This window comes from Ursus arctos, unplaced genomic scaffold (assembly GCF_023065955.2).
Source record: "Ursus arctos isolate Adak ecotype North America unplaced genomic scaffold, UrsArc2.0 scaffold_6, whole genome shotgun sequence".
In the NCBI taxonomy this organism is placed as follows: Eukaryota; Metazoa; Chordata; class Mammalia; order Carnivora; family Ursidae; genus Ursus; species Ursus arctos.
The window spans coordinates 47,395,475-47,467,563 of NW_026623078.1; the positions used below are offsets into that span (position 1 = coordinate 47,395,475).

A 72,089-nucleotide genomic window follows, 5' to 3' on the forward strand; every position below is an offset into this window, starting at 1 on the left:
ACGGGGCAGGCAAGGGTGTCCTGTGCCCGCGGCAGGCATCAGCAATCGCGCTCAGCATTCTTTCCCATGGAAGCCACACCGCCCTACCCCGTCCAGCTGCGACCCCGTGCCTGGAGCTGGCAAGCCCCATGAAACCGATCGGCATCCCTGATTTGGTGCCTACCACTGGGTGAGGCTCTGGCAGTTCATGGCAGGACCACTGTTCTCAAGGGGCTCGGAATCTTCGCCTGTCTGGGGTGTGGGTGTATTGTCTCTGCAGCATTTACAGCTCTTGTTCTGTTCCAACATCTGCTCAGGCCCACCTGGACTGTTCGACAGCTGGGCCTCCTCCAGCTCCCTGCTGGTCCAGCTGCTCTCAGCAGATAGCAGCCTAGGAGTTGCGGCTTGCCTCCCACCCCCCCGCCCAGTGAGTAAGTCACCCACCAAGCATTAAGCAGTGAAAACCACCACTTGCGCCTATATGATAAATAAAATGCACCAGCGCCGAGATTTAAGGGCTATGAAGTTCCCAAGGAGGCCTCCTTAACTTGGTCTGGAGCCACGGAGACACAGCACAGGGGAGGTGTGACCTGGGAGCTGGGTCTAGGAGGAGGAGTAGAAATTTATCTAGGTATGGAGAAAGAGGTAAGACGTCATTAAGGATGCAGCCTTCCTTACCCATCATGGGGAGGCGCTTCTTATCCTTCTGTCAAGGGCTGATTGCTAACTCAGGGCTCCTTCCTTCCTTCCTTCCTTCCTTCCTTCCTTCCTTCCTTCCTTCCTTCCTTCCTTCCTCCCTCCCTCCCTCCCTCCCTCCCTTCTCTACCTCTTTCTTTCCTTCCTCCCCTTCCTCCTCCTTTTTTTCAGCGTACTGATGAAGCATTACTTTCATCAGAATCACTAGCTATATTTATGAAAATGTGGATTCCTGGGCTGCATCCCAAACATTAAGAGTTAGAATCTCTAAGGACAGGACTTAAAGATCTTAGGTATCTGCATTTTTAACCCTCTTCCCAGATTATTCTGATGCATCATCAGCTGGGAATTATTGACCTAAAGGATTTCCAATGCAGCCCACCGTTGTTGGACTGATACAAAGCGGGTGTGTGGGACTTTGGGCCAAGTCCCATTCTCTCCTTGGGAAACAGGTCATGGATATGGAGGCCCCTTGGTTCAGAACACCCCTGAGCTGTGGGCCAGTCTGGGCAGGGTGTAGCACTTAGCGGCTAGCCTGGGATTCGGTGAGACAGGCTTTGCTACTTATTACCTGGGTGGTCTTAAGCAAGTGGGTTCCCTTCTATCTCAGCTTTCACATCTGTCAAATGGGGCTACCAAGAGAACCAACCTCCGAGGGCTGCTGAGAGGACAAACGAGGGCATGCACGTGAAGTGCCTCACCTGGCACATTGTACAGTTTAATAAAGCAGAGTTTTTGTTTGTGTTTGTTTTTAAATAATGGTGATGAAGAAAAGTAAGGTATCTTATCTAGGAGAGAAAACTTGATTGAAATCATCATTACAAAGTGCAGTTGAAACTGAGCTGTTTCTGAGCTAAAGATCAAATTGGTGAAAACAGGGTCAGGTATGCCTGGGGTAAGGAATGATTCTCAACAGACTGCACATCCGAGCCGCTGTGTTCAAAAACAGCAGCCTCACCTTGTCCCTGCCACCCCCACCCTGCTGGACTGTAATCTCTAGTGAGGAGGCTTCTGCATTTAAAAAAAGAAAAAGAGGGACGCCTGGGTGGCTCAGTCGGTTAACTGTCCGACTCTTGATGTAAACTCAGGTCTTGATCTCAGGGTCATGAGTTAGAGCCCTGAGATGGTCTCCTCACTGGGCATGGAGCCTACTTAAAAAATAGAAATAGAGAGAGAGAAAGAGAGAGAGAGGAAGGAAGGAAAGGAAGGCAGGCAGGCAAAACCAGAAAGCTTTCCTATGGTAAGAGTCAGGTGAGGGCACTTGTTGAAATGACATCTTTCTTGACCTCTCCTGGGAATTTTGCTTCAGGGTGTTGGGGATGGGTTCTGGAATTTGCATTTTAAAACAGGGGCTTCTTTTGAGAAGTTAGGGAAGCACCGATTGAAAGCAAGTTTGACCTTCTGTAGCGGAGAGAACTTCTGGCGTCATCCAACTCAGAAGCCTCCTCGACTGGCCACACTTCTTTGTGATTGTGCTTCCCCCAGCCAGGGCTCTGGAAAGTGTTCATGGCCGGCAGGAGACCAGAGAGTTGTCTGGAGGTTACAGAGCAGAAAACCGTAGTCAGTGCGCGTATGTGTTTGTACAAACCTGTGCACACTCAAACACACTTGCGGACACTACCCAAGATGACGGCAGAAAAGGAATTGGCTAAAATCATTGAATTTGGGCGCAGAGACTGTGCTCAGAGGAATATTATCTCTAATTTTAAAAACAAAAGGATGAAGGGATAGTCCCATGGATAATTGGGGAGAATTTGGGTCTCAGTCCTGAATGGAGGGAGGGTCTTGTCGCTGAAACCCAACAGTCTTCACCTCGGTCACCTTCCAGGATGGTGCAGCTTCACCCACTGTGTCCTCCTGGCAATTCCCAGAGGGCTAACAACTGTGTGCTTTATGCCTAGAAAATGCTAGAACCTGGTGGAACAGGGAAAGGCCCTCTTAGCCAGCCTCAGTGAGACAGGAGCCAGGAGAGGCTAAGGCTCTCCCTCCCAGTCTCCCCACTGTAGAGGCCACTTTTAGGCAACAGGCCTGAGCAATAGAAACCAGGGCAAGGCAAACGGACCACAGTGACCACCAAGCTGAATGCGAACAGGCTCACTGGGCAACTGACCTCAAAATAGCCATAGACCCTAACTACCCAATGTGCTACTTATAACTGGTAATCCTAACATTTCCAAAAAAGGGAAAATTCCATACGGCCCCATAGTCCCTCACTATGGCCCCTCAGCACCACCTCATGGCCGACAGTCTCCTTTGCTGTCCTGACCCCTGCTTCCTGGCTGTGTATTCAGTAAACTTCTCTTTTGTTCTGCCTTGGGTGAATTCTTTCACCGGCTGCCCTGCTGCCCCCCCCATCAGAGCACCCCACACCCACCTCCTTCTAGGGAACACTCTCTCCAGTCTAGACTCTCCTGTCTGTCTCCTCCCTGGGGCCCGCTGCCAAGGGGACGGCTTTGCTTGCTGAACCCCATGTAGCTTTTCTGTGTGACTTCTCTAACAGGAACTTGAAAATGGTATTCTGAACATATCATGCTCAACCGGTCCCATTTTGAGGGACCACGCATACCAGGCGTGTTGAAGTTTGGGATGAACCGGTGCTGGATTAATAGACCAGACCAGGAGCCACCAGACGTGACAGGGATTGAACTGGGCCTGGAAAATGGTTTATGAGAACAAAACAAAAATGAGAATATGCGACTCTGTGAATGTACTAAAAACCATTGAGTTGTACACGGTCAATGGGTGAATTATGTGGTATGTGAATTATACCTCAATAAAACTGCTACCCTCTCACCCCCCCAAAAAGAATTAAATACTGAGAAGTAGATAATTTCCTGGAAAGGCAGTTTCTCATTTTAAGACATAATGACCAGCCCATGTGAGGCTTGGTTTTCTCTCCCATCCTATCCTGTTTAGAAATACCAGCCTGTGTCACCCACCAGCAGCCCGGAGCCTGACCCATGCCCACCCCCACAAACCATGCCACTATTGAAGAGGGCGAGATTTGACAAATCCCAAAGCAGCCAAAGAGGCTAACCATGGTTTTTCAGGTTTGGGTTTGCAAGCTGAATCCTGACGACGACGACTAACCGCCAGCACTCGGTGAAGAGTTACGACAGGCCAGGCACTGAACCCTGTAAGGTACTGCTAGCAGATCTGCGTCTCACACAGGAGAAAACTGAAGCACGGTTTCCGGAAATTGCCCAGACTCACTCAGCCGCGGAGTGGCTGGCCACGGTTCAACTTCAGGTTCTAACTTGGGTTGTACCGGGGAAACACCTGGAGAGTTTCTAATCCACTGGTACCTGGTTCCTGCCCCTGGAGATTCTAATTTTATTGATTTAGGGTGTGGCCCGAGCATCAGGCTTTTTTTGGTTTTGTTTAGAGCACACCAGGTGATTCTAATGAGAACCTATCTCCAGGGTCCAAGGTCCACAAGATCAAGGCTGTTCACTCCTTGCAGGCACCACGCCCGTGACTTGAGTGGCAGTTACTGATGGCGCGGCTGAATTCCTCCGTTTGGGGTTAATACAGGGAAGAAGAAGAGAGGTTTCAGGACAGGGGCCCTGGCTGCAGGCCTCTGCAGGATTTGTCAGGCCTTGGCTGATCCTTGACCTCTGTCAGCCTCCCCTCTGCACAGCTGGAGACCATGATCTCACTGCCCAGTCCAGCCCACCCCACTCCAAGCCCTCTGCCCAAGTCTCGCCCTGGGTGGGGCAGGGTGGGGGGCAGGCAACTCTTGTGCATATCAACAGCAAGAATTTTTTTTTTTTTAAGATTTTATTTATTTATTCGACAGAGATAGAGACAGCCAGCGAGAGAGGGAACACAAGCAGGGGAGAGGAAGAAGCAGGCTCATAGCGGAGGAGCCTGATGTGGGGCTCGATCCCATGACACCGGCATCACGCCCTGAGCCGAAAGCAAACGCTTAACCGCTGTGCCACCCAGGCGCCCCTCAACAGCAAGAATTCTTGATCAGGAACCCACCTGACCCGTTGCTAAGCTCCGTAACCAGCTTCTGGACTTGGTCCTGGGTCGGCCCTTGTGAACCTGGCTAAGGTGACTCTGAATCGGCCCACTTCCTGCAAAGTTCTCATCAGGAACGCCGTTCCCGCATACATGTGTAGCCCCTGCATTTCACCTAGCAAGCGGTGAGTCCCTCTTCAGGCTTTGACCCCAGAGCTGCCCCTTTATAATAGCCGTCCCAAATCCCTATCCTGCCACGATTCCCGAGTGGCTCTCTCTCCATCAGTTTTGAGCTGGCCTCCTTTCGAGTCCTGGCAGGCTGCTGCCTATTAAATGGTCCTCTTAAAGACCCACACACGTGCCCAGGATTTACACTTTCAATTGTTTATCGGTCTGCCCTTCAAAAATAGAGATGGAGAGTCCTCTGAAATTAATATGGAAATTAGGTTGGAAACATGCAATTAAAACAGTCAAGAAGACAAAGCAGGAAATGAGCCTGAGAAGATGATGGCCCACCGTCCGGCCCTCTCTGCTGGGGCTGGAGGGGGAGCTCGTCTTCCCACTCGGCCCCCAAGGCTTCGCTGGCCCTGCCTGCAGCCTCCCTGCCCTGCCCTCCCAAACTCGGGCTGGCTTCCTGCCCACCCCTGCCAGTAGAAGGCAGCTGCTGCAGGGAACCTTTGTCTCCCCAAACCTCACAAGTTCAGCAGGACATTGGCTAAACTCCACTGAAAAATGTGAGCCCCTTGACTCTCCCTGTTAACTTCTTTTTTTTTTTTTAAGATTTTATTTATTTATTTGACAGAGAGAGAGACAGTCAGCGAGAGAGGGAACACAAGCAGGGGGAGTGGGAGAGGAAGAAGCAGGCTCATAGCGGAGGAGCCTGATGTGGGGCTCGATCCCATAATGCTGGGATCACGCCCTGAGTCGAAGGCAGACGCTTAACCGCTGTGCCACCCAGGCGCCCCTCACTGTTAACTTCTGTCTTGCATACGGCCCCCTCCCATGGTCCAGGACAGGATGCTCTGACTGGCAGGCTCCCAGCTACCTTCTCACTGCTGAGCTCCCCACTCTCAAGGCTTTTAGAAACACTTCCGTTACCGACACTCTCCCCCTTGGCTTCTAGCTCTTTGCAGAACCTCCCTCCTCCTCCCTTCAGCGAAGGAACACAACTGCCTAGAGCCCCTGTGAGTGGAGGCTACTTGTTCTTAACACCTCCAATTTACCTTAGGCCTAGAAGCCACTGCTGACGTTCTTGCAGCTTCTTGCTGTTTACAGGCAAATACATGCTCAGCCTCCTTTGAAATCTGTGCCATCGTCCTAAACCATCTGTAATATTGAGGCTTAGTTCCTCTACTGACAGAAGACCTCACGGAACAGTGTTTCAACCTCACCAGATTTTTATTTTTTGAGTTAAAGATGTCTCAGAGGTAGACAGTCCAGAGCAAGTATGGTGGCTTTGTGAGGTCCTCAGGGACCCAGGCTTTTTCCTGCTCAGTGCTTTGCCATTGCTAGGTTGGGACCCTCATCCTCATGGCCCAAGATGCATCTCAGGCTTCTGTCATTACATGGGATTTCCAGGTTGGCCATCGAGGAAAGCAGACAAAAAGGCTTCCAGAAGTACCAGAGAGCAGTCACATGGGCACCCCGAGCTGCCAGCTAGGCTGGGCAAAGTGTTTAAAAAGTCTAGGTGACAGTGGTTCCAGCTAAAAAAATCAAACTCCTTATTGCTGAGGAAGAAGGGGGAGGTGGGTATTTGGTGGCAACAGTCCGTCCCTTCCATGCCCTTCTCTACCAGCCTTGTTGTGCCCTCCACCTACAACTTGGTTCTTCTTCACAAGCTCTGAGGACTTCAGTACTTGCATCATCTGGGGAGTCCTTAGCACGCCCACTCTGTGACCTTCCCATGCCAACAATTTTGGCCTCCCTCCAGCCTCCCATCCTCGCGGCCATAGCACGGAGCTCGGAGCTTGTCGGTACACCTTGGGGAAGGGTGCGGTGTCCTCTGACCACAACCTCTTACCTTCCAGCTCCCTCCTCCCTCCCTCCAATTCTATTCCGGGACCTCATTCGGATCTTGAGTTCCCCGACTCTGCATTTAGCATCCGCAATTTACTCCCCAGGGCCAGATGGTGTCCTGCTGTCCTCTTGCCCACACTCCCAGGTCCCTCCTCCTGGACCCCAGCCCCTGCCTCCCTCTGCAGACCCTGCTCCTTCAGACACCACACAGCCCAGATGCATGGTGTCCAGTGGCAGCTGCCTCCACACACTGCTTTCTTTCAAAGCCTCTTCCATGGACTTTGTCAAATCCTTCCCCCAATTCCCTTAGCAGAGATTTCAAACCCTAATGACTCCCTTAAGCCTTCCCCCCAGTAATGACCCTGCTTCTTCTATTTTTTTTTTAAGATTTTATTTATGTGAGGGGGGGTGGTAGGGGCAGAGGGAGAGAGAGAATCTGAAGCAGACTTCCAGTTGAGTGTGGAGCCCAATGCAGGGTTTGATCTCAGGACCCTGAGATCATGACCTGAGCCGAAATCAAGTGGAACGCTTAACTGACTGAGCCCCCCAGGCTATCCTTCAGAGAAGGGGTCCTTAGGTGTGGTCTCCTCCACTCCCCCGCCCCACCTGCAAGCTTCCTGAATCCAGCCCTTTCCTTCGGCCCCCATCTCCAAGGAGGAGGGGTCTCCTCCCTGGGCCAAGGCTGAACCGCTACAGGCAGTACACTTCTCCTCTCCCTTTGAGTAGCCCCTCCATTGCCTGTACCTTTAATCTCTTTGTCCTTTTTGGCTTCTTCCTCCCAGGGTAGAAATATGAGGCTCTCTTTCAAACTGAAAAAGCCCCCATGTATCTCACCCTACTGGCCTATAGAGATCCTTCTGCAGCCCAGTTTGTGGAAAAGTTGCCTCCCCTCCCTTTCTCCACTTCCTCACTCCCTCGGACTTCCACCCTTTCCTGTCTGGCTCCTGCTCTTACTATGTCCTGGAAACTGGGTCAAGGTGCCCACTGACAAGGCTTTTTCGGGCTTCTCCTTGGTGGCTTCCCCTGGGGCAGGACTCACTATCACTATCAGCCACTGCCTCCCTTTTCGGAAATCCTCCGTCCTCTCTCGGCTTTCTTGGCTCGGCCCCCTTTCAGGGTCTGCTGTGCCAGCTCCTTCTCCTCTGGGCCTTGATACGGGTAATTAGTCCATCCAGGGAAGTGGAGGCTGCCCCCACGGCCTGGGCCCCATCACAAGTCTGAATCAGCTGGACTTGCGGAAACGCCTCTCTGTCTAGGAAATGGAACATGCAAACTCAGCCTTCGCTCACCTTTCCCTGGCAAACAGGACCTGCTGGCCTTATACGGAAGGCCCTGACCCCCCGCCAGTCACACTCTGCTCCCCACTTGCTGCCTCGAAGGCTCTACAACACAGGCTCTCCTCTCAGAGAGGCCCTGTCTTCCCCAATTCAGGGACTGCTTTCCCTTGAACAAGCCCACCAAGCTCCTTACCAATCGTTTTATTTTTGTCACCTGACAGCGTCTTGAGAAGTTGGGTTCTCCCAGCGCTCCCCAGCCCCACGGCTCTTCCCAGCGTCCGTATCCCTGTGATGAAGGAGAGTCGGAAGAAAGGCAGGCAGGGACCCGGGACAAGGGGCCACCCCGCCCGAAGAAACCACCCTTGAAAGGATTTGACAGCACCCTGGAAGGAGCCCTCCACCCTTTCCCATATGATAGATAAGTGACAAAAACCTGATTGGGTGACAGGCACGTGGAGGGTTAATCAGATTAAACCGGCCCGCCAGTAAGCCGTAAAAACCCCTAGACCTAGTGACTCCGGTGCAGGGTCTCCTCCCTTCTTGGGCCTTGTGCTGTCCCTGTCCTATTAGCTCAATAAACCCGCTTTGCTGCCCACCACGCTGTCCGGTCGGTCTACCTCTTCAGTCTTTGAAGCGGTGAGACCAAGAACTTCAGGAACCCGAAGGAAAAAAATCTTATAACCCCCGACGGGGATCTCTTTCATACCCAGGGTTTTGACTGCTCCCTACATCCCAGCAGGACTCTCTGGTTTGAACTGAACTGAGTCCCCCAGTTCTCAGGCACGTTTGGGCATGTGTGGGGGCCCGCTGGATGGGATGGGCTCCGGTCCGTTTCTGTGTGGACTAGATGTCTCCTGCGGAAGAACATGGCTATCGTTTCCATCCCCTCATCGCAGATCAACAGAGTGATTACAGAGTTAATCCAACGCATATTAACAAGCAGTCTTCTTGCCCTGGGAGGTGGGGGTCAGCAGCGAACAAAAAAGACAAAATCCTGTCTTCGTGCGGACAGGCATAAACAGCAAAATAAGAAAGACACGTTGTGAGAAGTGCTAAGGAGAAAAATTACACAGGGTGAAGGGATAGGAAGTGTGTGTGTGAGGCTTGACGTTTGAGGTGGCATAATCGCTGAGATGGTGTGGCAAGATTGAAGGGGTGATGTGTGGCCGTGTGCAGGGGAGAGTACTCCAAGTGGAGGGGACAGCAAGTGCAAAAGCCCTGAGAGGACAGAAAAGGTCCTTTGCTTGAGGACCGAAGGGAGTGAATAAGGAACAGCAGCCTAGAGATAAGGTCAGAGCATCACGAGGGTGTGTGTGTGTGTGTGTGGTTGTGCAAAGGCTGATAGCACAGGGCTTTGTAAAGACTTGGGTTTTATTTTGAGGTGGGAGGGCAGGGAGGGTTTTGAGCAGAGGAGTGACATGGTCTGGCGGATTCGAAAGGCTCACTGGGGCTGCTGTGTTAAGAACAGGCTAAAGGGCAGAAACGGGAAAACCAATTAGGAGGCTCTAAGCCAGGTGAGATGTAATGGTGGCTGGGTCTGGGCTGGGAACAGCGGAGGTGGTAAGTGGTTAGGATTTGCGTGGATTTTGAGGGTAGTGCCAACAGGATTTGCTACTGGTGGACCCAGAGGTGATATTATATAAGAATGAACGATCCAGACTCTGGGTACTGATCTTGCCTACGTGGGCTATGCCTTCAGGTTGTACCCCATGGGTGGGGTTGGGTTTTTCCCTTCCTCCTGGAGCAAATTCATGGTTCCCACATCAGGCATTGTGGGAAGATGCTAACCCTGGGGTAGGAAGGCAGGCAGGTTTGGACTGGGGCCGGGGTGTGGAGATGCTGGGGACATTTCCAGTGATGGTGGCGGAGGTCTTGGTGTTGGCAGCAGCGTGCGCTGAGTGAGTTAGCCCTGACCTAGGCAGGGCTTGGCCTGCTAAGGGACCAGCTGAGGGTAGAGCTGGGTTCTGTTGTTTTCAGAGAAACCACTTTAAAAAAAAAAATTTTTTTTATTGTGTTATGTTAGTCAGCATACCGTACACCATTAAGAGAAACCACTTCTCATCGTGGGCGTGCTTCATTTGTTTGTTGCACGTTTGTTCTCTGCAGTGCAGACATGCGTGCCCCTGATGGCAGGTACTGGCCCCAGGGGGTCGGGGCTAGTGTCATGGCCGTTCGAGGGCCCTAGGCATGGCCGAGCCCAGGGGGCCCACAGTGAGCCCAACAGGCAGGGGAAACCATGGCTACCATGGGGCAGCACAGGTCTAGTTGATGAGTAAGTTCATGTAAGCTACCCCCCTCACACCCCCACCCGGTGGTCCCCAGATTTCCCGGGATGTGTGGGGGAGGCACTGGAGTTTCCTAGGAGCCGGAGGAGATCCAGGCAGAGAAAGCCCGTCCTGGGTGACTCACTGTCATGCTATTTTCCACACCAGGCTCCTGTTGTCTGGGAAACGTGCCTTCTCCAAGTTGGCTGACTCTGGGTCTCTCCCTCCAAGCTAGCTTTCCCTCCTGACATCCGTACCTCCGGGGCATCTTCTGATATTCGAGACCTCAAGCCCAGCATGTCCCACAGTGAGCTCTTCTTCCCCTGCCACCCTCGCTCCCTCCTCTCAGCCTCCAGAACCATACCATCACCCAGCCAGCTGCAGGCCAGAACCCTGCAGTGAAACCTGACTCCCTCTTTCCTTTTGTCCGTCACACCCACTTAATCATCTGGCCCTATGTGCCACTTCCCAAACACCTCTCCATTCCCTCTTTTTTTTCATCCTTGCTGCCCCAGGCAGAGTTCCGGGGTGACCCGTTGCAGGTTGCCCCCACCGCTCCCAGAGTGACCTTCTGGTGCTCTTGTCATCCTGCTCACCATTCTTCATGGCTCCCCATCGCCTTCGGGAGTCAAGCTCTCGCCCATTGCACAGCGCAGAGACCTTGTGTGTGGCTGGCGTGTGGCCCCAGGCTACCTGCCCACCTGTTCGGCCTTAGGCAACCCCTCTGTAGCATTTCCCATGGCAGCCACTCTGAACGGGGGGGGGGGGGGGGGGGGGGGGCAGTTATTCCCAAGGTCTTCTGTTTCTATGGACTGGAAGGAATTTTAGACTCCCCAGAGGGAAGAATATAGAAGAAAAAGCCCCTCCCTCTGCTCTCCTGGGGCTGGGGGTGGGCTATTTGTTGACTTGGGAGAAAAGAACAGCACTTTCAGCCAGGTATCTTTCCCTTCCTGTCCTGCAGAAAGATGCATGTGGGCCTGTTTCCAGTGGTTGTGACTGGGGTGGGCTTTGCTTTGGGAAGGGGGAGGTCTACGGTTTTGGGCGGGAGGAAATCAATTTATGGGGGAGGACCCTTCGAAAGCCCACTCCCTCCAGAGTGCTATTTATTATTGCCCTAAAACTCTGGCGAAACAGGGCTCTTTCAGACCCTCGTGCTTCAGCTTCTGCTCTCTCCTCCCTGCAAGGTCCTAGCCATTGTAGTGAATTTCCTTCTTGTGTCCAAACTCACTCAGGTTCTGCACGGGCCGCGGCGGTCACCACAACCCCTTTCTCCAGGCCGACTCCTGGCCTCCTTCCTCGTGTCTCCACCAAACTTTGCTAATCCTTCCATCCTTACAAGTCCCCAGTTCCACTGCGGTGTCTGTCTGTTTAACGCAGGGTGTTTTTTTGTTTGTTTGTCTCTTTGTTACCTCATTTTCATCTTTGTAGCTCTTGTTTTTCGCACCAGGTCTGGCACATAGTATTTTGCTTGGTAAAAGTTTGCAGAATAATTAAGTTCAGCATAGTGTATTCAGCATAAATGAGGCTCGGGGCACTCGAAGCACTGGGTTACAAGAATGAGTAAGATGGGGACCCCTGGAGGTGTACAGTCTAGTGGAAAAGGCACACACACTTGCAATTAAATAATTATCAAATAATATGCTAAATTCAACAACTATGTCTACGAAAGCTGCAGCTCTTAGGTGGTTAAATACTGAATCTGGAGTTAGGACCCAGGTTTATAAATCCTAGCTCCACGACCCACCAGCTTCATGTTCACAGCTGTGAAATGGGAGGAGCAGTGCCCGCATCAATAGGCTAAGGATAAAGGGAGATAAGTAGGCAAAAGCATCGGTCCTGGTTACTGGGCACATAACATGGGCCCAATTCAAGTTTGCAGGCTGTCTGGGCTGCAGAGTGCGGGAGCCCAGAGCCTTTGATTTTGCCTGGGGCAGTTGGGCGGATGAGGCGGAGGAAGGCCGCTGGCGCCGGATTCAGAGACAGGAGCTCTAAGCTGCATTTCTGGAAAGAAGTCTCTCCGTGGGGGGTCTGTGACCCTGTGCCGCTTCAGGCAAGGCAGCGTTCAGGGGTGAAGTGAGCTCGCAGGAACAGCGATGAGATCTGGGGTAATGTGTCCCCAGCCTGCCTCTGAAGCTGCTGAGTCAGGCCGAGGCCCAAAGGGCTCTGTTTTGTTCCGAAGGCACTTGTGGCTGAAGGACAGGCCTGGACAGGGCCTGGGTGCTGGGACTTTGTGCCCAGTTATTTCCTGGGAGCAGCTCAAAGCCCTGCCCCGCCAGGCCCCTCCCATTCCCCCACCCCTGCAGACAGGCCCCAGGGAGCCTCAGCCCAGCTTCCTAAAGTGAGTTCCAGCCTGGATTTACAGAGGGGATGTTTCTGGCTTGGGGCTTTGTTCTAGATGCAGCCCCCAAAGCAAAGAATTCCTGCCTCAAGAGGCAGGTTTCAGCCCGGGGTGAAATCCCAGTTCTTGGTCTGTAGCCTTGAACAAGTAGTCTCACTTCCTTAAGCCAAGCCCCTTCATCTGTAAAATGGAGAGAGCAGCACCAGCCTCCCGCGATTGCTACCGGAATGAAGTGAGAGAAGGTGTGTTTACTTTGCATCAAGACCTTCATACCTCATGTTTATTATTCTCATGGGTCTTGGGGGAGAGGGAAAGAAATGAACTAGAGACTCACCTCTAGATTTAATCAATCTTGCAGTTGCCTGGAAATCAGCGCTTCTCAAATGTTCGCATCGCCCAGTGATCTGCAGGATGGATTCTGACCCAGCAGGCCTGGGGTGGGGGCAGCGAGTCCGAATTGCCAACAAGTCCGGAGCTGAGCTGACGTCTGCACCGTCCTGTCCTGTCACCACACACGGCGGTGCGTGGCTGCAGGCGCTTCTCCAACACGTCTCCCTAAGGGCTCCCTGCCCTGTTCTCATAACCGGCCTGGCTGCCTCCAGCCCTCCCCACCTCAGTGCAGGCCGCTCACCGTTGCTGGACCAGTCTTACTGAAGTGGAGGAGAAAATTTCTGCTGTATAGCCATGATCAATGGCAGGAGCAACTGCTTTCATGGGAGAGGGGGAAGGAGGGCATCTTTGTCTCAGGAGTGGATGGGCTTTTGTCTAGCAAAACACGTCAGAGTCTGCCTGGGTGTGGGAGGTGAATCACCTGGGGCTTGTTTATAAGGAGACCTTAAGTGGTGTGAGGTATAACATGAAAGGGGGCTATTCCAAATCCTGACGCTTCTCCCTGTGGGCCATGATTGCTGTTAGGCTCTTTGCCGGTTTCTCGGTTAGGAAAAGGCTTAGCAGGTGCCTGGAATTGCCGGCCGATTGGCAGTGAGGAGCACCTCTCTGGGAAGGAGGCCCGGTGAAAGGCCCAGAGCCAATCGTGTCTGCCCCCTCTCTGCTCAGCTCCAGTGTCCTGGGGGGAGAGGAGAAGGCTTGGTGTAGTCCCTCAGCCTTTTAGAAACATGCTTAGGCATTTGAACAGATCAAATCCTTCTTGAAAGAGCTGGCGGCCTTCTCCATAATGTGCTTCGAGATACTCTGGAGAAAAGAGGAAAATGGGCTGACGGGTGCTGGGGAATACGGTGGGTGTCCCAGTTGAGTGGCTCCCAGCATCACCAGGGGCTGGGCCCCACACAAACCTTCCCCTCAGCTGAGAGGACTTCCCTTGTTTTCTGACAGCCGTAGTGTCAGCCAAGGAGAAGCGCTGTGCTGTCTTCGCATGGTCCTAATGTCAAGAAATAGAAAATTAAGATTTAATAAACTGTACAAAACTGAAAGAGTCGCTGTGCACCTGGGCCAGTCTGGAGCTGTAGCCAAAGATTCTGCCACCAGGGGTTGGAGGGTTGATCTGTAAGGTCAGATTCTAAGAGCAGATCCGGAGGAACGCAATTTTCTAGCTGACGAATGAGAAAATGCAGATGGCAATTACTGCACATAAACCGCGTTTGGGACATTGGGGCCCCCGTGAGGCTTCATGCACGCTTTGGGTCTCCTTGCATAAAAGAGATGATTGGTGTGAGCCTGGCGGGTCTGTTAGCTAAACACAGATGTGTGCTTGCAGCTGCCGCTGGACTTGTCTGGCCAGCAGGAAGAAACGGTGTGCTGTGCAGGGGTGAGCAACGCACCGAACAGGGGAAGCTGGCCGTCCACCAGTGGTGGCTCTGATTCCGCTTTGACGGCCTAGACAGAAGATAAGGAACTGCTTTAAAACATGGGAGGGCCTGGATTTAATCTAGCAAATTACTTTACACCTATGGAGGCTCTGTGGAATAAAAAAAAAGAAAAAGAAAAAAGAAAAAAACCACTTTCCCAATATTCTTATTTCATTTATTTATTAATCTACTTCCAGAAAGTAATGGAGGCAACTTATAATTAAAAATACATGTATAAACTGGGCAGCTTAGATATATGTCAGAAAGGTCAAAAGCCAGAGAGGAAGCAGGGAGAAAATTCCGCCCAGAACCTAAGGTAAGTGGTTTTGGGCATTAAATGTAATCCTGACCCTCACGTGTCTTGTTTTCTCCACCTTCCGGTACACGTGACCCTGAAGAAGTTGCATTTCCCATGGCTCTCTCTCGAAAGAAGTTATGAAAAATTTCTCAAGAAGTTCAAAGCTGGAGTCTGGATCAGCTCTCAGCAGCTTTCAGAGGCCATGGATAGAGCTCAGGAACCATCCTTTTTGAGCCTGTGGTGCCCTCTCCTTGCTCTGAAAGGTCTCTGCTCACCCCTGCTGCCCCCAGGGTTTGTTCTTGACCCCAGACCCTGTGAAAGCCCCTGTTCTGGCCTCAGCTCACTGGGTGTCCAGTGGAGAGGCAGCCATGGCGAGTACAGGGAGGCCAGGTGCTCCACTAGACAGCAGGTGCCGAGGACTGGTCTTTGGCTGGTGTCTGCACGTGGACCCATTCCCTTCTGAATGCTCATCTGAGTTGGGGGGTGTGGTGCCAGCAGTGCAGGGAGAAGCCAAGGGTGGGAGAGACCAGAGGCTGGAGAGTGGACAGGGCACTGAAGGCCATGTTGAACCAGGGACTGTGTTTTAAGCAGGGAAGGGGCCTGGTCAGATTTAAGCCTCATCCTCACCTACCACTGGGTCCCCAGCTACTGTGACAGGTGACACTCAACACTCCCTTGGTCTCTGCCATTCCTCAGGCCCGCTCTCTGAGTCGCAGTCATACTGCAGATCTTTAAGTTCCTCCAAAGGTCTTGTTCTCTCCCGTCTCTGGGCCTTCCTGCGGGTTTTCCCTCCTAAGATTATGAACCCACAACCTTCACTTGGCTGAGGCCTGCTCCTTCCTTGGGGAACACATCCCCGCTGCCTTACCCTGGGGCAGGTGACCCATGGCCCCTTGTAGTTCCCCTTTGAAATATTCTCCTCACTTGTAATTACATGGATGGGGCGGATAGTCCCTATTTTTGTGGCCTAGCAGCCTATTTTGTATGTATTAGCCACTGCACCTATGTTTTATTTTGGGGTACAACCCCTCCTTCTCTCTCAACCTATGTGCTGTGGGTAAAGTTGACCCCTACCATGGGGGAGCATGTGACCTAGTCTACACTAATCAGTAGAGTCCATCCCCCTTGGCTTCAATGATTGGGCTCAGGAATGGGCAGGTGATCTAAATAAGCCAATCAGGGCTAAGGGCACTCAATCCCCGAATATTAGTTTGAGTTTCTGGGATCGTTGATTCACTCACTTCTAATGGCCTAAGTTGGTAATGATATGAGCTGCAAGTTGCCTGGGCCACCATGACTTGCCTGAGAATTAAACTAACCAAGAGGGAGCAAAGGCAAGGGATGGCTCCTCATGACAGCATTTAAGCTTTGGATCAAGCTGTACCTAAAGCCAACTCTATCCTTGCAGGCTGCAGTTATAGGAGCCAGTCAATTCTCTTATTTATTTGAAGATTTTATTTATTACTTGACAGAGAGAGAGAGAGCACCCACAAGCAGGCAAAGCATTAGGCAGGGGGAGAAGCAGGCTCCCCACTGAGCAGGAAGCCCGATTCCAGACTCTATCCCAGGAACCTGGGATCATGACCTGAGCCAAAGGCAGACGCTTAACCGACTGAGCCACCCAAGCGCCTTCAATTCTCTTTTTATTTTTTATTTATTTTTTTAATGATTTTTTTTATATTATGTTAGTCACCATACAGTACATCCCTAGTTTTTGATGTAAAGTTCCATGATTCATTACTTGAGTGTAACACCCAGTGCACCATGCAATACGTGCCCTCCTTAATACCCATCACCAGCCTATCCCAATTCCCCACCTCCCTCCCCTCTGAAGCCCTCAGTTTGTTTCCCAGAGTCCATAGTCTCTCGTGGTTCATTCCCCCTTCTGTTTACCCCACCCCCTTTCTTCTACAATTCTCTTTTTAAACACAGACCTGTTTGGGTGGATTTGCTGTCATTTGCAGTTGGAATAATATAAATGATAACCTTGGTCTATGTTGTCTTCCTTTTGCCATGAGTGCAGGGACTATGTCTGCGTCCTCAGGGCCTGGTTCAGTGCCTGGCCCATAGGAATGTATAACTAACGAATCTAGATATGAAAAAAGGGGTCCCAGAGCTTTTCCAACCCCACCCCTTCTTCCTTTCAGACTTGAAGATGAGGCAGTGGGCTGTGGTTCTTTCTGGGTGATGATCTTGTTACAGAATCCTGTTGGAACTAATTTTCATTAGAGCGGGGAACTCAGACTACGAGAAAGCAGCCCCTTACAGGTCATTGCTAAAAGGGGCTCTGGAAAAGACCTGTCGTCCAATGAGATAGAGTGCCTAAAGTTCTACTGTCAAGATTTCTTTGGCTTATAGTTCTGAGAACTCTTAAGAATTTTCTGTGAATATATATATCTCTATCTGCTTATATAAGTATAAAGAAACTCTGAAAAGATACACAAGAAACTAATAAAAATGATTACCTGTGGAGTTGGGATGGGAATTGGTTCAATGAAAGGCAGGTGGGGAATGAGGATTTTTATACGGTTTGAATTTTGAGCCATATAAATTGAGACTTTTCAAAAATTAAGTTAAAAAAAAGAATATCCATGAGTGCAGAACCACTCAGAGCCATTATCAGCTTTTAACAGCTGGGGTGGGAGGCATTTATTTATCAGTTTGTTTTTCAACTTGGGGAGCTGGTTTCGGGGGGGGGGGAGGCCATGATAGTATGGACAGGAGCAGTTTGTCTTGTTGAGGGAGGGGAGGTGGAAAGAGGGGACCACCCGGAGAGATCTGGCCTGGGCCGGTCACACATGTGACAAAGTAAAAGTTAAGAGAATTAGGCCAAAGGGAGGGGTAGGGCCTTGAAGATACTCTTTCCCAAGCGCCTACCTGTCTCTGGCTGGACTTGATAATTTCCAGACTCCTCTCATCTAAAAAAGATCCTGACACCATTATCTGTGTGTCTGTAGGTGTGTCGCTTCAACTTTCTGAGTGTGACTTGTGTGTAAAAGGAAGGGGCTGGATGAATGATCTAGTCTGATGTTCTTTCCAGTTCTGATGCTCTCATTCTGAGATGCTGTCTTCTCTTCTTGCAGCCTGTCCTAAGGCCCTGCCCCTGTCCAGAAAAGACGCAGCTTATAATAATCAGGGAACAATACATGTACCTGCAGGACATGCAAGCTTAACCACTGCAGAGACCTTGGGACATAGAGTATCTGGCAAGGACTTTCACAGTTCCTTCCTGCCTGTCGCTGGTGCTCCTTGAGGGTAAGTGGATGAGCCAGCACGTGATGATTTAGCTAACTGCTGTGACGGGCTTCCTGCCACTCTCACCCTGCACTTCCGAGTCTCCCTGGCGGACCCTCTAATGCCCTCCTGATGCAGCAGACTCCTTCATGGGCAGTGGACACCTGCAGAGCTGAAAACCTGGGCTGGTGACCGTGACCCTAGGGAGGTTGCTGTCCCTCACCTCTGAGAGAGCAGGGAAGGCCCTCACCTTCGAAGTGTAGTCATCGTGGTTGCTGTGGTTCTGTCAGTGGCCAGGGGGCAGCAAAGGCCAGGGGGCAGCAAAGGGGCAGTGGCCAGGGGGCAGCAAAGGTTCTGTCAGTGGCCAGGGGGCAGCAAAGGTCTGCAAGAACACAGACCTGATGTGGGGTGACAGTGGTGCACCCAGGCTTGTGTGTGGGGCTGGATGATGGACGTGGACCCTTGGGCACAAGGTCTGTTAAGGGATGGGAAGACAGGAAGCCCAGGGGGAACATTTACCAAGGACTCAGGTTTAGGTCTTGATATTATAGCAATAAATACAGGCACAGAGATACGGGGGCAGGACTGAAAGGCATCCTGTCCCTTAAAACTGGCAGCTCCTGGCCTCCAGCTCTTATGATAGTTTGAGCACAGCAGCAGCAGCTCACAGGTAGGAGAACAGCAGGGGGTTAGAGATGCTGTTCAAGCCCCACAGAACCTACTGCTTATACTGCCCTGTTTAAAAATAAAAAATAAAAAAAAATACATATATATGTATATATATACACACATATATAAATACCTATATAAATAAATATATATACATACAATTTATAGCATCTACAGTGCTTATAATACACTGTAAAAAATATACACATATAACATACAATATATTACATATTACATATAATATATATGCAATTAATTTCTGTAACTTTATGTGGCTTGTACTTTTGTGTTCATAAGTAATTTGCTTAATGTAATGGTTTAAATGATATCAGAATTTTTGTGACCTTGTTTTGAGCATTCATTTTCTGACTGTGAGGCGTGGCACGTGGAGGCAGAGGCGGCTCTCTTTGCCAGGAGGCCCTGTGGGGAGATGGTGGGCCCCACTGAGCTCCCTCCTCTGCACATGGTGGGCTTGAGGTTGCCCAGGCAGCTAATGGGACTCCATCATTTTCTTTGCTAAGGAAAGAAAAAAATTTTAGTAAATGTCTCATCCACCCATCCAGAAGGATGGGCACCAAATGAACAGTGTTTCCCTCTTGGGATAGTCGAAGGATTTCTGCATTTTTATATATTGTAGTATTTCAATGCACAAAAAAAGAGTTATGAAATGATTTTTTTCTTTTGTTTTTTTTGTACATTTAAATAAACAAAATTAAAAATAAAACCCAATCACTGTATTCTGGGAATATTTGTGCTGAATAATCATGCTCTAAGGTCATGGAGATATGGTTTCCTGGTCTCAGAACGCCTGTCAGCACAAACTCTCACCCCGGTGGCTTCCCCAATTGTCTCTGCCAAGCTCGGCTCCCTGATTTCCCATCTTTTGTTGGAGGTGAGGAGTCCTTTTATGGCTCCTCTTGAATTTTAGGTCCACTTAGAGTCCCTGAAGTCCTTAAGGAGTTAGTTTTTGGAAGGGAGTTACTGAAACTGTTCGGATTGTCTTCCAGACGCGGGGCCATAAGCCCCAGAAGACAAGTGCTTCCGCGTGGAGGGGGTGGTTCCGCGTCTTTGGTAAAAGGGATCTCGTGTTTGGTGACTCTCCTTTTCTCCTAAAATCAGACAGATGGTTTCGACGACGGATGATTTCTATTTTTGGCCGGAGAAGAAACACGGAACTCCACCACTGCAGGATTTCGTTAACCACAGCAGGCGCACTGACGGAAAATGGGACGGATGATGTTTTACAACAGTGTTACGGGTGCTCTTCCCAGATCACAGCCCAACAAAGAAATTTTATCCGTGCTCAGTGCAGGTCTGCCCCCTATGGGCCAGATTCCCAACTTACTTAGTTTCATCAAGTCTGTTAGGGCTCAGAACGATGGGTCTTTTTAAATCCTTAAGTCCTGGGAGCAAAATTCGTGTCTTTCTTCTCCATTGTAACTAGCTGTCGCTCTGTAAAGAGTTCTTCAGGACCTCCTTCCTTCGCTGGGTCCCTCAGGCCTCAGGGACCGCGGAGTTGGGCTCAGAATGTGATTGGATGACTCAACAGCTGACCCGAAATCACAGTAAGAATTTTTAAACTCTAGAAGCGGAAGTTTAGGCAAAGTGCTTTCCTTACTCTCTGCCTGGGAGAAGTGCATGTCTCTAGCTCAAGTACGGACACATAGATGAAGTTTCCATTTTGGACATGATATAACCAAAGATGAGCGAACGCGGGGTGTCCTGGGTTGAATTTCACTAGGTTGCGAAGGGCCTAAACGTACCGATTCTGCCTGTAGGTGTCTGCATTTTGTCGTTTGGTATTCACCAGAGTCAGACACTTAATGTAAAAGACTGATTATTATAGTTCCTTAAGAAATAACCCACGTTTGACCCACTCTGCTCCTGTGTGACGACCAGCAACTCTGGGCCTGCTGGCCACACACGGAGCACAGCGCAGGCGGGCCCTTTAAGTGAAATACACCTGCGATTTGAAGCTCCTTTTAAATGGGTCGTTTTGGGTCTGCATGTGACATGATGCTTGCTGGTAGTGGAACACCTTTAAGGCAAAATAGGAAGAATGTCGGAGGAGAAAACCCATCTAGGATTGTGGCAGGAAGTCGTCTTTAAGGTAGGCACTTTTATATTGACAGAACTTTGCAGAGAATTCGCACTTACTAAGCACTTACTATGAGCCAGGTGTCACGTTAAATGCTTTCCATGGATTATTTCATTCGTTTCCTCCCACCAGTTCTGTGAGGCTGGCGTTCTTGGAATCTCTGTTCCACTGGTGGGGAAGAAGAGGCTCAGGGAGGGTAAGTGACTTGGAGAACATCACGTGCCCTGAAGTTGGAGAGTCCGGATTCACATCCAGGCAGTCTGACTCCAGGTCTGTGCTCCTCACCTCACCTACCGTAGCAACTTATTTAGGGCCCAACCCTGCTGATTATCAGGGGCAAAGGCAATCAGGGGCATGGGGCTCCTTCACTGAGGACCCGGTGCTGAGCTTCTAGTCAGCGTACACATCTATGCCTCTGTAGGTGGGGTCATGCAAATCTTTTCCTTCTCAGTCCCTGGGTTTATTACTAGACCTGGGATATTTCAGAATAAATTTGTGCTGGTAATTAAATATCCAGTGTTCTTCCATAAAAGCTGAGTGCGAAGAAGCCCCAGTAGTCTTGAGCGCATAGTAAGCGGTGGAAGGAAACCAAGGCCAGAGAGAAGGGACTTCGAAGGTGTTTTCTGGGTCCTTCCAGGCACCAGATGTTGAGGTGGGAGATGATTGTAATATGATATGCCTCAATCTACCGGAGAAAAATCTTGTTTAATCCCCCATCCTTCAATAAAAAATGTAAAAAAAAAAAATTATGTTGTTTGAGAGCAAATCTTTTATAATTTTCCTTACACATCTTGTGGATGTCAATTAAAAACAATCTTTGGGGCACCTGGGTGGCTCAGTCGGTTAAGTGTCTGACTCGGTTTCGGATCAGGTGATGATTTCATGGGTTGTGAGATCAAGCCCCACGTCAGGCTCCCCGCTCAGAGGGGCTTCTGCTTTAAGATTCTCTCCCTCTGCTGCCCCCCGCCTTAAATAAATAAATCTTAAAACAATCTTTAATATAAGAACTTACAATGGCTCCTAAGTTATGTACGATTTCTCTATTGCCTTAAAATTGTTTTCAATCTACTTTCTAGAGTCCTGATTTCTACTTGATATTATTAGTAAGTGGTGCTTTTTGCAGGGGAAGATGGTGCTGGTGACAGACTTTCTGGAGAGCCACGTGCTCTGAGATGCTTCTCCTCGTGGGAAGGATTTGCATCATTTACATTTGGAGGTTGCAATTCTTTCCCATGTAAGGCGAATAGGTTATTATGGGACTCAAACCTTGACCCCAGCATTGACACCAAGCTGTTTCCAGGGACTAAGAGAAACACTAACGATAATATATTCTGAGCCCTAAATGAAATAATTATTTTAGAATGATTACATCATGAAGAAGACTCATGAAAGTGTTTAATCCTAGAAGGGACGTTAAAAATTACCTACTGTAGGGGCGCCTGGGTGGCACAGCGGTTAAGCGCCTGCCTTCAGCTCAGGGTGTGATCCCGGCGTTCCGGGATCGAGCCCCACATCAGGCTCCTCCGCTAAGAGCCTGCTTCTTCCTCTCCCACTCCCCCTGATTGTGTTCCCTCTCTCGCTGGCTCTCTCTCTCTCTGTCAAATAAATAAATAAAATCTTAAAAAAAAAATTACCTACTGTAAGCTCATATTTTTATACTGGCAGTTAGAGCTTTTAACAAATAACTTTTTTTTAAAAAGATTTTATTTATTTATTTGACAGAGATAGAGACAGCCAGTGAGAGAGGGAACACAAGCAGGGGGGATGGGAGAGGAAGAAGCAGGCTCTTAGCGGAGGAGCCTGATGTGGGCTCGATCCCATAATGCCGGGATCACGCCCTGAGCCGAAGGCAGGCGCTTAACCGCTGTGCCACCCCGGCGCCCCAAATAACTATTTTTTTTAAACAGATGAGGACAGTAAGCCCAAAGACGAATGTGATGTGCCCAAGAGCCCATTGCTATTAGTAGATATCAATCCTGACTGCACACTGGAATAACTTAGAGTTCAAAAAAAAAAATACTGATGCTCAGGCCACACTGCAGATGGACTAATAAGAATTTCTGGGCCTTGGGCCTGGGTACTAGCACTTTTTAAAGCTCCCAGGTGACTCACTTTGAAGCCAGAGTTGAGAACCACTGAGCTAAGACAAGAACCCAGGGTCGTCATATCCATCGTTGTCTCTCATTCCTCATCCCTGAGCCCATGGCAGACTTGACTAGTGGACTATGGAATGCTTTCCTGTTGTGCCTAACCTGGCCTCTTCCTCATATTGTTCCTGGAAGCTACCACCTGCCCATCAGCATTGGTGACGACCAGAAACCTACCTACATCCAGGCACTCACTTTCCTCTAAACAAAATTATGGAAAATATCTCAAAGTATTATTCTGGTAAAAGTGGGATCCTACATTCTCATAGCCTGGGGTATTCATCTCTTAGTCCATTAGGGCTCTACTGGGGAATACCAGGGTGAAAAGCCCTGGATTACTCAATGAGGTTCTGCTCTAGTTCCTGTGGAAAGCAACTTCTCCTTTTCCTCTACTACACACAGATGCAGTTGGGTTGATCTAGGTTTGCATCCTGATCTGCTATTTACAAACCATGTGACTTTGGGCAAGTTCTTTGTGCCTCAGTTTCCTCAGCCATAAGTAAGAATAATGATGAAACTATCTCATGGGTTCATTCTTCTTGCCTTTCTTCTGGTGTTGATCTCTAGCAAACTGAAGCCTTCTTTATCTGTTTGAATCCTCTCAGCTCCCTGATAACAACTTGTTCTAATGAACAAATTCTTTTTTTTTTTTTTAAGATTTTATTTATTTGACAGAGCAAGTGAGAGAGAGAGCAAGAGCACGTGCACAAGCAGCGGGAGCGGCAGGCAGAGGGAGAGGAAGAAGCAGGCTCCCCGCTGAGCAGGGAGCTCCATGTGGGGCTTAATCCCAGGACCCCGGGATCATGACCTGAGGCAAAGGCAGATGCCCAACCGACTGAGCCACCCAGGTGTCCTAATGAACAAATTCTTGATAGAAATGGTTGGTCCTTAGGCCTCACTCGTTAGTATTTAGAGTGCATATAATGGCCTTCTGAGGACAATGACTATGTTTCAACCCATTTTTTTCCTTGGGTACCTTGTACTTCCCTAGCCAGAGATAAGCTTTGAAGTTTCCTAACAATCTGGATTTTATTAGAATCAATACTATTCAAAACTGAGATAAACGGGTGTAGACGGCAGACCCTGATACAGCAAACAGTCCAACAGCCTAGGTCACCAATCATAGCCCTGAGACTATGTCATACATGGAAACTGCCTTGTTTCTAGTCGGAACCAGAGTTTCAGTTAGATCCAATCCCCCGATTCCTATTGTTTTTTGGCTGAAATGGAAGTTCTTCCAGGCTCTCATCTCAATACTGCTCCATTCTTCTTAGCCATCTACTGCCATCCCCAGCTCCCCCGTCTTCTCTCTTGGCCAACTTTGTTCACCATGCCTTCTGGAACACCTGCTCTATGGTGAAACTCCACATGCCCTCCCTCTGCCTTAACTGAACATGGCTTTCTTGGGAATGCCTCCTTGGCATCCTTTCATTCTCAGAGTGTGGATGTCATTCTTAACCCCCTGAGTTCAACGGGTGAGGATATGTGGTTCTCCTGGAGGGAGGAAAGAGAGTAATGGTGAACACCACACACATTCATGTCACTCAGAGAAAGTGTCAGCCTTCTCTTTCAACTGCTTCTTCCTGTTAGCTCAATTTCTGTTCTAAGGGAGATATGGGCCAGGTTTCCTAATTCAGTCCTACTTGCCTGGGCAGCCTCAGGTCTTACCACTCCATTCCTCCAGATTCACTACAGAAAAGCAAGCCAAATCAATTTACTTGTCATTCTTCTAAAACATTAAGACAACTTAAGAATCATCTTCTACAGGGAGAAAGAACCTTCTTCTCTCCCAACCTGATTTAGATGCCTGCTCCCTGTAAGGACCCCGTTTACTTCTGAGAGCACTCATGGTCTCAATAGTAAGTGGTTCACTTCTTTCCCCTACTGACTGAAAGCTCTAAGAGGGTGCAGATATTGTCTTTTGGAAACTCACGTCTCTCTGACCCCAAAATGTGGGTGCTTCCCCACGACAAGTACCTTACCTCTCAGTGTATGGATGGTATAACACTGAATCCACAAGTTCTTTTAAGAGGAATGATATTCAATACCGTTTTCTAGTTAGAAGGAAAACATGATTAAATCCAACTCTCATTTAATACATGGGCCCAAAGACACAGTGGCTTACCCACATTACCCCAGGAAGTTAGTGGCACAGCTGTCCCAGACAGTTCCCCCTATACCACTGAGACATCATTCAAGACTTTAGAGCTCTAAATCTAATCTTTAAGATGAATACACTAAGCACACAAATAATTGTAATACAAGGTATTATATGAGAAGTAGAAAGTCTGAAAGCAGATCAAAGGGGGAGAAATCACATCTTTAGGCCAGGGTGGCATGTGCGTAAAGAGGGTACAAAGGATTTGTATAATGGTTCTCAAGTTTTTTGGTCTCAAGACCCTTTTTCACTCTTAAAAATTATGTGAACCCCAGGGGCGCCTGGGTGGCACAGCGGTTAAGTGTCTGCCTTTGGCTCAGGGCGTGATCCCGGCATTCTGGGATCGAGCCCCACATCAGGCTCCTCTGCTGTGAGCCTGCTTCTTCCTCTCCCACTCCCCCTGCCTGTGTTCCTTCTCTCGCTGGCTGTCTCTATTTCTGTCAAATAAATAAATAAAATCTTTAAAAAAAAAATTATGTGAACCCCAAACAGCTTGGTTTTTGCAGTTCTATCTATTGATATTTATATTAGAAATTAACAGAGAATATTATTAGATTATTAAAAATAATAAACTCACTACATGTTATCACGTTTTAATGAAAACGATTATTTTCCAAAACAAAGATAGTGAGAAGAGTGGCATTTTATGTGTCTGCCAATCTCTTTAATCTCTGACTTAATAGAAGACATCTGGATTCTCATCTATCTACTGATGCATTTGCTCTTGGGATCTTGTTTTGGTTGAAGCCTTAGAAGAAAATTCAGCCTCATGCAGACATGTAGTTGGAAAAGGGAAGAGTCCTTTCAGATATCTGTGGCTCTTCTTCAATACTACATCACAACTTGAAAAGTGCTAGTTTCTTAAAAGTTAGTTGTACTGTGGAAACTGAAATCGTATCAATGAACATTTAGTATTCTGTTTCATTAAAATCCATTGGTCTATCTTGCATTTTAAATGCATAGTTTTGTAATATCATTCATCGGTCATTTAGCAATGCTGATTTGCTGAACTATACAGATCTTCCAAATATTTTCACATTTCATTATATAATAGGATGGGGAAAAAATCACTTGTTCATATCACCACCAGTCTCGTCAGGAAAGCCTTTAAGTATTGGGGAAGAGGTCATACTCACAGTGGCTGATACATTTTCCAGAATTCTTATTTTTGCTTGAAGACTTGAATTTTATCATTGGCAAAAACACTGTCAGTTATTTTCCTGGATGTGACTCACTTGGTTAATTTTCGAGAAAATGGATGCCAAATATTCAAGTCTGAATACGCACAGTTTGTTCTTTCACGCAAAAATGAATTCCATGAAAAAAGTGGTTTGTTCAGCTCACAAGTCAATTGCACAGGTGCTTTTTGTGTACTCCCCATTTAGTCTCACAGCATATGAAAAAGATATGTTCTTAAAGGCCCAGATTAATCAAGTTAGTAATTTGTACTGTCTTTTTCAAGGACATTTTTAAGTAAAACTGGCTTTTTCTACTGCCAAGTGCCTGGGCCACTACTTTGAATCATGTTCAGTAAGGTGCCAGCAGGTTGACCCGCACTTGCACCATCAGGATGAATGTCAGCACAGTGAAAAAGGAAGCTGATGTCTTAGCATGATGCAAATAGGTTTGACCATGTGGGTCCTCTTTTGTGGGGACTCCCCTGAGAGTGGACAACACTCTGACAACTATACAAGGTACAGGCTTTGAAAAATGAGTCCGATTTTGATAGGCTCAGATGAGGGAGAGTAGGAACATCAAGAAGGCAGTAAAACATGGGGAGTATCTAAGGGACAATGGGGAGGATATATGTCTGGATGGAAGAGGAGAGAAGCAGAGGCAGAAAGCTGAGAAGATACTGGGAAAGGCCCAGATGTCATCATGACCATCAATTAGGTTTAAACCAGACAGGAAGAGGAGGCTAGGGTGAGTGATTTTTGTCTTGTTCTGGTTTTGAAAGCTTTAGTTTCAAGTTATATAAAAATAACGCTAGTCATGTTTACATTTACTAGTTATAAAATAAAAATGAGAGCATAGCTGCTTTCCTCATAAGTCTGTTCAGGGAATGAAAAAATAAACATGTGGTCAAATGCTTTGTTGTACCAAACATGCTGCACTATTTGATTTAGACAGTATTATTCTCAGAAGGAAAAAGAATGAGAACACTTATTAAACATTATTGTGAATGAAACACTATGCTCGTCGCTTTTCATATAATGTAATCTTACACAAGCTTATAAAATAGGTATCACCATTCATATAAATAAGGCAGATGAAGCCCGAAAAGTTAAGTAACTTTCCAAGGGACATGACTGAACTCTGATTTGGTAACATTTCATATTGTCACCTATTATTTCAAGGCATTTGGGGGAAGTCTGAAAACAAATTTAATTATCAACCACATATATTTATATATCCATATATCCATGCAACCTTTTAAAATAAGGCACAAAATATTGTCACAAACCCAAATATATTAAATCTTTAAAAAAGAGATTGCATATTTTGATTTTTTTGTTCCCTTCAAGGACTATTTTAAACAATATGTAAGGCTGATTACTAGTAGTATGTTGACTGACAGAATTTTGTTAAAATAACAACTGAAGGACGCCTAGCTGGCTCAGTTGGTAGAGCATGTGACTCTTGAGCTCTGGGTTGTGAGTTTGAGCCCTATGTTGGATATAGAGATTACTTAAAAATAAGTAAAACCGTAAAAAAACCCAAATGTAACCACTGAGAAAAGTTAGCATTTGAAAGTTGCTGCTAAGCTCATCACAGTACTTATTGGATATAAACACCTTTTTCTCCATATTTTAAAATATCAGATCATGAAGAAAAGGAGGGAAAGCAATTCAAAATCATAGTCTGATGCCATTTTCTTTGACCCAAGAGGAAAAAAAAAATGCCAAGGTTACTGACATCAACATACAGGGTCTGGATGTATACCACCCACCATCCATAGCCATGTGGCTCATTCTTCCTGCACTTGGGCCTGCTCCTTTGAATACCGATGTTCCAGAAGCTCCCTGCACAGTGTGGTTGTGTTTGTGGCCCGTGTGAGGAGGCACTTTGGAACTAGTCCCGTGGTAAGCAGCATGCAGAAACCTGGAACTGGTGGAGCCCAGAAGGCTGTGAAGACAGTACCATTTCCTCAGTGGCAGACCGCTGCCTAAGAATGTCTTTCCTGGGGCGCCTGGGTGGCTCAGTCGCTAAGCGTCTGCCTTCGGCTCAGGGCGTGATCCCGGCGTTATGGGATCGAGCCCCACATCAGGCTCCTCTGCTAGGAGCCTGCTTCTTCCTCTCGCACTCCCCCTCCTTGTGTTCCCTCTCTCGTTGCCTGTCTCTCTCTCTGTCAAATGAATAAATAAAATCTTTAAAAAAAAGAAAAAAAAAGAATGTCTTTCCTCCCTCATTTGAATCACCCTCACATGGGAATCCCAGCACTCCCATCACGGATCTGACCCCCAGGGTTTCCTGACTCCTCCACCTGTAGCTCCAGCGATCTCAACGATTCCTGTACCAATGAGCATTATGGCTGCAGCTCCAACTGTCTTAGTCCCCACTGTGTCTATGGTTGGAAAGCATTTGGGAAAAAGAAAGAATAATCCAGGCTTAGAGACTAAGGAAAATGATGAAAACTGTGGTCCTACTACTATAACTTTTGTTAGTAATATTTCTGAGAAAGCTTCAGACATGCTTATAAGGTAACTCCTTGCTAAATGTGGCTTGGTTTTGAGCTGGAAGGGTACAAGGTGCACCTGGAAAATTTCAAGCCTTTGGATTCTGTGGGTATAAGGAGCCTGAATCTACCCCTGTGCACTTAGGTTATGGCACGACCTGCAGAATGGAGAGCAGACGCTCCTTGTTAAAGTTGATGTAAGGATGAAGGCACAACGGGGGGAATGGAAAGCAAAGAAGAAAGCTTCTAATGGGAATGCCAGGCCAGAAACCGTCACTAATGATAAGAAGCCTCGGATGTAGAAACAAAAAAGATCAGATGATCAAAGGGGCCTTTGAAGTTTTAATACATGAATACTCCAGTGAACTCAATGCCCCTTCCCAAGAATCTGACTCTCACCCCAGGAAGAAGAAGTAAAGAAGGAGGACAGTTTCCACACACTTCTAGCAGCTCCACTGGTCAATTATCCACTTACCACTAAGGAGGATATAATTGCTATAAAAATGGAAGAAGACAAAAAAGACCTGATATCCTAAGAAATCAGCAAATTCAGAGACACACACAAGAAACTGAGAGAAAGGCAACAAGGAAACGGAAAAAGACAGGAAATTGATAAAGGACAGAAAGAGAGAAGGGATGTAAGTGGGAACAAGAAAGGTGAGAATGGGAATGAGAAAGGGAGAGAACGTGAACGAAAGAAGGAATGGGAGCAGGAAGGACAATAGCAAAGGGATCGGGACTGCAACTAGGAAAGGAGCTCAGATCACAGTAAGGATGGCAGTTGATCGAGAGGAAAGAGCAGAGATCACGAAAAGGAATGAGGACGAGAAAGAATGTGAATGGGGGGGTGGAGAAGACAAGAAGCAGGAGTATGAAAAGGATGAAGAAGATGTAGATGAACAAAGAAAACCTGAATGAAAACTCTGAGAGAAAGAAGCTTCTTACTAAGAGCACCTTCAGAACTGGGAAAGCAGAGACCAGAAGAAAACCTGGGAGTACGAGAAGGAGGCTGAAAGAGAAGAGAGAAGAGAAAGGGCAAAAGAAGCTAAATGACTAAAAGAAATCTTAGAAGATTCTGACGATAGAGATGACCCCAAATATCACAGAGGAAGTGTTCTTCAGAAATGGGTGCACGACAGGGAAAAGGAAACAGAAGCAGATGAATGGACTGAGGAGAGAGAAGGAAGAACTAGAGATCAGGCAGCACCTTCTGGATCCAGATGCAGAGCTCCAGAGGCTGAGAGGATGTGGACAAGTACAGGTAAAGCAAGAACCAGAATCAGAGGATGAGGAAGAAGAAAAGCAAGAAAAAGAAGAAAATGAGAGGAACCCACGGAAGAGGAAGAGCCAGGGCAAAGGCCTGTCTCAAAGCAACTCTGAGGCCGTCGGCTCTGCTCCATCTGTTTCCTCTGCCAGTGGCCATACAACCCCCAACACTCCGGGGGAGGTGTCTCCCTGTGGTGTTATTATTCCTCATGAAGATCCTCCAGACCAACAACAACCTGGAGAGCATAGACCAAAAACAGCACTAAGTCTTAAATGGGGTGTTTCTAATAGTCCTGGTCAGCCTCATTCTGTGAAGGGAAAGAAACTTCTGGTAGATAGTGTTCTTAACAAATCTGAGGATGAAGACAGTGATGATATACCATGAAAAAGGAAAGTGGTTCCCCTGGATTACTGTGAGGATGATAAAAACGCTGCCGAAGGCCCTGTAAACACTGAAGAGAAGCACAAACACATTAAGAGTCTCATCGAGAAAATCCCTACAGCCAAACCTGAGCTCTTTGCTTATCTCCTGGATTGGTCTACTGTGGATTTCTATTGACAGAATGACGAATTAGACCATGGATTAATAAGAAAATCATAGAATACACAGGCGAAAAAGGGGCTACACGAGTTGATTTCATTTATTCTAAGGTTATTGCTTAGTTCGAATTATTTCAGATGATGTTGCCATGGTCCTTGATAAAGCAGAAGTTCTTATAGTCAAAATGTGGAGATTATTGACATATGAAACAGAAGAAAATTGGTCTTGTGAAATAAAGCTCTTTATATATTTGTGAAAAAAATATCTATGCTCTTTTATACATGCATGTACACACACTTAAACTTATGGCATGTTTCTCCTCTCCAATGTAAATAAATAAATTCTCTGTTCAACTGGATAGTCTGAAATGCTTTTGTTGACATTTTAAAAGAAATTACCAAAATTAATGGCAAAAATAGACAAGGCAAGAAACAACAATTGTTGGAGAGGATGTGGAGAAAGGGGATCCTTCCTACATTGTTGGTGGGAATGCAAGTTGGTACAGCCACTCTGGAAAACAGTGTGGAGGTCCCTTAAAAAGTTAAAAATTGAGCTACCCTATGATCCAGCCATTGCACTACTGGGTATTTACCCCAAAGATATAGACGTAGTGAAGAGAAGGGCCATATGCACCCCAATGTTCATAGCAGCAATGTCCACAATAGCTAAATCGTGGAAGGAGCCGAGATGCCCTTCAACAGATGACTGGATTAAGAAGTTGTGGTCCATATATACAATGGAATATTACTCAGCTATCAGAAAGAACGAGTTCTCAACATTTGCTACAACATGGACAGCACTGGAGGAGATAATGCTAAGTGAAATAAGTCAAGCAGAGAAAGACAATTATCATATAATTTCTCTCATCTATGGAACATAAGAACTAGGATGATTGGTAAGGGAAGAAAGGGATAAAGAAAGGGGGGGTAATCAGAAGGGGGAATGAAACATGAGAGACTATGGACTATGAGAAACAAACTGAGGACTTCAGAGGGAAGGGGGGTGGGGGAATGGGATAGACCGGTGATGGGTAGTAAGGAGGGCACGTATTGCATGGTGCACTGGGTGTTATACACAACTAATGAATCATCGAGCCTTACATCGGAAACTGGGGATGTACTGTATGGTGACTAACATAATATAATAAAAAATCATTAAAAAAAAAAAACAAAAAAACACACGATCAATTGTCTTTAGAGATTTCACATACTTAATAAAGCTATATATTTTTGAAACAAACAAACAAACAAAAAAAGAAATTACCAAAATTATTTCAAACTAATCCCCATATGAATATTTTACTATAAAAATAAAAATGTAACTAAATATAGAATGAAGCTATTTATTATTTATTCATTTCTAGGCAGGATAAGGGTCAGAGAGTATAATACAGTTCAAAGAAAGTAGCTACCTAGCTTGACAAAAAACAGATAATTGCTAAAGTAGAAAATTATTATAAATATTAAAAATAAATAGGCAAAACATCTTGAAAGTTTTATAGACTCTGCATTTTAAAATTACAGTTCATCAGCAACTATGATTTTCTTCTGTATTGTTACTAAAATAGTTGCATTTTGGCTTAAATTTCAACTGGTAATAATTTATCCATTTGTATACAAACATAATATTCTTTCCACATTTTAGATTAAAAATTGTACAATATTAAAAAGCTTATAAAGTAAGTTGTCAAGAAAAATGTGAACTCATATGTACATTTCTGACATTGGGGAATTATGTTACGGAATGCCAAACATAAGCAATGTATCCAAGATATAGGATAGTAATGAAATAACGAAAGAGAAAAAATATTTTCATATTAATGATTTACTAAATTTGCTCATTTGAATAAAAAGAAAACATCATCATTGTAATGGTTTCTCAATCAAATCCCCTTGTTTCTCATACAATTACACAGAGATAAAATTTTAGGGAATAAAAAATTTTTATTCAAAGATGAAATCTGTAAACATTGTCAATACAAAAATGTAAGCATCTGCCACTGTGAGTTCACTATGGGTTTTGCTGCAATGCTAGACGTGGTAGAGTCAATTTTACAGGTAGGCAAACGTGTCACGGCTAGGAAAAGGATTTTAATGGCTGATCTCTCTTCTTACTAGAGTAGGGTGACTGGAATGGATTCAGCATGAGACTAAGCAATCACAACTTTGCTTCAATTACTCCCTTTCAGCATGCCTTGTGTCGTATTTTTGAAATATGTCTTAGACACATGCAATAAAGAGCTTATGGCGGATTGGAAAGCCCCCAGAATTTCTCCATGGTGCTGGGAACCGGTAATTTTGAGGTAACTGATTTCCTGAATGTACTATTGCAGGGTTCCTCAAGTCTCAGAGATGTCAAGGAGGAGCACAACAGATTACCTGTTGGTTCCACTATGCTTTATTTCTTTTCTCATGCATTCATCTAACAAACAATATGTCAACCTGATCCCACCAGAAAATCAACAGGCTGCCTGAGAAAATATCTTACTTGCTGTTCACTTGATGGTATTTTAGGCACTGAAGGCTAGAGAAGTACTTGGAAAAAATCCAATTATGATCTTTCCACATTAGGATTTTCCCTTGTGACTACAGGTACATCAAAATAATTTTTATATATAAATGAATATTTACTAAAATAAAATAGCAAACTAACTTTTGATATCTAAATGAACAAAAGGAGAAGAAATAAGCTAAAACTAGAGTATATACTTATCATTATTGTGTATAATATCACTTGGAGTTATCGAGGTAAGGTCAATATAAGCAGTGTTTTCATTTACAATAAATCTATGCTCCCCAAAATCCTTCAGTTAGCCACTGATCACATGGTTTCTGCCATGTCCAAATTCTGATCTTTGGCAGCAATAGATCTGATGGGAGGAGATGATGTATACACCCCCCAGTGACCTCTCTGCACTGGCTGGCTTTATCCCCTTTAAATGTTATAAATGAGGAATATTTAGCTAAGTGTATTAGCAGTGACTAACATTGCAGTTGCTAATGAATGGCTATATATTTGTATGAAACTCCAAAATTAAACTTCCATTTAATAGGAGATAGGCTAGCAAAGAATTTGGATAACTTGCTACCTTACTTACTAAGTGAAATGCCCATATATCAGAAAGAAATAATTCCAAAATGTTAAAGCACATTATCTTCTCAAGTTCATTAGGTCTTTGAAAATCTATACTGTGTAGTCATTAAATGAAATTTCCTGTCTTTCTTCAAAGGGCACGATACTGTTTCGTACCTTTATCTAAATATGTTGATGATTACTGGAGACTGCTTTCATTGTATGCATTTGTCTGAATACGAAACGTCTGCATTCTTAATGTTTACCACAAACCCAACGAAGCTGGTGATCAGTCTGAAGGTCAGTCAGATCTTCAACAGTTCTCCAGCTACACTGGCAGGCATATGCCCGTGTTCCTTTCTTCTTTATCAACTTTGTTCTTAATTTGTGGAATTCTGGCATGTTGTTCCTATTAATAAAAAATGAAAATTTTAGCCCAGTGGCTTTGCTCAGAGCTGAATGACTTAAAAAAACGTTCTCGTTGCTTTATTTTCCTATCTTTACAACATCTGAACACTAAACAACCTTGGTCCTCTCACCCAAACAACAGAAGATAGGCTTCTGTGTTCTTTCTGGTGGTATTTCCTTGGTATCCAGTACTTCTGAATGGCAATCCTCTACGCCTGTTTATTAAAGCTGTCATAATAGAACACAATGAACTAAAAGGCTGAACGAAGAATTATTGATTTGTCCCATCAGAGATGACATGATACGAGAAGAGAGTGGGAAGGATGGTGGTCCGTCTCCTACCTCAGATACTCACCTATACCATACTCTAGAATCCCGCAATATGGCCAATGGAGGGCATGTAAGAGGCATAAATAGGCTTCTGATGGGTTAACTATAGGAGTTCTCATTAAATAGAGAAAAAGTGCCTGTTATTTCTATTTGTTGAACTAATACTGTATCTTTCATTTGTTTCAATGATATACTTACCAGCAAGATATACTATTAGCAACAGAATAAATGTCTATCCCGCATTAAATGTCAATAATGTTAAAATAATTAAATCAATGGGCAGGACCTTCATAAAAAATGATAACCATCTGACCTGATGCTACTATAAAAAAAGACTAGAGAAGTTAATTTAAGTTTAATGAACTGAAGATCAATATGATTTTCATGATAATCCATGTACTGAATTTTTTTTATTCTGTGACAGGAAAAAAGGAAAAATTCAAAATGAAATGATGAAAAAATACAAAGTAAAATGATGAAATACAGTATGAATATTAAAAAAAGAGACACAACGTGCTGTCACTGCAACAGAAGGCAGGCTACAAAGTGCCCTCTGGTGGCCAACGGGCACCACACTCAATACTGTATCGTACAAAATCCAGGCATAGTCTAGGTTTGAATGTTAACAAAACCTAGGAGATTTTCCAGGCCACCTGTTTGATTTCAGTGAACTAGGGGAAAAGATGGATCGTCTAAGTTTTTTTTTTTTTTTTTTTAAGATTTTTTATTTATTTATTCTACAGAGATAGAGACAGCCAGCGAGAGAGGGAACACAAGCAGGGGGAGTGGGAGAGGAAGAAGCAGGCTCACAGAGGAAGAGCCTGATGCGGGCCTCGATCCCATAATGCCGGGATCACGCCCTGAGCCGAAGGCAGACGCTTAACCGCTGTGCCACCCAGGCGCCCCGGATCATCTAAGTTTTATCAGGAAGGAAAAAACCCCACAAAATGAAAACGAAATGTTCTTTATTCAATCTGCAATGTATCATGACAAATTTAACATTTGATACTTGACTGAATCCTTAATTAGAGATTTTATGAGTAGGAATCATGAATAGCCAGGAAACTAATGAATGCATTTCGAATTGTTTTTAGAAAGCACATATCTTAAAAGCTTAGAAAAATAATTTCCCATAAAGAAAATGACTTAGCAGGAAAATAAGAGCATTTTATTTAGCTACTATGGCAGGATGATCAAGTATAGCTTATACTTCTTTTTGAAAATTCTAGAACTTGTCAAAGCTAGGATACACATTTCCCTCATGTATAAGATAAGGACAATAAAACAAGCCAATGTGCAGACTGATACCACTAAAAATAAATGGCTCCCCATGTTCTGCCAGGCCATCGATGGCACCCTGCAAGCCTTTTAACTTGCCTTCTTCGGTGACCACCTAGCTGTGCTTTCCTTCGCCTATTAGTCCCCACCCACCTCAAGTGTTTCTTCTCCCCGCTCCTTTACTTTAAGCAGCTCACATCCTCCTTCACACAGCCATGCCATCAGATGTGAAAATCTTCCATTTCCTAGCCTTTCCCCGAATACATCACTATTTTACCTCCTTCTACCCAGTCACAGAGAGCTCACCATAGCATGGACATTACATGCTCCTATCATTCTATACCAGTTTTCTAAAAATTGGTGGTTCATATTGGTGACATAGGGGGATTACTGACCACTGATTATATCAACCAGAGCAGAGGACTGAGAAAAGTCAGAAATGGCAAAACAGACCTGAAATTAAAAGTTAACTTTTCCAACCCTGGGATTAAAAGTGGGCTAACCTGATCTGGGATTCTGGGACTGCACTAGGCTTCATTTGGGTTGGGAAATGTGAAACCTCTCAAATTGTAATTTTTCCATGAAATTGTGTATTTGAATTTTTGTGTATGTGTAGAGAGCATTCAAAGTTTTCGTAAGATTTTCAAAGTGGTTGGATGTGAGAGTTTAAAAACAATCCAAGTAGAGGAGACTCCTATGGATTTACCGGAGAATGGCTGCCAGAAGAGGTGTGGAAGAAAGACTCTCACCTTTTTCTTTATCTGTGAGAGAGAGATGCAATATATTCTGATTACTTGTATCAGAAAATATAATTCTTGTTTAGGCCCAGGGTTGGGGTGGGGGATAAAAATGCATGACACATGCACTTCATTAATTATTAGGTCTTAATTTTTATTTGAAAATGTGATGTATAATTCACAGCCTTATTTATTTGTTTGTTTGTTCAAGCAGGCTCCATGCCCAGCACAGAGCCCAACGTGGGGCCTGAACTCATGACCCTGAGATCAAAACCAGAGCTGCAACCATGGGTCAGATGCTTTACCAACTGAACCACCCAGCTGCCCCATGGGATGTATGATTCAGATACATTTTTATAACTTACAACATCTTAAAGACATTAGGTATGGAGTAAGTGTACAAGAATGTATAAACTGCAAAAACACGAGTAAGACACTATCCTGACCCCAAGGAGGGAGGCAGACCTATACCAACCTAAGATTTTCAATCTTCTATTCCAGTGAGTGCTAGAATAGATACAAAGTGCTATGGACACATAGGAAAGGATGAATTTACTTCCAACTTGACAGAGTGGTGAGGGAATCATGAAGGATGTGCAATGAATTGTACCCTGAGGGACAGGTCAGGTTTAGGTAAATAAATGGTGGGATGGTGGGAAGGCTGCACTGGGAAGGGAAGAGTTTTGCACTGTCACAGGGGATGGCAGTACTGAGTACTCTGATGCAGCTGTAATCTTGTGAAGTGAAAAGTGAACTGTGGAAGGACACGCTGGGTGACAGACAGATGGGGGCTGGATGGTGAAGGGTCTTGAACGCTGTACTAAGGAACTTGGACATGATTCCACAAGCAGAAGAGTTTTGGGGGCAATAGCATGACACACTCAGAGTTATGCGTTAATTCTCAGCAAGGAAAGGGTGCAGAAGTTACTGCAAGCAGAGAAATCAGTGAGAAGGCTATTACTATACTTCTGTGTGGAAGTAACATAGCCTCACATAGGCTGACAGCAGACTGATGGAGAGGAGGAGATGACAGAAATATGCAAGAGGTAAGGGCCACGTGATCTTGCCAAGTCCACCAAGAGACGTTATAGCAAAATAAGAAATATAAAGTTATTGCTTAGTGTGTTTTTTCAGAATGAAGTTCTTTGGAAACATACCTGAAAAACAGATAATCGCATGATTTGTCCCACATATGGTCATCGTAGCTCACAACCCAGAAATCACATGCTATACAACGCAGATGATCACATGCTCTGTTCAGAGAAAAACAACAGTACATTAAAGATTACTGATATATTTAAATATGGAAATCTGGTGATTTATTCATAGGATACTCCACATATTATAGATTACTGAGTAAACAACAGAAAAGTCAAGATTAATGTGATTAAACAGTTTTGTATGAAAGACAGATTACATATCTTTAGGTAAAAATTTTCAGGTTAAATTTCTTTTTTTTTTTTTTTTTAAGATTTTATTTATTTATTTGACAGAGACAGTCAGCGAGAGAGGGAACACAAGCAGGGGGAGTGGGAGAGGAAGAAGCAGGCTCCCAGTGGAGGAGCCTGATGTGGGGCTCGATCCCAGACCGCCAGGATCACGCCCTGAGCTGAAGGCAGACGCTTAACGACTGCGCCACCCAGGCGCCCCTCAGGTTAAATTTCTGTACAAACTTTCAGTTTAAATTTCTGTATAAAGCTACCTATTTCACTAAATCTTATGCACTGATATATATGTATGTGTATATGCATACACATACATGCATATCGTACAGATATAAAACAAAAGGGATGTGCAGATCTTTTAGTTCAATGGTTTTCAAACTGGGTCTGAGGGATATCTTCACTTAAGATAACTTCTTTAAGTTGCTTCCCTTCCTATTGAAAATTTCAGGAGTGCCTCTATCACAGAATTTGCCACATTATATGGAAATGAATCTGTTTCCCCATAAGCTACTTAAATACTGGGACAATATCTGATTTGCTTCTGCTTCGCCAGTACTTGGCATTAATGCATTCGTCCAGTTAAAAGACATTTCCTGAAAGCATACTATGTGCTGGAGAGTTTCTGTCCTCATGGAGCTTATATTCTAATGAGAGAAGAAATTATACTTGTAATAACTAAATTATATAGTTTGTTAGAAGGTGAAAAGTGGGGCGCCTGGGTGGCTCAGTCGGTTAAGTGGCTGCCTTCGGCTCAGGTCATGATCCCAGGGTCCTGGGATGGAGTCCCACATCGGTCTCCTTGCTCAGCAGGGAGCCTGCTTCTCCCTCTCCCTCTGCTGCTCCCCCTGCTTGTGCTCACTCTTTCTCTCAAATAAATAAAATCTTAAAAAATGTGAAAAGTGTTTCCAATTTTCGAAATAAGTAGAGTAAATAAAACTGGGAGTATCAGGAAGGAGTGGATTGCAATTGTGAGTAGAGTAGTCTGCACAGGCCTCACTGAGAAGGTACATCCATTGGAGCAGGTTCTTTAAATGGAGTGAGAGGTGGTTAAGAACGGGGTTAGAGAAGGGTATATTTAAGCAGGGAGGGGGAAAAAAGCCTATATTTATGTTGATGGCAAAGATGCAGTGAAAAGCAAAACCCTGATGATACAGGAAGGGGTAGAAGTGCTGGAATGACACTTAGCATTTAACAGGTCCTTACATGTGAGGAAATGAAATGCCATGCAATTCTCAAAACTCATATGCAACATAGTAAGTTTAGGAGTAAAATAACAATATATGGAACTGCTTATGACCTGTTGTTGCAAACAATTTGATTTATATAGTAATTATGATTTATTTTAAAAAGAAGAAACTTCTTCCATTGTTTGAAGTATTTAAAAACTACAATCAATATATACATTTGATTATCTAAAAATTAAATAGAAGAAGAGCTTTTTTTTTTTTTTAAGATTTATTTCTTTTAGAGAGTGTGTGTGCCTCTGCATGTGGACACACAGGGGTAGGGGCAGAAAACCTGCAAGCGGACTCCCCACTGAGCGTGGAGCCTGATGTGCGGCTCAATTTCAGGACCCATGAAATCATGACCTGAGCTGAAACGGAGTTAGATGCTTAACTGACTGAGCCACCCAGGCACCCCAAGGAGAGATTTTAAGATACCAAAAACGAAGTGAAAACACCAGTCAGTGACAGAGTGGAAGAAAATGTTTTCAACACACGGTTAAATACTTACACTATACAAAAAGTGCTTACAAATGACAAAAAAACTTAAAAATATACTCGACCTCTCTAATACAGGTATTACAGAATAGTAGTTAAGAGCACAGACTGTGGAGACAGAGGGCCTAGGTTCAGATGTATTCCACTATTTACTAGCTGTGTAACTACAGTCAAATAACTTCTCTGTGACTCAGTTTCCCCATCTGTAAAATAGGGGTAAATACTAATACTTACATACCTCATAGAATTGTTATGTGGACCTAATAAGTTAACGTTGGTAAAGTGCTTGTAACAGTGCCTGGTACAGTGTTTGTTAGTTAAAATATAATGTAATTAAAATGTAAAGCAACCACGAAATAAATGTTTTAACCAATTAAGTTAGCAAAAATTAGCACCCGCAGACATTCCTGGTGGGTATGTGAATTTCTATAACCTTTTGGGAAAACCTCAGCACTACTTTAAAATTAAAATTATCCCTAGCTGTTGCTCTAGCAACCCCATTTTTTTTTTTTTAATTTATTTATTCGACAGTGACAGAGACAGCCAGCGAGAGAGGGAACACAAGCAGGGGGAGTGGGAGAGGAAGAAGCAGGCTCCTAGCAGAGGAGCCTGATGTGGGGCTCGATCCCATCACGCTGGGATCACGCCCTGAGCCGAAGGCAGACGCTTAACCGCTGTGCCACCCAGGCACCCCTCTAGCAACCCCATTTTTGGGAACCTATTACATATAAATAAAAACATCAGCCAATAAGCCACTTATCTCAAAAATTTTAACTGCATTGCAGAATTGCTGAAGTGGCAAAAACAAGGATACCACTTGGATACCTATTAAAAAGGGAAAAGACCAAATAATATGCAATATATATGGAATATTAGTAGCCAATAAAGAGAATTAGATTTATCTACTGACCTAGAGGGATATCCAAACCAAGGTACACAGTTAACATATATAGCATGAGCCTATTTTCGTTAAAAACACCAAAAAAATTTCCTGTATAGGTGTAAGTTTTGTAAAAACATGGAGAAAAACATGGAAAGTTATACACTATAGAGCTAACACCGGCTGCCTCAGGGGTAGTGGGGATGGAGGAGAGACAAGATTATTATCTTTTTCTTTATACATTTTTAAATTGTTTTATTTTTTAAATAAGCATTCAATACTTCTGCAATAAAAAATAATTTAAAAACCCCATCATTAGATTTTTTTTTCACTTATTTCCCTCTAAAATTCAGATATGATTAACTTCAAAATTGCAAATACTTTTTGGCCTGAAAATTTCTTTGAAAATAAATGTTTTATTTTAAAAATTATTAATCATAAAAACAACTAAACACTCAAAATCTATGTAAGTTTCATAAACAATTCCATATTTTCTTTCAAACTGTTAGCAATTTATAGAGTTGTATTTGTACATATGGAAATTCAACACAATTACATTTGTACACGTTTGAACTTGGATTTTGAATGTACAAGTCAGGAAATGCAAAATGATGGTTCCCAAAGCTGCCATAACTTGCTTTCTTATGCATATGTAGTTTATTACATGATTGCACAGAGTGTTAACTTTAATGCCTTAATACATATGTGCAATTTGGCTAAATTATTGCTGTTGTGGGAACTATAATTTAGAATTTCCTGACGTTTTGTATGTGTAAAATCTCAACCATAATGTTAAATACAGCTTTTTAATTTAATTTAAAATTTAGTAGTTTATTCAAATCTATTCACACTACCACATTTTCCTACAAACACTGCCCTGTGAGAAAAATAAAACTAACTTGCAGCTAAGAAATCATTCTGCTGCTACGATTCACTCTATTAGATCATAATTAGTAGCAGTCTATGGAATAATCCAGTCTTACAAGTAGTTTAAAAAATAGGAAAGTAAAATTCCATTTGGCTTGAAAATAATGCCTTGATTTTATCTATACCTTATTAATGCCACCATGCTTCCTGCTACTACTCTTTCTCCTTTCCACAAAGTCGGTAAAAGACTCAAATCTTTACACTCTAAAATCATTCAGCAGTACTTCCAAACCAGAACTTTATCTAGAAATCAAACAAATAAAACACATGGAAAATAGGCAGAATAGACTCAATTTCCTTTATGCCCTGGGCATGTAAATCAGTACTTATTTTCAGGGCTTAAATGTATTTTTCTTCCCTAACTATATACATATAGGAGGATATCTAAAAAAAAGGGCATGATTCTAATGAAAGACAAACTGAGGGCTTCAGAGGGGAGGGGGGGTGGGGGATTGGGATAGGCCGGTGATGGGTATTAAGGAGGGCACATATTGCATGGTGCACTGGGTGTTATACACAAATAATGAATCATGGAACATTGCATCAAAAACTAAGTATATACTGTATGGTGACTAACATAACAAAATAAAAATTATTATAAAAAAAATTGTCAGGATTTTCCTTCTAAAATATGGATACGAATATAAAGGTGTCACCAACAGCTTTGTCCTTTTGTCCATCTAGTACGTACAATCTTTACTATTTTTAAGGTGTTCATGATGGGAATGCCCAAAATACAGCCCAAGATAGTCTTCTGCCCAGACTGGTTCTTAGTTAAATCCTGTCAGATCTACACAGGTCTAGGAAGCCTTGCTGTTTGGACACTTGGAAAATAACAGTAGCCACAATAGCAAAAACAGCTAAGTTTCTTCCCTCTTGCATACATTACATGGCCTTCTATAAACTGGTATACTACAAAGGATAATGGACCAGGAACAAGTTACATATTTGAGTCCTTGGTTTGTAACAACTTACGTGATTTTGGCAAGGCACATTACTTGGAAGTCATTCTTGAGAACATTCTCTTTTACATCCCATAGACATTTAAACGCTGAGTTCTGTCAATTCTAGATTCTAAATGGCACAAACAGGACACCCTTTCCCTATAGCTACTGTCACTACTCAGGTCACAGCTACCATCCCCGTCTCCTTCCTGGAGCACTGTTAACTACTACCTGCTAACTGTTCTCTCTGTGTCCTCTCTTGTCTTGCGCCTTCGACTTCTAAACCATTTTCCATTCAGCAGCCAAAATGACTTTCTTTAGAAACACAAATAGGATTGTCACCCCATCTGCCAAAAACAAAAACCAAAAAAACCCTCCCAAACAACTAAACTAAAGGCTTCCACTGCATATGATACACTTTTCCTAAAATCCTCCAGAGGACTACAGGACCCCAAACCAAATGTCCCTTGACTACCTCTCCAGCCCCATCAAGAGCCATTTTCCCCCCCACTCACTATGCTGCAGCTCATCCGGCTGCCCTCTGCTACTCCAGCTCAGGGATCATCTAACACTGTGTGCCCTCTGGCTCTAATGGTCTCCTCTCAGTCTGCTAGCTCACTTTTCATACTGTAGTCTGATTAAATGTTATTTGCTTGGGAAAGCATTCTCTAACCCTTCATATTAACTGGGGTGCTAATTATCAATGCTTATCGCACCCTGCACTTTCCCTTCACATTACGTGTTGTATGATGTAGGACCTAGCAAGCAGGTGGTTAATTAATGTGTTCAATGAATTTAACACCAGTGTCTCAATTTCCTCATTTATAAAATGGGGTGAAGAAGTCTTGCTCTATTTGCATCTAGGACATGCTCTATTTGGTTTTTTTTTCTGTGGAGCTGAACCAATAAGCATATATAAAAAAGTGCTCTGGACAGTATAAAGTACTTCACACACAGAATGTTGTACGTGCACATGAACAAGTATAGGCTTATCTTTCTGTGGGTGCAGTTCTGTGTTACGAAGAGGTTCGTCCATAAGGGTATCTTTGTAATGGTGAGGAGGAAAAGACCTGTGAATATACACATTTACCTACGCATATATATGCAAACAGTATGTGTTTTTTCATCTGGTAGCTGTGGAGAAAGTAGGAAGGAGTCTGATGAATACTGTCATGCTCATGGATCAATGCTGTGTGATAGGATCCTTTAGCTATAAAAATAGGCCATTCTTTTGTCTACTTGCTTCCATCTGGAGCAAGACTCTTCTGTGCCAGAACCAAATCAAAGTACATGTAAAAAAATACCATAGAAAAGATGATCCTCATGAAGTATTTACTCTTTGAAAGTAAACCAGAATGGATAATCTTGGAGACTATTTTTATTTATTTGTTATTTTTATTTTTTGAGAGAGAGACTAACAGTGAGCACATGTGCGGGCGTGGGGGGGTGGGGGGCAGAGGGAGACGGAGAGATCTTAGGCAGGCTCCTTGCCCAGCATGGAGCCCAATGCAGGGCTTGATCTCACGACCATGAGATCATGACCTGAGCTGAATCAAGAATCGGCCGCTTAACTGACTGAGTCATCCAGGCACCCCGAGACCATTTTAAAAATCAGAAGACCCGTGTAGGTAAACACTGACACATATTACCTGAGATAAAATGGAAACGTAGTAGAGGAATATAGGATTCCTGGCGCTGAAATAGAATACAATGAGAGGGCAGCACTGACAGATGATAAAGACACAGGACTAACTGCGAACTATTACTCAAACTATCTTGGCTGTCTTTGCACCACAGGTATACTGTAACATATTATTCCATTTAATCCTCACAGTATCTCCATGGAGTGTGTTGGGTGAGGAAACCAAAGTTTTAGAAGATACATCCCTTCTCTCAAGGCTTCACATCTCATAAGTGGCACAATGAAAGATTTGAACTCAGGCATTCTGCCATCAGAGCTCCTCCTCTTCATGCTCTAGGGTGTCATCATTTGCTTCTTTACCAGTTCCTCTCCTGGCTACGGTTTTATTTATTTATTTATTTTTGGTATCTAGTATTTAGCACAGGGCCTAGGACATGCCAGGCATTCAGTGAATATTATAAAAAGAAAAGAAAAAAGAAGCTCAAATAGAATGACAAAATAAGTTTGTAGATAAGCAGATAAGACAGTGAGGACACACATTAGAAAGGAGGGTCACTCCAGACAGGGAATAAATGTAAAAATACCAGAAGCAGAAAGATGTAAGTTGAGAGTAGAGGATAACAAATGTTCTAGTGGAAGTGGACTATCTGACCTGGACTCTCACTGGAGGTGAAGGGACCAAGAAGAGAAAGAACACAATTTCGTAAAGCAAATAACCCTAGAGTTAATGTGAGACAAATGGCAACTCTCATTTTCTCTCTGCACAGGGGAGATGTGCTCAGAAGAATAAGTTAGGGATATTATCCTTCATGTTAGGTGTGGGTGAAGAAAGAGAAGGAAGTGGATGGTAGCAAGGAATCTGGTGCAGTTGCCAAGTAATTGGAAAGAACCTGGGATTGGAGGGGGTGTGGTCTGGAAACGTGAGACAAGTCCCAGTGACCCCACACAGGTAAGTCAGGACTGAGAGCAACCCGACTATACTCTTCTTTAAGGGCCTGCTTGTGTCTCTAATTCTTTGTATAGGTAGCCCTCAACACACAATGATTCAAGTGCTATCAATTGTTATTTCCAGCCCTTACAGCAGGCAGCACCCCAGTGGGCTTCTGTTAGCCTGTCTGCCACCTGGTATTCCCGATATAGGCTTCCCCGGACTCTCAACTTTCCTTTGGTCCCACAGCCTTTCTTTCTAGGCTTCCTAGGATCTACGCCAGCACCACCACAACCCTCCAACAATGTCTTTTCAGATCCCACTTCTATTATTCAATGTAACCATTATTCCTCCTAAAATGTGGTCAACATGCAATCATGTATCTCATTCTTCTCTTTCTTAAAAAATTAACAGAAAATAAAAAAGTGTGTTAGAAATAACTAGACAAAATGTAATAATCTAGGCAAATAGGCCTCTGCAAAAATAGACTCAACACTATCAGGACAACAGAAAGATATGCTTAAAACCTGTGTGTTTCTCTACATTATGAGAATGATAATGGAATATGGTAGCAGTATGGGGTAGGTGGTATCATGACCACACGACTGCCCTGAAAGGAGTAATGGGTGAGATAGTGGCTGTAAGGGATGGGGAAGAGATGAAGAAAGGAGGATTTCTGCATTTTAAATATGTAAAATCAAGTGACTATGCTTGAGAACTTTTTGGGTCCTGAAGACCCAGCTTTCTCATGCTGACAGTTTGGCCAAGACAGTGGGTAACACATCATGTGGCTGCATGGCCACATTGCTTCATCTGTCTTATCCGCTGGCTTCTACTGCCCAGGAGGCAAAAATGGCAAGGCAGAAGCTCACTCTCTTGATGTCCTGTGGAAAGCAGGCTGGCACTGGAGTGACCCAGGCACTTCAAGTGGGGCTTAGAAATGGACATCAACAAAATGAACAACACATACCCAATATCACAGCTTTCAAAAGCTATTGCCCAGAATAACAAACATTTCAGTACCGTGTTCTCAGACTGGCTAATAAAATACACCTTAGATTTTGACATAGATGGATGCCAAGATAGCAAGAACATTTTAACAAGAGGGTATCAACTGGGAAAAGCCTAATAAGGAAGAAAGAAAATCTATTTATTTTCTTTTTTAAAAAAAGATTTATTTATTTGAGAGCGAGACAGAGTGTGTACGTGCACACGCACAAGCAGGAGGAAGGGCAGAGGGAGAGAGAGAGAATGGCAAGCAGACTCCCTGCTGAGAGTGGAGCCGGACATGGAGCTGGGATCTCACAACCCTGAGATCATGACCTGAGCTGAAATCAAGAGCCAGACGCTTAACTGACTGAGCCCCCCAGGCACCCCAAGAAAATCTATTTCTGACATCCTACCTCTGTGAAGTATTTGTTCCAATTCCACATGGAGCAGTGCTTCCACCAAGGTACACTGGGCTGCAGCTAGACATGTTCAATAGATGAAAGACAAAAATTACAACAAAAAAAATATGAGAAGTTAATCTGGCCTCATTGAGCCTATATTCTTGTAATCAAATTGTATATTTTCCTGAGCAGGCCAATTATTTCAAAGAAGAGGCATTTATTCTAGGCTCACTGCATTATTGGACATAACCTGTACATTCAGGAACACTCAAGGAGTTAAAATGAGTCACAGAAAAACGTGTTTGCCAAATAATATAAGGGATAAAGTAAACATTGAAGAACATAACAGAACATTAATTCTGAGAAACTGTTCACACTTATTTTTTTTTCATGTGGCAGAAAATTATTTACAATAGCAATAATCTCCCATTCAAGTTCTTTTACACCAAGGGGTCACAGACCTTAAGAACACGGAAGATATTACTATTGGTCTTTCTCCTGAAAGCCAACCAGTGCTTTGTTGTTCAACGTTACTGTTGTTTAAATGGTAACAAAATCTACTAGAATTTGCTCACAGTGTTTGCTCACTAGTGTGTGTAATTCACTAAAGCCATCTCAACTTACCTTTTACCAAGGCCTTGAATGGAAGCTCTGACAGATGTGTTACCTGAAGATTTAGATTTTAATTTCTGTTAAAAAAATAAAACAATAAAAGGCCAAGGGTAACCTTGAGAATTCTAACATAAAAACTAATATTCTTTATTTTATAACAAGAATATTTTTAAAATGACTTAAATAAAAATTTTGTATCATTTTAAAGTTTCTGAAATAAAAACAATGATCAAAACCTTTTAAAGGCAAAAGGGAAGTAGACCTCCCTGAGGAATTTGTAAATTACTCGGCTAACTTTTAGTCTAGGAAATTGATATACTGCCATTATTAGCATGCTAAGATTTAGAGTCACTTTATAACTCTTCAGTTAATACCAAGTTCAGTGATTTAATATGAAGGATCTGCTATTTAAAACTTCATCCTAGAAAAATTCAATTGAGGAGGAAAAAAACCTCAGAATCATTTTTAAAGGCTGTGAATGGTACTCACCTGAACTAAAAATAAACTAACCAAACTCCTGGGTAACTTCAGGAATATTAATTTTGATCAAATGAAATGGTATCGACCAATAGACATTCAAGGAAATTGTACAACTACCTAGTCACAACCATACAGTAGTTCCTATATGGTTACATAACATCATCATTATTAGTAAGCATTTATTAAGTGTTAACTGGTATATGGTACCAAACAACATAAACCAACCACATACTAGGACCACCGCCAAGGAAAGGAAGTAAGTTGGAGAAAAGGCAATTTAAACTATGCAGAGACATGCCTTCATTTTACCTTGTAGGTGAGGAAATTTAATGGAGGCAAAAATATTTCATTTTACTGTTGCTCTTAATTTTCTTATTTGATGTTAAACAGAACTGGAAAAATTTCTGGTGCATGTCTGAAAAAATAATAATGTGCGTGAGTCGTTTTTTATTTTGAGAAAAATGTTTCATGTACCATCCAGGCTCACACTTATGACTTGAAGCTGGCATACTGTGGCATTTGTTGTCATTCTTGGGCTTTCTTGTGTGGGTCTGAGAGCAGTTCAGAAACTCAGCAGAATAGGTGAGCGATGGGGGAGGAAGCAGTACTCGCAGGAGCACGACCTGGTCTCAACAAGGTGGGCAGACACACCTCTTCACAGACCCCTCTTTTCCTCACCCAATCCATGTTTGAAACAGACCTGCTCTCCTCCAGAAGTTTATTTAGGTTGTTTTTTTCCCTTGCAGTCTGGAGAACTGGATATAATAACTAAGAAAAGAGAGTATACAGAAGAAGCACATAGGAGTTTACCTCTTCATGACTGTAGGAGTTATTCTTATTTCAAATTCGTGTATCTTAAAGCCAAAGCAGAGAAATATTTCCTTCTCCTGAAATGTCTTGAACTAGAGATACTGCCTCACATATACACACCCTGTAGTACTTAATAACGAACTGTTCAGATGATCCATGAATAAGATCATCATGTAATCTTCTCTACTATTAATTAAATTAGCATTGCTATTTGGCATTTATGATGCATTCTTGTTTGCAGAGTATTCAAAACCATTATTACTATGTTAATGTGTTAATCAACTAGGCCATCATCTTATTAATTTACCATCTGCTTATGAACTGAAAATGTTAAATATAGAGAAATAAAGATCTTAAGCTCTATATTAGTCATTTGATTTTTAGAGAGGCTGACAAAAATAAAAATGGCTCATATCCATATCCTTACCACCACCACTGCCTAGTGATTTTTAGTCTATCTCACTGTAATCTTCCCCCTTCAAAAAAAACCTCTTTGGCATTATATTTATTCTTTTCTTTTTTTTTAAGATTTTATTTATTTATTTGACAGAGAGAGAGAGAGACAGCCAGCGAGAGACGGAACACAAGCAGGGGGAGTGGGAGAGGAAGAAGCAGGCTCACAGCGGAGGAGCCTGATGTGGGGCTCGATCCCATAACGCCGGGATCACGCCCTGAGCCGAAGGCAGACGCTTAACCCCTGTGCCACCCAGGCGCCCCCGCCCCAAGGTATTATATTTATTCTTAGATATTTTTTTTCTTTGTGGTCTCTGCAATTTATTTATTTATTTATTTATTTTTAAAAAGATTTTACTTATTTATTTGACACAGAGAGAGACAGCTAGCGAGAGAGGGAACACAAGCAGGGGGAGTGGGAGAGGAAGAAGCAGGCTCATAGCGGAGGAGCCTGATGTGGGGCTCGAACCCAAAACCCTGGGATCACGCCCTGAGCCGAAGGCAGACGCGTAACCGCTGTGCCACCCAGGCGCCCCGGTCTCTGCAATTTAAACCTCCATTTGGTCTCCTCTTAAATCTCACAAATACATTTTACACCTACCACACTGGTAAAAATTAAAGTACACAGATTTTCATCTATTGCTGGTGAGAAGAACAGAAATGATACAGTCACTCTGGAAAATATTTTGGCAATGGGTAGAAATGTTGAAGATAAGCACACCTAATGACCTAGTAATTCCTTCCCTAGGTTTGCACATCCTAGAGAAACTCCTATATGTAGGTAAAAGAAGACATGTGAAAATATCTGATGAAACACTGTTTTTAAAAGCAACAACTGGGCACAATCTATAGGTCTATTACCAGGGAAGTGTATAAATAAACTGGCAGAGTTACATAATGGACGTCAGTTAAAATGGTTTGATTAAACAAGTATAATTAAAATAGAAAAGTATGGATGGAAAGGACAGCAGGAAGGAAAGCAGAAGAATAGGATCTGGAGAGTTCTTAAACTATACCTATAATTTTTATTTAAAAGAAAAATCCAGAGAAGCAAATATGACAAAACATTAAGATATATTCACTACGGGTGGTAGATATATAGCTGGCTGATATACTGTTTTATGAGCTTTTTATAAAGTTGATAGATACAAAAGCACTTACACATTAAAATACTAACAATTTACTAATAGGTTCATAGGATAACAGCAATGGCACTGCATCTGAGATATCAAGCACATTCCTATAATAAAAGCTGTTTTTGGTCTTTTAGAAAAGTGTTCTTAGAAATATAAATAAAGTAACCAACTTCATTTGTGAGCTGACTTCTGCTCTAAATGAACAGCAAAACACATGAGAGTTCTTAATATTTTATTTCTTCTACAACTCTAAATGGAATAATTCCCTTAAAACAACTGTATTTTTCAGAATTCAAAGGACTAGATACTTGTACATTCTATAAATTTTCAGACTATTCTAAACATGTTTTGAAATAACGAAAGAATTACTGCACATTTATAATACTTAACTTACAAAGGGTTTTTTGTCAAAGTTGGGTTCTTCAAATATTTCATTAATAAGACTGTCAAGATCATCTTCTCTCTCAAATGTTTCTGCTGATCTGAAAACAAAATAGCTGAAGCTTAAGTACAGATAAAGTCAGTATCAGAAGAATTTTGCTTAAATAGTCTATTATTAGAGTTGATAACAGAAGGATAAATGTGATGTTAATTAATTTTTTCCCTCTATGGACATAGTTGAAGATTGTTGAGACAAAGATGTAGTTTATCAGGTACAAATTCACATACATACGTTATTATTTCACACTTAAAATAAGACATTTAAAGCTATATGTTATATTCAAGAGAAAGCTGGGCATGTGCTTTTCTAAATTATGGACTTATTTAAAGAACACAAAATATGTACAATTATAAGTAGAACCTGAGAATTATAAACAAAGATAATTTTAATGAGTCTTTCTAATTTTTTCCCTAAGAGTTCCACTGTAAGTCAAATAACCGTATCTTTTTACTACAGGAGCTGAAGGTTATATAATCAAATGATCAATATAAAAAAAAAAAAGAGCAATATTCACTTGACGGAGTATCTCAATTACCTTTCTACTTTGCCCAGGGAAAGCCATCACAGAATTATTGATACAAACTGTTATTGCACAAAACCTCTATTTAACAGCTAACATTTACTGAATACTTACAATATAGATGAAGAAGGAGGGACTGAGAGATTCAGAAACTCGCCCAAGGTCATACAACTAGTGGGAGGAGAGGCTTGGGATTGAATCTAGGGCAGTCCGGACACCTAACACTAAACAAGATGAACTCTTTTAAAAAAGAGTTTATACATTATAGATGGTTCACATCAAGTTTATAACTTCATTAGACCATTAAAATATTTATTTTATAAGACAAGTTTTTTAGTCAGACTCTAATTTTAGAAATGTATTTACCCTGAAAATTCTTAACTTCAGGATTATACTCCTTTGTTACTGCTTGGAGTAATTAACCCAATGTAAGAAAAACCAGACGGTGCTGCTTAATACGGAACGTCTGATTCCATCTACCTCCAGGCTTTGCCTCTTCAGTTGCTCCCTCTCTAACTTTTATCTTTAAAGTCTTCTACCTGACACTGGATTGTTCTCTTGACTTACAAGTATGTACAAGATCTACTCTTCAAAGAAACACTCCAAAAACTCTCCTGAGCTGCCACCCTCTTACTACTGGAGTCTATCTACTTCCTTACAAGTATAATGGATGGTGATCTGGATGAGGGTTTCCCAACCATGGAACTACTGACATTTGGGGCCACATCACTCTTCAGTGTGTATGTGTGGTGAGAAGTAGGGCTGTTGTGCATTGCACAGTGTTTTCCAGTATCCCTAACTTCTACCCACTAGTTGCCAGTAGCAGGCATACATACCGTTCCCTGGTTGTGACAATTAAAAATGCCAAGACATTGCCAAACGTCCCTTGAGTGGTAAAATCCTCACTGGTTGAGAACTACTGACCTACTTTAAACTATTTAACCTCTCTGAACCTCAGATATTTTATCTGTAAAAAGGAGATCTAGACAACTATATACAACTTCTTCTGGATGTAATATTCTATCTCTGGCCTCTATATCCCTCAACTATAGTGAAAATCTTCTCTCAAAGGTCAATACTGCCCACATCCCTAAATTCGATGGCCCTTTTTAATTCCAATCCTCCTTAATCTTTCAGAAATACCTGACACTCTTAGGGACCAATTCCTTCAATTTCTTTTATGACAGCAGGTTGCTAAGTTGTCCTCTTGAAATTCTCTCCTCTAGTTTTCATAACATACTCTTTGGGTTCTTGTCCCTCATGCAGTTTCACAGTTTTAAGAATCAGATACACTCAAACTTTATCAAACCAATGAATACTATCAGGGATCCACACTTACATAAGATTCTGGTCTGCTTTACAATTTCATGATGCATACAACTCCTACGCTTTATTGTAGAAATGAAAAAAAAAGAATACCATCATTTCAATGAGAATTCATACAAATTTTAAAAGACCGTATAATACTTTTAGTCTTTTGGGGCGCCTGGGTGGTGCAGTCGTTAAGCGTCTGCCTTCGGCTCAGGGTGTGATCCCAGCGTTCTGGGATCGAGTCCCACATCAGGTTCCTCCGATAGGAACCTGCTTCTTCCTCTCCCACTCCCCCTGCTTATGTTCCCTCTCTCGCTGGCTGGCTGTCTCTGTCAAATTAATAAATAAAATCTAAAAAAAAAATACTTTTAGTCTTTTGATGCTATAATAATCTTTTTTTAAAAAAGTTTATTTATTTATTTTTTTAGTAATCTCTACACCCAACGTGGGGCTCAAACTCACAACCTCGAGATCAAGAGTTGCATGCTTTTCCAACTGAGCCAGCCAGGTGTCCTTATAATACAATAATCTTAATCAAAGGTTAATAAACATTTATTGGTTCCCCCCCAACTTTGCTTCTTATACTGTAATCTTGATTAAAGATACAGTTTTTGTCAATAAAAGGTCTTTTATTATTTAATTGTTGAAGCCTACAATTAAATGTGAAAGGCATATGTAAAAGCTTAAATCTAGATCTACAATATCCTGGTAGACTTGGAAATATGACCTTGGGCAAGTAACTCTTTTACTAAGTCTTAGTTTGGTCAGGGGGATAATAGTATTATTCACGTCATAGGATTGGGGAGAATAAATGAAATAACACATACAAAGCACTTAGGCATATGGATAGGACTCAATAAATGTTGGCTATTAATATAACTACTATTTGGAGGTTATGATATTATCTGTAAATATTCCCATCTGTATCATCCTGAACCACTTTAGTCCTATTGCAGTTCAACTCACAGTTGTTTTTTTTTTTTTTTTAACTAATCATGTACTTTTCTTTATCATTTTGAAACTTAAACAACTTGTATATGTTTTGACCTCTTACATTAGTAGTTGTTCCTGGTATCCAGATGTTGTATGGTCATTTATTTTATTGTTTGCAGATCTATCATTTTAATAGACAACTTCAGTTTTTTAACTCTTATAAGGGAAAGAGATAACAGCTGTATCACTGTACACTTGGCAGATAGTCTCCTGTCAATAAATTCATAACATAAATCGGTTTCTAATTTTTAAAAATCAATTTTGGCCAGGATAACATTTTTATATGTGACATTATATAACAGGTAAGGATTGTATTTGGGTATTAGGTCTAGGGCCTGTACTGCTCTTTTTTACATAAATTACTTTTACAAATACTTTACCAAATGAAAAGTTTTAAGACATGAATAACCACAGTACCGGCTTGCTACCGCTTTAACAAATGTATTACTGAAAAATCTGGTGTAGTAAGGTGGGATGGGATGCCAGCAACATTACGGATGGATTTTAGTAGTGCAGTAACAGGTTATGAAGAGAGGCATAAAAGGACCTGTTCTTGAAAATGATCCACCTTAGCAGCCCTTTCCATTTTGACCAGCCTGCTCCAAATCATCCTATTCCTCCGCATGCTAGTGCTCCTAAGATGAACAAGCTTTGGAAGGCTCTTTGATAAATTCTCTCCAACCCCCAAAGGAATGAATAAAAAGAACAAAAGAAATTTTGTAACACTGCTGTGGGATGGGAATGGTGGATGTACCGGGAATGAGTACAGAAGGACCTCCAGCATACAAGACAATAACATACAAATTAACGAGAATGATCTTTGCAATAAACATTCAGTCAAGTAAGCCTTAGCCCCTTCAAAGTAGTCATTTTAGTTGGCTCTACATTTGAGTTTTAGAACGCTGCCCAGTACTGAACTAATTTTTAGAACTTCTGTTTCTGAACTTTAGAATCTTCTCAACGTTTTTATCTTTTAAGGGTTAAGTTTTTATAAACAAGTGCCATTAGAGGTTATGTTTGATAAACTGGGTACCAATGTTTTTGGGTAAATACTTCTGGGAAATCATGCCCACGAACACCAAGACCAAACAAAACCAAACCACAGATGCAGGCATAAATTGACAAGAATGACTTTCTTGGGTTGTTCCAAAGCTGCCTTTGTGTAATTTCACAAACATTTCCAACAGAGTTATTGCAGAGGCTCCCAAGTCATCACTTTGAAGGACAATATTCATTCTGATGCAACAATTTTGACCTTTTGGGATTGAGGATAAAATGAGAGGAAAAGGAAGTCCTATTATTTTATGATTATACGGAATCAAAGAGATTACTTTGAAAGGTAGTTTTTTTGATCAAAAACCAGAATATTTAAGAAATCGCCTCAAATTTCATTTTGGATGCCTGAGATTCCCTGAGACCTTACCTGGGGACCAGGGGAGAAGGTAGGTGGTTGGATTAATACAGACAGTGTTCACAATAATTAACCATTTATCATAAATGTAATCTCATTCAATTCTCTGAGTTAAAAAAAAAATCAGCTAATGATGACACAGAATAGAACGGAATCGTTTTCTCCAACAACCGGCCCAAGGATTATTCTGCCTGGGGAACTGGGTCAGAGGCGATAGGCTGAGGTTCTCTGTGGGAACGAACATCTCACGGGAGGGCGTGGGGTGAGAACAACTCAGGCATATAGAGCTGGTCAGACAGGCCCTCTCGGGGCTCTGGGGAGGGCCCCTAAGCTGCACCTCTCTCTCCCCACCTCCATTAGGTCCCCCGGGGCTCCACCTGGGTGAAAGAGACTGGGTGAGGGCTCTCACGGGTGGGGCTGGCTCACTGGGGCTTGCCCCGGTTGCCGAATTGGGCCTTGGCAAGAGATGCCCAAATCCTCCTGGACAGGGAGTTGAGGTGTGCGCTGCCCCGGGGGTGGGGAACTGAGGATCTGGGCCCGACTAGGTACAGGAGCTGGAGATCGTGGGCAGAGGACGGTTTCAGGGCGTGCAGCAGGCTTTACTAGGACAGCTCACCCCTCCCGCCTGTTAACCTGAGATTCTCTTTCGCCTCGGCTCCGTTCCGGTCGTTGCTGAGGATGCCGCTGCCGCAGCCTCTGGGCCGCTCGACCAAGCCCAGTCTCGGTGGGTCTGGTCTGCAAAATTTGGACTCGACCTCATCCAAGAGCTCGTCCAGGTCCTTCGCCATCTTGAATCGTTACGTCTTTCCCCAGCTCCCGTCGCGGTAGCGCCGGGTGGTTTCCAGGGGCAACGCGAGGACCCGCCGTGCGCGCCCGCGCCCGCGCATGCGCTTGCCGTCCCAAGGCGGCCCAGGCGTCCGCGAGGTTTTGGGTCTAAGGCGCTCGAGCAAAGGGACCCGGGGGCCCGCGAGTTCTGGTGGCGCTGGGCTACTCTCGGGGTCAGAGGCCGGAACTGTCTCTTTTCTGCGTGACCTCGCGACGCTTTGCTTTTCTTCGTTCCAGACTGGATTGTTTTGTTCCATCTCCCCCTCCTGGGCCCAGGTCGTAACCACAATCACACGACACCGTAGCTCCCTCATGCGCTCCTTTTACGGCCCCCCTGGGGTCCCCGTTGTATTCCCAGCATTCATAAATTACTTAAATAATCTGCGGGGAAAGGTGGGGAGAACGCTCCAAAACGAAAGCAGCAAAAAGCTGATTTTTCCCGTAGTCGGCAGGATTCGAACCTGCGCGGGGAGACCCCAATGGATTTCTAGTCCATCGCCTTAACCACTCGGCCACGACTACTGCTGTTGTTAATTTTGGCAGTAAGATCTATGTAGACTCTTCACACAAGTGTCGGCGGTGTAACAGGTATGTTTGGATGGGGGAGAAAAACATTACAAAGCTGTTCGATCAGATAAGAGCATATTTGAATGTAATGACTCTAATAATTTTAGCTTCTTGAGAGACTCTTCGAGCATATCCCGTCCAACCCAATCCTTTTCTTTTCTATCAGGAAAAACTGAGTTCTAGTCAGATTTCTAGTTAGAGGCAGAAAACGGAAGGGAGGGAGGAAAGCCTGGTACTACCGTACACTTGCTTTCTCAGTAATGGACCCATTTCCAGGAGGGAATCTGGAACCTAGGGGCATCTGGCCGGCTCTAGGCTTCCTTGCCTGGCTCGCAGTTCCATCTCTCCACCTCTGTCTTGGACAAACAGCTTCCAGGACAGTCTCTTCATGGACAAGGTACTAAAATGCTATTATTACCCACCGATTTAAATTCACTAGGCAGGATCAGACTGTCCCATCGTGCTCTAAAGCTCTACTTTGAAAAGTGTAATGCGTGATACAAATACAAGGTGTTATTTAATGATATTCCTGTAAATACTACAAAAGGTGTAACCTGAACTTTGAGTATTTCTAAGGTGGGGTAGCAAAGAGGTTGGTACCCTTGGAAACCCTGGAAATAGTTTGATCCAAGTGATTTAGTAGCTTCATTTATTTGGTTTGTTGTTCGTTGAAAATGTCTTTAATGTCCCTGGAGAGCAAAGTTCAGTGGTTTGCTGGAGCCAAGGGTACCTACTCACTTGAGCCCACCTTTATATTTTTATGAATTTTGGAAGCCAATTGTTAAATGCAACCATTAATCAAAACTAAATTATATAAACTTACAACTAATGACATTAAAAACAAAAGTAATACTCAAAATTCATCATAGTCTAGTTATCTCACCACATTTTATTATAATTTATGCTGTTGAAGTTAGTTATATCTATCGTGAATCTCTTCTTGACTTCCTATTCAGGGATGTCACTTGGGTAGTTTGAAATCACCCTTCCTGGGTTCTTTTGCACCAGGGACATTGCAAATGCTACAAAACATGGCTTTTTTTTTCCATATGAGCTGGTTGTCAAGCATCTACCAGCAACTACTAATGTTACTATCAGACCAACTTTGAATATTCTTAGGAAGGCAACACTCCTCTTGTCTGTAGGGTTGCTCTGGTTATTCCCCCTGCAGCTTTGTTTTAGCCATAAGAATCCTGACATGCTGTCTGATTTCCTACTCAATTTTTTAAAATTATTATCTTTTTTCCCTCCAAGTTGCCTTGCTGGGTGATTGTACTTGGAACTGGCCTCCTGCAGAAAGACAGGAATAAGCCATTTGATACTGAAGTTACCCTTGCAACATGGGTTCCAGGGGGAGTAATGAATAGTTACCATCCAGTTTAACAGGCTTAAACTAATAATTTGATTTTTCTCTAGCAATGATGAAATCTGAGGTGGTATGGCTAGTAGTTGAGAGAATCTATTAGCAAGTAGAGGATTTGCATGAAGGACTGTGAAACGTTAAAAGCGGAAATGCTTGTAGTCGTGTGTTTTGTTTGTATGAATATAAGAAAATATTGGGGCTTGTTTCCTTCTTCTTCCACTCCCTCATTTTAATAAAATACCATGTATAGATAGATCATTCAGGGGTTGGTGCTTTGAGAATTTTGCTTACAGCTCATTCAATTCTTCATTGGGTCTCTTGACTTTAGTGGCATTGCCTTTCTTGTTTGCCTTAGAGAGAGAAAACAAGTTCCGTGTCTACAAGGAGAAGTGTCGCGTATCACACATGTGTGTGGCTGTGTGATAAACTGTAAAATGATAGGTAGTGGAGTATTAAAAATCTCTAGTTGTCAGGAGTGATGCTAGGTGTACTTCAGTGGCTTGTGAACAATGGAGGTGGATGTACGCACAATGACTGTGGACATAGCTTTAGAAGATTCTGCAGTCCTGCAAAAAATATTAGAAGATTAAAAAAATACTATTATATATTCCTTTGGTATTTTCTTTTTGTTTTCCAAAGTGAGGAATCTTATCTATTAGCTCTATAGTTGCTAATCTGTGTAGACAGTGAAGTAAGTTCCTTGTCCCCCAAAGTCTTCCAGTTTTGGAAAGCATGCCTAGTGTCAGATGTTTCATAAAGGAGAATAGCCAAGTGTTTTCAGATGAGACAATTATTAGACATGGTAAAAGGAGCATGCTGTGTATTATTACATTACTTAGGATTCTAAGGAAGTATTTTAGGAGAAAGGTGTCCAGAATAAGAAAACAAAGCCCTGTCGGCTTTTCCAAGTAACCGCAGAAAGCTCTGAGCCTGCCTTCTTGCTAGCACCGTTCTAAATGAGTTAGGGATGGTGATACAGCTGGTTGTGTTGTCCCACACAGCTCCCGGCCAACCCCCTCAGTTACAAGGTGTTTTATAATCCTCCTGGCTATTCACATAATGAATTGCAAGGCCTCTTTAAATTCCCATGTACTTGGGTTTAATTTTCCCAGCCCTGCTTTACTCCCACACATCCCAGACCTTCTAAAATGAGCATCCACGGGTGGGCAGTGACAGTGGTGTGAGGGGAGGCATCCTCCCAGAACAATTGCCAGCCCCCCAGCAGCTGATGCCGTAGAAGAAACAGAATAGCACTGAGGCAGCTCCGGTTCTTTTAAGTGGTCCCTCTGTTAGGCCTCGATGTCGTGTAGGTAAATTCAGTCCAGAACATGCGGAATCTTTATTGGAATTTGTGCATTCATCTCTCACAGCTGTGGAGAGTTTAGACTAATCACAACCCTCACTGGGATACTATCATCTTCGTAATTTGAAAAAGGATCAGGAGCCTGCAGGCTTGGAACGTCTTGAGAAAACTCTGGCCCCGAAATACATCATCACACGTGGGGGACACCACTTGCAGCATCATCGCAGAGAGCTTAAGAATGCTGAAATCAAGTATTTCTCTGGCGTGATTTCAAATGGCCTGAGAAATCTGAGAACTGCTTTTAAAAAAATCTTTTTTTACTGCAAAACAGATTCTTTCCTCTTCCATCAACCCCGTTGCTGTCAATGTGTCCGATGTTAGGTGCCAGAAATGAGCATAACCTTTTAATGATAACAATGCCAAGGTTAACATGGCCGCCAGGGGCTCTCTCAAGAATCTGTTAGGGTGTATTTTGATCCACAGACACGTTCCGAAGGCGTGCACCTCCTTAGTCTTTCCAGTCTCAGTACATTTCTCTTCGGCAGCCTGGATAAAACCTGTCACTTTTTGCAAGAACTTCTCATGCTTGGGGGCCCCTCGGACACTATTTTTCATTGACCCCATGTGTCCATATGGCAGAGCTAGGTTCAAAGTGGGTATTTGGAAAGCAGCCTCTGACAGCACAGAAGCCTAGTGAACTATGGTCATTTGTTCAAGAGGCCGGTATTCACAGATGTGCTCTAAGAGTGTAATACAATTTTTGGCCCCACCCAAATATCTATTTTATTACCATCCATATAGCAACCAACAAACAGATCAGCCTGAGGAGGCAAGTGCTAATGTATGTGGCTCAAACCAGGCAACCCTCTGAGGAGTCAGTAGTCCAGCTTTTCTTTTGAGGCTTGAGCATTAAAATATGCCTTTCAATTCTACAGTTCTGTGAGCACAGCTCCCTCTTCCCTCCTTCTTGTTTCATATTAGTTTTTGCTTTACGATTTTAAACCTTCAGAAAGTTAATCCTGATTCAAGAGAAAGAAAAAAGGATCAATTGGAGAACTCTGTGGGATGGGGAGTAGGAATTACAGCTAGGTGTGAGAATGAAAGCAAAGTGAGAACCAAGCTGACAGAGGCAATCGGAAATGGCTCACGGCCTGGGCTTAGGTTTCGTGCCCATCAGTCTTCCGTCCCCCAACTGGCCATATTGCCTTCTAGGGAGGAGCCAGGGTTTTAAGCAGACCAGTCCTCTCTATTTTCTCAGTCACATTTCCACATGTCAACCAATCTATGGCTTTAAAAAAAGATGCCTGTAGGTTTCTGAAAATCCAAAAGCTCTTTGCAGCCACAAAAAACTCATGGAAGTCCCTAAGGATAAAGCCAACAGAGCCATCTCCCTTACAGTGAATTGCCCAAGGAATATTTGAAAGGACTTTAGTGATTATGTATAAAACTCTTCCATTTTATAGAATGAGCACTCAAGGCAAGAATCGAAACAATTTAGAAATTCTTTGATTATTAAGAGATTTTCACTGCAACTATTACATTGTCTTACTTCTTATCATCCTGGTTATTCTGGATAAGACTCTTTCTAGTGGCCATGACATTGATGATATAAGTTTAATATGAAATTGCCACAGTTTGGAACCCTTTCATGCCTGCATTGACATATCAATAAAAACATCTCTTATCCCTTCATGGTTTTGATCTCTGATTGTCTGTGTCACTCTAATGTACTCACCCCTTTATAGTTTAGTGATTATGTCTAGACCTCATATTACATGTGAGGACACAGGCTCCTTGAAGGACAGGGACTATAACTGATGAATACCTGTTTCTCCTATAGTGCCTAGGAAGGGATGGAGAAGTGTGGCTTTTGAGAACATCTAAGCTGAAATCCTATTATAACAGTACTTTTTGGGGTCAGGGAATCCCCATTGTATTCTAACAGTAAGGCTGATTCTCTGACCTGTGACTTAGAAGGCTGTAGAAATGGTAAGTTCTTTTTTTTCCCGATCCTCCTTTCTTACTAACATGGGCACAAAATGGTCTTTTCAAGCCATAGAAGCTCTTGGCTGAAGGAGAATGTGTCTTGTTGAGCATGCACGGAGGTCTCATTCTAAGAGAGACTGTGGGGGCTACAGGGAAGGGCCAGAGCAGATCAAGAGCTCTGGGAGAGCAAGACCTGTCTTCACCTCTGCACCCCTAGTGTGGGCATGTGCCTAGAATGTGAATGAAAGGACAGATTCCTTCCATAGTGGGAGGAGCATATTTTCCGGCTTTTTTCCTCCCGAAACCAACTTAGACTACATGTGACCAGGTTCTATAAGATATTTATCATTTATTGGCAGAACATCACTGGTTTCTCTCTCAGTTTCTGTTTGCCTGCTTGGCTGTGGGTACTGAAACACGTCCCTGCAAGATGAACCACACCAGCCTCTGAGCCAGCCCAGAGCTTGCTCACTCTTCTCCCTCATGGTTCAATCTGGAATTGGTCTGGATGGCCTAACTCTGGTATCTGGCGAGTGACAGACAGTGCTCTCTGCCCCATTGAGCCCCTTGTGATGGACTTCTCTTCTACTTTTAGATTGAACTCTGTTTCTGTTCTTGAGCTGAAACTTCACCCAAACCCCAGACCCTTGTCCAGGGCTGCAGTACGCTGTTAGGGCTGCCAATAACAAATTGCCACAAACTGGGTGGCTTAAAGCAACAGAAATTATTCTCTTGGTTCTGGAGGCCAGGAGCCTGAAATCAAGCTGTGGGCAGGATCATACTCCCTCTGAAGGTTCCAAGGAACAATTCGTTCCTTGCCTCTTCCCACTTCTCGTGGCTCTTAGCACTTCTTGGCTCGTGGCCTTATCACTCCAATCTCTGCCTCTGTCTTCACGTGGCCTTCTCCTCTGTGTGTCTTCTGTTGTGTATCATTTTTTTAAACGTGGGGTGGGGAGGAGCAGAGGGAGAGAGGGAGAGAATCTTAAGCAGGCTCCACAGCTGGTGAGGAGCCTGATGTGGGGCTTGATCTCACGACCCTGAGATCATGACACGAGCCAAAATCAAGAGTCAGATGCTTAACTGATTGAGCCACCCAGGTGCCCCTTGTGTGTCCATTTTAAAAGACACATGTGATTGCCTTTAGGGCCGTCCCAGCTAATCCAGGTTGAGCTCCTCTTTTCAAGATCCTTAACTTAATTACATCTGCAAAGATCCCTTTTCCAAAGAAGGTAACATTCATAGATTCCGGGGTTTTGACATGGTTATCCTTTTTAGGGCTATTTTTTCGCTTACCAGAAGGACCCCGACAAACTCTTGGCCCGTGCCGGCCCCTTGCCTCTTTTGGTTATGGCTAAAGTTGTGCTTCAACCTGAATGAGTCTGTCTGGAATCAGATTCTGTCACCCACTTGACTATGAATATCTCCACAGCTCACACATTCTTACTGCCTTTCCAGGCCTCCACTTCCAACCCCTTGGGTATAAGTGTCAGGCTGGATCGGATCCAAGCTTGCCTTTGAAAACTGTGAGTTTTGCCTGGTGGACTCCTTTCATATAAATAAGCCCCAGGTCAGGTCAGTTCTCTTAGCCTGAGCTACACTGCAATGGTTTCTGTCCTCTCGTCAGGCAGGCACTGAGGTGTCAGCGTGCCTCAGGGCAATGATCATGTTGGGTATAGCAGTCTCACATCTATAATATAATTTATTGCATACTACCTATCCTGAGCTCTTTATGTAACCTATTTTATTTAATTGTTACAGCTGAAGAACTAGGGACAGAGAGGTAAAGTTACTTGTCCAAAGTCATACAGCCTGGGTTTTGAAATTGGGTCTAACTCCAGAGCGCATGTTCATTTTACCATGTCATACTATAGTTTACATGTTTTCATTATTTATCTTAAGGTTATCTTTTCTCCTCCTAATTAATAAAAAAACAACTGAGGCAAGGGTAGGAATATGCTTTAATTTGATCTTCTAATTACTTATAAGGACTCGGCTGAGAAATTTACCCAACCAAACAATTTAATTCTTAAATCTTATCTGTGGGGGATCTGTTCAATTCAGGATTTTTGAGTGTATATAAGTTCGTATGACACTTGCCAGTTTGCATTATTCTACAGTTATTACAGATGTCCACTGTGTGTAGAATCAGTCTGTACTCTCTTAACATTCTCCAGCAACCATCCTGTGTGCACAGAGAAGATGAGATGTGAGTGCGAAGGAAAATGCTAATAAGTTCCATCAGCTAGGAAAAGTTTAAAAGTCTATTCCAAGGAAGAGGTTGTGCAGTGAATTTACACAGTGGCCTCTGGCAGAAATCCAGACCAGTATCTATCTATGCCCCGAGTACAGTTAGATTAAAATTCTTTGAACCAACAGCAATTTGTCACTTGGCTTCGCTAGCTCTGGTTTTGGATCTAGCTCTGTTACTGGGTTATGTCTTAGAGGAGACATTGAAATTCTTGTTTTTCAGTCTCCTGATCTGTAAGTTGTGACTAGTAAATACCTGATATGCTTCCATACCTTAGCTTTCTATGGTATAATAAACTAAAAGCAATCTTAAAAAATTTAAAGAGATGTAGTGAAAAGAAGGGGCACATGCACCCCAATGTTCATAGCAGCAATGTCCACAATAGCCAAACTGTGGAAGGAGACGAGATGTCCTTCGACTGATGAATGGATAAAGAAGATGTGGTCCATATATACAATGGAATATTACTCAGCCATCAGAAAGGATGAATACCTACGATTTGCATCGACATGGATGGAACTGGAGGGGATTATGCTAAATGAAATAAGTCAAGCAGAGAAAGACAATTATCATATGGTTTCACTCATATGTGGAATATAAGGAATAGTGCCGAGAACCATAGGGGAAGGGAGGGAAAACTGAATAGGAAGAATTCAGAGAGGGAGACAAACCATGAGAAACTCTGGACTCTTGAAACAAACTGAGGGTTACAGAAGGGAGGGAGGTGGGGGATGGGGTAACCGAGTGATGGGTATTAGGGAGGGCAAATGATGTGATGAGCACTGGGTGTTAAATGCAACTAATGAATCGTTGAACTCTACATCAGAAACTAATGATGCACTATCTATTGGCTAATTGAACATAATAAAAAAAGAAAAAAAAAACTTAAAGTTTCTTAATCGAAAGGAAACATAGTTTAATGAAAGGCAGTGTGCCAAAGGAGGTGAACACGTGGCATTAGAAGTCACATTGGCCTGGGTTGCAATCTCATTTCCCCTGTTCACTAGCTGAGGGTGGTGGGTACCTGAAGGTGTTGCTTATTTTCTCTGATCATCAGTTTCTTCACCTGTTAAAAAATGGGGTTACTAATATAGTACTTACCTAGCAAGGATGTTGTGAGGGCTGAATGGGTGGAGACAACAGAAGTGCAGAGCTACTGAGAGAGCCAGGATGGCCTCTACTGTGGAGCCCAAGAGAAAAAGACCATCTTCACTGTCTTGCACCTCTCTGGCTTGTCTAGTGTTTTCTCCCCAAAGTCAGGACGTATTTTGTAACAGACAGGTTATTGTTTGAGCCCTGCGGAGGCATGCAACATGGAAGTTAAGCCTCTTGATAGGAAACGGGCAAGTGAGAAGAGGTCTTCGAAGGATTCCAGTAGAGGGCACAGAGAACAGGTGAATGATGTTCCAGTGTAGATTAAGTAAGAGAAAACATATTTATTGCACAAAACTCTTTCTGTTGAATCCAGCTGCTACCACCTAATTTAGTTTCCTCCATTACTGAAACCCGAAAATATCCTCTAACTGGTTTTCCTGCCCCCACTCTTTCTCCAATCGAATCGGTATGCTTCCACTCCTGGCCATCTTCTTAGAGCTGAAGACTTCACACTTTTTGATCCTGACTTACAGTAAGAAATATTTTATTTATTTAAGATCTTTTTAATTATTTGAGAGAGCGTGTGTGAGCAGGGGTAGGGAGTGGGGGCGGGGAGAAGAGGGAGAGGAACAAGCAGACTTGGTGCTGAGCATGGAGCTCAAAGTGGGGCTTGATCCCACTACCCTGAGATCATGACCTGAGCCGAAATCAAGAGTTGGATGTTTAACCGACTGAGCCACCCAGGAGCCCCAAGAAATACATTTTAGATGACAGCCCAGTATACACATACATCTCTCTGCCATCTATCTATCATCTATTTAATCATCTACTTATTACCTGTATGTTACCTATCTAAAGTGAGACGGAAGTTTTATAAAATTGTATTTTAATCAATGTGAGGTGCATTCTAATATTTTCTGTTCCAATCTGTTCTATCCTTCTATTTAAAAAAGTGCTAGTTAAAACCTACCTAAATAGATTCCATGACCCACTAGTAAGTAGTAACCCACAGTTTGAAGTATTCTGTTCTTAGGGCATTGCTCTGATTATGTCCTTAGTTTCTTACTAAATCTCTGATGGCCTTACATTGCCTGCCATATGAAGTCCAGGCACCTAGTTCCCCCTCGGATCCATTTCCCATTACCCCTGGCAGGAGGCATTTGAGTGTAGTGGGGGTTTTGAAGTCAGATGGGCCACAACTGAAAGTTGGTCAATGGCACTTACCAGTGCTGTGACACTGGTTGAACAAGTTAACATTTTTTTTATATCCCTGCACGCTTACCTGTAAAAGGGAACAATGGTGCCTACCTCATCAGGCTGTTGTGAGTGTCAGATGAGAAAGCACACGGTAAATACTCAGTGTTAGTGATGTGGTTGTTAGTGGTGTGGTTGTTCTGTCCGGGATAGCCTTCGGTTTCTAACTCCATTCTGTTTTCCAGAAGCATTTAGTGTCTTCCTGTATCTGTGCATTTGTTCATTCCATTACTCCTTCCCTGACTGTACTATCTTTTTTGGGAAATCTTATCAGTCTTTTATTATTCAGCTAAAATGAGACCACCACGTTAGTCTTCCCTGACCAGTCAATGAGACTTCTCTTTTATCTGTAGCCCTATAACTACATTGTGGCACTTTGTTTTTGTTATTGTCTGTCATAGTTATTTCTAATGTCCCTCATGGTGAGATCCATGAGGATGTGTTCATCCCATGCGTCCTTTCCCAGGGTACACCCCTCAGAACACCCAGCACAGATAATATGTTGAATGATTAACTATGTAAAATTTCCACTTACTGTAGGAAGCCGAAATGAGTAAGGCTTCAACTTTCCCAGTTAAAATAGAAGGTCTGATACTATGTATCTAACTGAGAATGTCATGCCTACCTTATATTTTTAATTCCACTAGAAATGAAGTAAAAATAATCCTTGGTTGATCTGAACTTTTCATATATACACAGATTGCCCATGTAAATGACTAGCTCATGGCCGGTTTTATATCAATGATATCAATACTGTTAATGATCGTCATTCCCAGAACTGTCTTGTGTGCATGTGTGTATGTGTGCTCTAATTCTTGTAACAATGCATGGTGGGGGAAATGAGTTAGCAAAAGAACAGATGTGCATAGTTCTAGAATGAATCCTGGCTTAAGAATACAGGGTGGTGGTTATGGGTACAGGCTCTACGCCTAAACCTCCTGAATTTAAACCCTATTTAAATAGAATTCATCTATTTACTGGCAGTGTTATTTAACCTATTTAATCCTAAGTGCTTCTGTTCCTCTTCTGTAAAAATGGGGGCTAACGATAGGACTTTCACTGTTAAGACTATTATAAGACTATTATGAGGATTTAGTGAGCTAATCCACGTGAAGGACTTAAACCATATCTGTTCAGCATCTACTAGTGGAACAGTATGCATACCCTATGTCCGAGCAATTCCACTTCTAAGTATATATCCAATATGTATTTACCAAAAGACATGTACTAGAATGCTCACAGTTGCAGGATGTATAGTAGCCCCAAACTGGAAGCTACCCGAATGCCCATCAAAAGTGGAATGGATAAATAAATCGCAGCATATTTATGTAATAGAATATTACACAGCAACAAAAATTAATAAACTGTATGTACTTGCAAAAACATGGATGAACCTCGCAAATGTAATGAAGAATAAAAGAGTCAGATACAAGAGAATAAATGCTGTATGATTCCATTTACATAAAGATCAAAAACAGGCAACACTAGAAAATAGGATAGTGAGTGCCCTAGTTGGGGAGAATGAGTAGCTAGTAACATGAAGGGTTTCTGGGGGTGCTGGAAATGTTGTGTTCCCTGTTGTGGTTCTGACTATGTGGGTGTGCTTAGCTGGTGAAAATTCACCAAGCTCTATATTTGTACTTTTCTGATTATTTTTTTTAATAATATTTTTTTTATTATATTATGTTAGTCACCATACAGTACATCCCTAGTTTTTGATGTAAAGTTCCATGATTCATTACTTGCACATAACACCCAGTGCACCGTGTACTACGTGCCCTCCTTAATACCCATCACCAGCCTATCCCATTCCCCCACTCCCCTCCCCTCTGAAGCCCTCAGTTTGTTTCCCAGAGTCCATAGTCTCTCATGGTTCATTCCCCCTTCTGTTTACCCCCCCTTTCTTCTTCCCTTTCTTCTCCTACCAATCTTCCTACTTTTTATGTTCCATAAATGAGTGAAACCATATGATAATTGTCTTTCTCTGCTGGACTTATTTCGCTTAGCATTATCTCCTCCAGTCCCGTCCATGTTGCAGCAAATGATGAGAAATCGTTCTTTTTGATGGCTGAGTGCTATTCCATTGTATATATAGACCACATCTTCTTTTCTGATTATTTAAAAAGTTTTTAAGAAGTACATGGTGAATAAAAAGTGCTTAATGCATGTCAGATATTATTATTATTATTATTTGCCAGAAATACTAGGTTTTGAGTGCTGGCTTTGTGGTCACTGAGACTAAGGAGTGTTTTAAATTCTCCCTTTCTAAAGCAATAAACAGAAATCATGATACTTGCCTTAAGGAGATGTTAGGCGCTATTGAGAACTGGTGAGATGAGATTTTTAAAATGACACCAGCCTCTTTAACATCCAGCAGCAGCCTTAGATCAGATTTTTATTATAATAGGAAATTTTATTATAATAGGAAATATAATTGGAAAAGTCCCGTGAGTGTAAACTCCCTGAGTTGTAAAAATGTAAGGTCAGTAGACACCCCTGCCCCTGGGATAATATTAAGGGGTTTTTGTTTATGGTTTGACCAAGGAAGCTCCCTGATCAAAGCCCTTGGTATATATAGAACTGGTCTTGAGTAGAAGTTGGTCATTTTGCCAGTGTTTGGTGTGCCCATGAGGTAGCCACCAAAGTAATGGTACCGGTGAGCTAATAGAACTTTCTAGTTATTTCTCTCATCTGGCATTTGGAAGTATGATTGACCCATTAGAACTGAAAAAGGCTCGAGGATGTTGGACCGTGTAGGGATGGAGGAATGGGAAAGATCTTAAGGAAGGAGTTCCAAACTCCCTGCTGGTAAGGTCTTTGGGTCTCAAGCAATTCACTAGAATAATAAAATAAATGAAACACTATTTGTATTCTAAGCCACTAAAACATACATCCTGGTTAAATGAGAATAGCTCTAATAAGGGCTGTCATTTATTGGGCACTTACTATGTGTACAGCATGGAGACTGATCTTTGTTCACCAAAATTTGTCCTCTCCTCCTTCCTAGACATGTAAGCAGACTAGATTTCTCAACATCCTTGGAGTTAGATGTGATCCTGTGACTAATTTCAGAGCAGTGATATTGTATAGTACTTCTGGTGTTAGACCTCAGGGCGACTGAAGGTTCTCCTCCAGTGCTCTCTTCCCCTGACGCTGTTTGGACCCTGTAGTAATCCAGGCAGTAGTTAGCACTGTCCTAGGGAGGACAGAGCAACATAAAAGAAAGAACCTGGGTCACTGAATGACTCTGTGGAGTTAGGCTTCCCTGCTACTCTGTTAGCATTGTTAGCACTGGAACTGTTAATGAGAGTAAAAATAAGCTTCTTTGTTTTCTGAACTTGCATTTCTCAGCTTTAATGGGCACAAGAGTCACTTGGCGATCTTATTGAGATGCAAATCCTGATTCAGTGGGTCTTGGATGAGGGCTTGAGTGGGGCTTGAGATTCTACATTTCTAATGAGTTCTTAGGTGATATTAGTGATATTAATGATGTTGGTATTCCCCCAGGAATTTTGATTTAATTAGCTGGGGTAGGGTTCAGAGACCTATGATACTAATCACCCCCCAAAAGCCCCTCCCCAGGTGATTCTAATCACAGACAGGGTTAAAACCCACTGGATGGGAGGAATATTTTCTGAGGATGCAGGAATCTTGAGATTATTCCTTCTAGCTCTTCTAAAGAACCTTGTCCTTCTATCTCCTTATTTTTTTTTTTTTTTTAAGATTTTATTTTATTTATTTAACAGAGATAGAGACAGCCAGCGAGAGAGGGAACACAAGCAGGGGGAGTGGGAGAGGAAGAAACAGGCTCATAGCGGAGGAGCCTGATGTGGGGCTCGATCCCATAACGCCGGGATCACGCCCTGAGCTGAAGGCAGACGCTTAATGACTGCGCCACCCAGGCACCCCCTTCTATCTCCTTATTAACCACTTATGGGTAATGCTTCTGGTTACTTGTCTGCACTGCTGGGAGTACTTGTCTTCCTAAACTTCATTTTAGCCAGAAACTTCTTTTTTTGACATCTTCTTGTTTGACATCTTGTTTTGGATGCTGAGCTTTGTCTTTGAACAAAATAATTCAAGATGGTGATGTACAGAGAACTGATTGTTGGCTCTTCCCAAAACCTGCCTTTAGGGACTGCATATTGAGCACGAAGTCTTTTTTTTTGTTTTTTTTAAAGATTTTATTTATTTGACAGAGATAGAGACAGCCAGCGAGAGAGGGAACACAAGCAGGGGGAGTGGGAGAGGAAGAAGCAGGCTCATAGCGGAGGAGCCTGATGTGGGGCTCGATCCCTGAACGCCGGGATCACGCCCTGGGCCGAAGGCAGACGCTTAACCGCTGTGCCACCCAGGCGCCCTGAGCACAAAGTCTTAAACCCTGCAGCAACAGTCTAACCTGAGATCTCAGTGCTGAGACAGACAGACACACTCCATTACTGAGATGGATGATATAGTAATTAAACTACTATTTTGTGCAATCAGTTTCACCTGAAGGTTCAAAGCCTTAAGAACATCTGCTGGCAATTTGTAGTTAACACAACATTATTTTGCATTTATTAAGTGTTGATAATGCACTAGGTGTTGTTACCGAATACAATCCCTGTTCAGAGGTCAAGACAGAGGGCAAATATATCCCACAAGAAAGGAGGTGAGGCTCATAGTAGTTAAGGACTTTTCCTAGAAAACCCTCTATCTAGGTTAGTTGAAACTTTATAATTTTGAAAAAGGCTGCCATTTGTATACATTCTCTGCACTTTATAACAGGTTTTTACATAGCTGTCTAATTTAATCTTCACTCTAGCCTTACTGCATTATGGTTTAGTCAGCAGTGAGCAACTGAGAGCCTGAATCAAGCTGCATTAAACAGTAAGAAAAGTTACAATGGTCTCAACTGTAAATCCAGAGGTGTGGTGAGCTCGTGGTTGTTACCCCATCAGGTTGGTAAGGATTCAGTTAGTTCTCTCTTTCCACTCTTTTTCATCCAGGGCATCGGCTCCAGCCAAGGCTACTTTCCCTCATGGTAGTAAGAACTCTGTCAGTAGCAACTGGAGTTACCCATTTCATTATTCATGTCCAGCTGAAAAGAAGAAAACTCTCTCACCCCAGCATGGAAGAGAAGTCATTCTCTTCTCCTGATTAGCCAGTGTAGGTAATGTGTCCATTGCATAAGAGAGTGGGGGAATGGAGGGATGACCTATAGTGACTGGCTTGGGTGCCTGAACCAATTACTGGCAAGGAAGGATGGGATTACTATGACTGGCATAGACCAGTCAGTATCCATGTTGGAAGATGGATGTGGAGTCCAGTACCCTTGGGTCACATAGAGGAAGGAGATAAATGAACAAAGTCCGGCTACTGTTAGGAAATAAGCAGAAGGGAATGGAGGCTGGTAGCACTCAATGGGGTTTAGTTCAAGTATTTGGTGCCAATTTACAGAGGAAAAATACTGGGCATTATGGAAGTTGAGTGACTGCCCAAGTTAGGTGGGTGGCAGAACAGAGACTTGTCATTACCAATCCGTTGTCTACCTTAGTGGTAGAACCAACCTAAGACAGTCCTCAAAGCAGAGGTTTGTCTGCAGCGCCTCCCTTTCCTCCTATGCGTCCTCTGTCATCCTGTTTCCCTTACAGTTTAGGGGGGAAGAAAGCATTTATTGGCATTATTGTGTTGTCCTAGACTATACAATGATGCTCGCAGCTAAAAATGCCTGCAGCACTTGCCAGGCCCAGCTGGTGTTATTAGTAGGGAGTCCCTGCAGACATTTCCCCAGCCTGGGCCAATGTTGTGGCTGCACTGGCCCTTGTAGTTTTTATTCTGATCGCGGGACCCACTTTAGCAAAACCTTCGGGGAATTTTGAGCATCAGGGTTTGTTACTCATGAATCCTGAAGGGTACACGGCACACCCAAAGGCCACACAGTGAAGTCAAAATCAAGCGGGTGAGGTGGAGAGAGAGAGAGAGAGAGAGGGAAGGAGAGAATGAACCTGGAATTCTGCTTTCATTAGGGGCTGAGGGTAGGACGTCTAAGGTTTGCAGATTCACTCTATTGGGTAATTTAAAGCATGACAGCAGGAATTAGGGTGTAGGAAGGGAGAAGCAGCATCACTCAGGTGGTCAGTTATTTGGGTTACCCAGGGCTTTTTGAAGTGGGGTGGGGGGAGCGTAATTCCTTATCTGGCTGTTTTGCTGGTAACTGTGTCACACAGCTGACAATATATTTATTTAAGATGGATGTCTTATGAAATGGATGCCTTGGCAATCAAAAACTTAATGTTAGGCCGTTACAATACAAGCATGAAGATACCAGTTTCTGCATTGTCATGAACTCTAGAACTTTGGGCACATTATTTTATTTCTTTGGGCTTCCGTTCTTCAAGGAGGACATTAGAACTGTTTTGGCATTTGCAGAGAATTCTAATTTTCATGAATTTTACGGTTCTTTCCTCCCTACTCCCCCATTTACCCTGAAGCCTCTACTTATCAGTGGCTTCAAACTTTTTCGGTAAATACACATGGTAAGATGTGTATTTTATATAAAGACTCAGTACATGTGTGCACACACACATACCAACACCCTTAAATTAAAAATTTCATTGCACAATATTTATTCTTAGTACAGAATGTAACCACTCTTCTAGTATAGTCTAGTTTATTTTATATCTTATCCTATCTTTGCCTATTCTGTTCTATCCTATTTTATTTATTTTTTTTTAAAATTTTGGTGAAAAATGGACTACATTGGTTTCACGAACCCTTCCATGGATCTCAACCCTTTAGTAAATCTTTCAGGGTTAACCTTTGACTCTTTGGGCCTTAAACTTGACAAGTCTGTATTCCCTCAATCTCTCCATCTACCTGACACCTGACACCAAATTTCTCAACCTTACATTTTATTTCCTTGGCATCCTGGCTCCTGCTTTGCCCTGTGGACAGTTCGTTAGTTAGATACACTGGCATTCAGTTCACCGCTCGGCTAACGATCTTTATTCTGCCCAGCCCTCTCTGGCCCAAACTATTATGAAAGCCACTGGTTAGATCTAGTTGGGTCTGTCTTGACTTCTGATACCTAGAAGTCATAAATGAGACAGAAACTATTCTTTTCTAGAACAGAGAAAAAAGACTAGACTAGAGCATTCATAAAAAGGG

The 72,089-nt window shown here is 43.3% G+C and overlaps 1 protein-coding gene, 1 non-coding gene and 1 pseudogene across 2 annotated transcripts; 1 reads left to right on the plus strand and 2 right to left on the minus strand.

Annotated features, from left to right (window-relative positions):
• The first annotated feature begins 28,337 nt into the window (after positions 1 to 28,337).
• On the plus strand, positions 28,338 to 30,664 carry LOC125281069 (RNA-binding protein 25-like; annotated as a pseudogene).
• A 1,094-nt stretch (positions 30,665 to 31,758) lies between these two features.
• On the minus strand, positions 31,759 to 55,313 carry CFAP418 (cilia and flagella associated protein 418). Its single transcript, XM_026495693.4, has 6 exons — positions 54,933 to 55,313; positions 50,017 to 50,104; positions 46,756 to 46,820; positions 46,144 to 46,209; positions 37,411 to 37,506; positions 31,759 to 33,909 (listed from the first exon to the last, which is right to left on the minus strand). The coding sequence occupies exons 1-6, from the start codon at positions 55,085 to 55,087 to the stop codon at positions 33,756 to 33,758; spliced, it is 624 nt and encodes a 207-aa protein (XP_026351478.1). The 5' UTR covers positions 55,088 to 55,313; the 3' UTR covers positions 31,759 to 33,755.
• Positions 55,314 to 55,564: 251 nt separating this feature from the next.
• TRNAS-AGA (transfer RNA serine (anticodon AGA)) lies at positions 55,565 to 55,646 on the minus strand. Its single transcript has one exon. It is a non-coding gene; the product is annotated as a tRNA-Ser (tRNA).
• Positions 55,647 to 72,089: the final 16,443 nt, after the last annotated feature.

Bases quoted from the DNA above. Each gene is read 5' to 3' on its own strand.
- CFAP418 (XM_026495693.4), bottom strand. From the start codon at position 55,087: ATGGCGAAGGACCTGGACGAGCTCTTGGATGAGGTCGAGTCCAAATTT. The intron at 50,105-54,932 runs GTTAACAGGCGG...TTTTGTTTTCAG, and splicing joins GAGGCGAAAGAGAATCTCAG to ATCAGCAGAAACATTTGAGA. The intron at 37,507-46,143 runs GTAGGATGTCAG...TTCTCTGAACAG, and splicing joins GGAACAAATACTTCACAGAG to AGCATGTGATCATCTGCGTT.